Source organism: Muscardinus avellanarius (genome assembly GCF_963383645.1).
Source record: "Muscardinus avellanarius genome assembly, chromosome: 18".
In the NCBI taxonomy this organism is placed as follows: domain Eukaryota; kingdom Metazoa; phylum Chordata; class Mammalia; order Rodentia; family Gliridae; genus Muscardinus; species Muscardinus avellanarius.
In genome coordinates, this window is record NC_137804.1 from 6,827,556 (window position 1) to 6,899,644 (window position 72,089).

Here is a 72,089-nt window from a genome sequence, read left to right on the forward strand (position 1 = left end):
TTGCATGCCCAGCTCAGGGCACCCACATCTGTGTAAGCACTCGAAAGCCATTTATGCTTGCTGCCTACCAGCAAAACCCTGAACCTGATGCAGGACATCCCAAAGACTGAACCCTGGGCCATCCTCCTCTTTCAGCCTGACCGTTGTTGCCCACCTGGAGGGGGGGTACACTTTGTCCGCATTGCTGGTACCCATCACTAGCCATTGACCCCAGCCCCTGGGGATGGTCTCACGAGAGCAGACAGGTGGCTTTAGAAGATACTGGGGATTGAACCCAGAGGCCCCCTACATCTGAGCTACACCCCAGCACTTTTATTTTGAAGCGGAGCTTTGCTGAGTCGCTCAGGCTGGCCTCAAACCTGTGACGCTCCTGTCTCATCCTCCCCAAGTCCGCAGTCCCAAGTGTGCGCCGCCGTGCCTGGCTCCAGTCTAGTCATTTAAGGCGAAGATTCTTAACCTACACTTTCTTGTTTATCTCAGTGGGGCCTCAGGAAAGCCACAGGCCCCTCCCCAGGACACCAGAGCACAGACTTCAGGAAGAGGTAACAGTCTCCAGGACAGAGTCGTGAGGTCAAAGGCTTTCTCCTTAATGCTGACTTCAGAGAAGGGCCAACAAAACTATTCCATTATTCTCTGTCCTCCACCCCACCAAAAAAAGCAAAGCAAAAAGCCTCCTAAGGGCCAGGCGTGGTGGACACGCTTGTAATCCCCGCACTTGGGAGGCAGAGACGGGAGGATCACACAGGTTCGAAGCCAGCCGCGCTGGCTTAAGAGACCCTGTTTCCAAATAAAATAAAAAATAGGTCTGGGAGTGTAGCCCGGAGGTAGAAGGGTTTCATCCCCAATACCACCAAAAAAAAAAAAGAACTTTGCACAGACCAAAGGGAAAATGAAACTGGTTTTAAAAGTCATTAGAAGGCCAGGCATGGTGGCACATGTTTGTAATTCCAGCATTTTGGAAGCAGAGACCAGAGGTTTGCGGACAGCCTCAGCTACTGAGACCTGTTTCAAAAGTAAAAACACTAAAAAATAGGGCTGGGGTATAGCTCAGAGGTAGAATGCCCCTAGATCCCAGGTACTGCAAAAAAAAAAAAAAAAAAAAAAAAAAAAAAAAAAAGGAAGAAAGAAGAAAGAAAGAAAAGAAAAAGAAGAAAGTTATTGAAAAGTTTTACTAGAAAATTGTACGAGCTAAGCAATAAAAACCAAATTCTGGCGCGACCTGCCGGAGCCTAGCATGTTTCCCAGAGACTTGAACGATGGCTTCTTGTCCCAGGAGTGGCAAAGGGGCAGAGAGCGGGAGGCCCACAGCAGACAAGGCTGGGCACCTGGCATAGTCCAGCCAAGGCCTCGACCGGCTCCCACTGCTCCCTACAGGCTGCGCAAGGAGCAGCTGGCATCTGAGTTGCCCACGGCCTCCACCTGGAAAGCCCAGAGGAAGAACACGAAGCCTGCCGGCCTGGAGTGAGCCTACCGGAGTGGAGGTCTCAGCTAATACCTTTCCGCGTGTAGAGGCAAAAGCAACAGGAAAGAACAGCTCTGTTCAAGACCCAGACTGTCAAAAAAAAAAAAAAAAATAGCAAAGATGGCAGACATGGAGGGTAGAACACAAAGGCCCCTTACAACCCTGTCCCCCCAGAGAAAACCTTTTATTCTCCCCCACCATTTGACTTTATCATTTTACATTTAAAGATACATCAGAACAAACGTACCCCACAATGCCTGGGTTAGCTCGGCCAGCGCAGCGCAGAGCCACAGGGCGCCTGTTTCTCCACGGAGGAGGTGGGGAAGGTCAAGGGCCTCGTGCCTATACGCTGTTATCTGCAGCCAGTACCATTCATAGCTGAGCTACCCAAATGGGTGGATCAGAATTACGCTCCCATAAGAAGCCCGGAGGTAGAGAGTCCCCAGGGCCAATGCAGTGGTCCAGGGGTGCCGCCCAAAGCCCAGACTCGCCCTCTGCTCCACCACCCTGACCACACACATGGTCACAAGAGGGCTGCTGCCACCCCAGTCAACACCACCATGTTCTGGGAGGAAGAGAGGGGAGGTGGAGGAACCATCACAGCCCCCTTTTTTCAGGAGACGCAATCTTCTCAGGAACATGGGCCTCCCCCCGGCAGGCTGCCACAACCCCTGGCCAGTGAGAACCGCATCACTTAGCCAGCCCAGCAGCGAGGGGAGGGGGAAAGGTGGAGATCCCGCTACAGAGTGGGTGGGAGGCGGCCAGACGGCGGGTCAGGGGCGCTGGAGAGCTGGACAGCAGCCGGAACCACAGAAACCAGGTTTTATTGTAACAAGATTTTGTGGGTTTTTTAAAATAACAAAAGTAATGGTTTGTATTTTTGCTTTATAAAATAAAGATTTAAAGCCTCCATATCCCACCTCGTGGAAGTAATATTTTCCTCAGTTTATCCTTCTACCCCTTTGTATTTTTTAATGTGGCTAGAGCCACGCCATGGGCTGCTCTGTGGTTTTTTTTTTTTTTTTTTTTTTTTTTTTTTTTTTTTTTTTTTTTTTTTTTTTTGCAGTACTAAGGATGGAACCCAGGGATGTTCTACCTCTGTGCTACATCCCCAGCCCTATTTTTTATTCTTTATTTTGAAACAGGGTCTCACTGAGTTGCAAAGGGCCTCACTAAGTAGCTGAGGCTGGCCACGAACCACAATCCTCCTCCTGTCTCAGCCTCCCAAATGCTAGGATAACAAGCGTGCGCCACCATGCCCGGCTTTGTAATTGTTCTTTTCTGATAACTGCAAAAAAATATCCAGGTCACTAAGTGTTCTCTGCAGAGTCACATTTTGTGTGTTCCGTTGAATATGGTAACATGATTTGTTTATTCAGCCCCATGGTGTTAGGTATTTTTGATGTTTATAACAGTAAAATGTAAGCAGAAAATCTGGTGGCATGTGCCTGTAATCCCAGTACTTGGGAGGCTGAGACTGGAGGATCACAGGATCAGGACCAGCCTCAGCTACTTAGTGAGGCCATCGGCAGCTTAATGAAACCACTTCAAAAAAAATAATAACAGAGCTGGGGGGTATAGCTTGGAGGTAGAATGCCCCTGGTACCTGGGTTCAATCCCCAGTACCAAAAGTAATAGTTGGCATGGTGGCACAAGCTTGTAATCCCAACATTCAAGAGACTGAGACAGGAGGATCACGGTTCGCAGACAGCCTCAGCTACTTAGTGAGGCCCTTTGCAACTTCGTGAGACCCTGTTTCAAAAATAAAGGCTAAAAATAAGGCTGGGGATACAGCTTGGAGGTAGAATGTCCCTGGGTCCCATCCCCAGCATCACACACACACACACAAATGAGAATTAAAATTAAGAAGCCAATCAATGATTCTTTTATGGTTTGAATACAGACCATCCCTCCTCTCAAGTCAACTGGTCAGAGAATCTGCCTCAGAATCCACACGAGCCTGTTGTCAGCACACCTGCCAGGCTGCCGTGTTGTAACTGATGGACCTAGACTGACAGCATCGTCCTGAGTCTCTGCCCTCCTCCTGCTCATCCTTCCTGCTCCCCAACCCCAGCTCAGTTTTGTCCTTCCCGAGCATTCTATCACGGAGTCATACAGCAGCTGCCTTCCCACCATGGCGTCGCTGGCTTAGTGATGCGTCTTTAAGGTCCCATCGTCATTACACTGAGAGCTCCAGAGGCCCGGGGGTCCAGTGACGGCCTTTTAGATACAACGCCAACCTTACAGGCCATGAGAGGAGTCGACAAAAAAAAAAAATGAAACAAGCCACAGGCCAGGAGAAGATGCTCGCAAGAGAGATGCCTAGACTAGTGAGGGACTGTTCAAGCACACAGGTTCTCTGTATAACCCCGCAGTAACTCATAACTCAGCAATAAAAGTTCTATTAAAAAAAGAGCAAAACTGCCGGGCGTGGTGGCGCACGCTTGTCATCCCCACGCTTGGGAGGCGGAGACAGGAGGATCGCGCAGGTTCGAAGCCAGCCGTGCTGGCGTAAGAGACCCTGTTTCAAAAATATAAAATAGGTCTGGGAGTGTAGCCCGGAGGAAGGAGGGCTTCCAGGAACCCCAGTACCACCAAAAAAAACAAAAGAAAAAAAAAGAAAAAAAGAGCAAAATATCTGAATAGACACCTGACCAAAGATACACAGATAGAAGCTCCCCCACCCCCGGCATTTATCCTGATGTGTAAATAAAAACAAATAGGACGCTGCCGCACACCTACCGTCCTGGTGAGGCTGAGAACAGCAGCTCCCCTCTCTCCCTGCCAGCGGGGACGCAAAACACTCCAGCCACATTGGAAAACAGCTTGGCCACAGCGAGATGTCCAATCCTGGCCGTGTCTCACATGAGATCCGGCGTTCACGTGCCTTGGCATTTTACCCGGAAGAGTTGGAAACTTAGGTCCACACAGAAACCTCCACAGGATGTTTATAGCAACTTGGTTCTCTATTATTTTTTGGTACTGGGGATTAAAGCCGGGGGGTATCCTCCCTCTGAGCTAAACCCCATCCCTTTTCATTTTTTACTTTGAAGCGACGTCTTGCTAAACTGCTCAATCTGGCCTCAAACCTGCAATCCTCCCATCTCGACCTCCCACGTCCCAAGATTACAGGGCGCCACTGCTCCCAGATCAATGCAGTTTTATTCTTAACCACCAAATCCTGCAGGCAACCAAGACATCCTCCAGTAGTTGGTTAGCAAACTGTGGCATATCCAGATGGGAAATATTATTCAGCACTAAAAACTCCCAAGACAGATCCAGGCGTGCACACACACACATGTGCATGCATGCGCAGCCCCAGTGGAGCATAGGCTCCGCGGGCATGAGCAGCCAAGGACACTGCAGAGCCCGAGTCCCAGTCACAGGGGTGCGAGTGGTTAAAGCAGGCAGTTCTGGAGCCAGCAGAGCCAGGTTCAAATCCAGTCCTCACGCTCACTTGCAGGATGCCCTCTGCGGTGAATAGCACGCTGGGCCCCGGGCGGATCAATGGTGGGAGTAGAAACGGCTCTGACCTCCCGGGATCGGCCAGAGGCCTAGACAAGATGCAATGTCTGGCGCACTGCCTGCGCTCAGAAGGCAGCCTCGGAGCCTTGCGGAATAGATGTCCCTGCAAGAAAGGACTGGCTGTTCAGCTACAAAGGGCACTGTGGGCCACGGGGCTTCAGATCCCTCCGCTGAGGCACAGCCAGCTCTTCCCAGGCAGCCCCTGGCTAGTTAATGATGAAAGCAGGGCAGAGAACTGGGGCCAGGCCAATTCCATCCAACATGGGGCTTCCCCAAGGGAGGTCCGTGCAGGAGCTCCCCACCCGGCGAGGACCTGCGTTGAAGCCGAGATTCTCCACCCTGCGCTGCTTTCTTCTCCCTCCCCCCACTGGGTCCTCTGGGAAGATGCCAACACATCTTCCACCCCTGCATGTGACAGAAACCGCACAGGTGGGGTTCCCCAGGGCTCCATCTGAGGGCTCCTAGATTTTTAATCCAGCACAATCACTCCAAAGGAGTCAGGATTGGTCAGGGATCCACCACTGCAATCAACAGAAACAGAACCTGGTTAAAAAAAAAAAAAAAAAAAAAAGCATAAGCCAGGCATGGTGGCACACGCTTGTAATCTGGACATTCGGGAGGCTGAGACCTGAGGATCACGGTTTGCAGACCTTACTTAGTGGGGCCCTCCGCAACTCAGTGAGACCCTGTTTCAAAATAAAGATAAAATATTGGGCAGGGGATGTAGCTCGGAGGTCAAATGCCTCTGGGTTCCATCCCCAGACCTGGAAAAAAAAAAAAAAAAAGAAGAAGAAGAAGCATAAGAAGGCTCTGGATGCTCAGAGAATTTAGGCCAAAGCACTGGGTTCTGGAAGAATAAGAGTTAGCCAGGCATGGTGATGCCCAGTACTTGGGAGGCTGAGACAGGGGGATCACAGGACCCGTCTCACAGCAACTTAGCGAGACCCTGTTTCAAGCTCAAAAGGGCTAGGGGTATGGCTTGGAGGTGGACTGCCCCTGGGCTCTATCCCCAGTACTTTTTTTTTTTTTAATGGTACTGGGGATGGAACCCAGGGGCCTTCTACCTCCTGGCTACACTCCCAGACCTATTTTATATTTTATTTGGAAACAGGGGTCTCTTAAACCAGCTGAGGCTGGCTTCGAACCTGCGCAATCCTCCTGTCTCAGCCTCCCAAGCGCAAGGATTACAAGCGTGCACCACCATACCCAGTTTATCCCCAGTGCTTCTAAAACAAAACCCCAAGAATTCACAACCTCCTGGCATCAGTGAGCAATTCAGAACTGATCTGTTGACAGCAATAGGTTCCAGTCAAAGTTTGGTGCTTGTAACATCCTAATCAGAATTCAAGTTCCCAGGAGAAGGTGTCCAACTGGTCAGAAGGTGGAGGGGCATCTTGGAAAGTGGCCCTTATCCCATCGAGGACAGACCCACCGAGTCAGCATCTAAAGCAAGAGCGGGGTACCTGCTGTCAGGTGGCGAGTGGCTCCGCCAGGCAGCCAACTCTACCCCAGAATGCCATGGGGAGAAGGAAAAATGTGCTTGCCAAGCACCCAAAGCAACATTTCTCTATACAAATTCAGCGTGACAACTTACCGTCTTGTCATAACCACCGTGATTGCCCCGGAGTAACTCCAGTTGGGTTTCAGCAAACTACAAAGGGACCAAACCCTTTGTACCCATCAGGTTCCTGCAGCTGTAATCAAAATATCTGACCACATAACTTAAAGATTTTCTTATGATTCCGGGCTGAGACCAGGGTCCGTGGATCTCAGCATGGCGGGTGGAGGCAGTGAGGCAGAGAGAACGTGAACTGGGTATGCTCATTACATCATGGGAGGCCAAAGCAGGCATGCGAGAGGGGGAGGGAGAGAGGAGGACCACTATACAATCCCCATGGGCCACCTCCAGTCACATCACCCGTGTGAATCCTCTGCTCTTGGGATTACCACCCTCTTGACTTCCATTACATCAGTTCCAGACATTAATAAGTGAGCTCTTTAGGGGACATTTATATCTACCTATAACACCCTTAGGGATGTGGAGCTTGACAACCACCCCTGACCAGGACTGTGCCCCACTCCTTGAGATCAGCATAATTTGAGTCAAGTATGTTCTAAGATGAAGTCACTTTCATCTTAATGTCCAACCTGTATGGCCGCTGCCCAGGATACCTCTAATAAACTGCACTCTGTCCAGTCCTAGATAATCCTTTCTTCCTTGGCCTCATGGCACCTTGGGCCTGGGAGAGTCTAGAACAACATACTGTGCACCTGCCTGCCCACTGTCTGCGCCACCACGCATTTCTCCACCAAGATCTGAGCTTCCCAGATTCCTTGTCATGAGCCTAATCTTCAAGTTTGCCTCCCCCCTCCAAAGTACCAGTAAGGAATTGAGGACATACCCAAACGCTTCCAAACACATTCATTTGGGTGCCATAAGCTGCCTCCCTGTTCTCTAAAAGAACCTCTCACCCACCTAGCCCTTCCTCCGCTTCTGCAATAGAAGACAATCAGCCTTGAGGACCAAGCTCACGGCCCCGAGTTCTCCGGGTATACTGAGCTCCTCAGAGGCCGCTTCACAGGTGAGGCTCCTCGCCGCCACACATCAACTCCCGAGAGCTGCAGAAACATCGAGCCCACCGAAGGCCAAGCGCTCCACCTGCCAGGAGGCCTGAGGCAGGGGACATGGTCCCTGCCCACATCCCCTACGTGGGCTCATCTTTAAAGGCTAGGGACTACCTGCCCACACCCTTGGCTTGCCTCAGGATTTTATGGGGTTTTAGTTTTGATGGCTCAAAGATCGGCACCCCCAGGAGGAGCCCTGCTCGCAGAACAAATGGGGATTTGTTACATAAATGTGTAGCTTCTTGCCCCTCTGTGTGAATGTGGGGGTTCCCTGTACCACACGGTCTCCCCAAGTCTCCACCAGGACCATGCCCACAGCGGTCACTCCTGAAAGTGGTCCTTACCTCCCCTCTCAGTTGGCGTGCGCCCAGCTTCCCTCCCCCAAAGACTCCTTGCACTTCAATCCTCCACGTGTACCCCCAGAGGTAGACCAAGCCCCTAAGTTTCTGCCCAGAAAGAGCCAAAGAAGTGCTGCGCCCCCACCCTGTGAAAGGCCAGCTGAGAGCGCCCTTTCTGCGTGGGCCACCCACCTTCTCCCCAGAGACCCGGGGCCACCCCATGCTGGAGCCGCAGGTCCCTCTGCGCGCGGGGTGCGAGGAGGCGGTGCAGGGAGTGGAAGGTCCCGCCAGCCTCCCCTGCTCATAGGCACATTTCACACTGACAGGCTGCCGGGGGTGTAGCACTATTTTTATTTAAGATGCCAGTTTCCATAGCAACGCTCACATGACCCAACACTTATTCTAAGTCACACAGAAAATACCCTTGGGAAGGAGGAGAGAGCAGCCCCGTGTGTGTACAGTGTGGCCCCAGGAACCAGACAGCAAGTGGGCGATGCCCGGGAAGGCGGCGGCCGCCCCAAGCCGCCCAGCTGGACTTCAACACCCCAACTCTGCCCGGGCTTCCCCTCTGCAATCTGTGGAAAGGTTGGGAGACACATGGGGACTGCTGTGCTCTGCCCAGGCGGCCTCATGAGCCCTAAAGCACCTGCTGAAAGGCTGGGCGTGGTCTCCGAAGTGATCTTGGTCACAGGTGGGGACTTGGTGCCCAGCGGGACTCTCATCCTTAAACACAGTGGTGATGCTGCCCAGAGCCCACCCTCCCCCACTCTGCTGCCCACAGCCTGCGGGGAGTCTGTGTCCCCATGGCCCTGCCCAGGGGGAACCAGTGATCTGGAAGGCTGAGCCAGAACAAGGTCACCTGGATTGCATCTCAGGAAAGAAAAAGGTCCAAAAGGTGCTGGGTTGGGAGTTCTTAGAGCCCGCCACCCACCCTGCACCCCGAGGACTTCAGCGTCTTCCCCTCGAATGCAATCTTCACTATCAAAAGCCCAGAACCGGCGGTGCTCACAGCAAAGGCCCTCAGAGACTCCGAGGGCCCGCGAGTGTCCTCGTGAGGACTGGGGGCTTTGGACAGAGGCCACGAGGGTCGGCACAGCACAAGGTCAGCTGGCCCAGCTCAGCCCGCCATGCCCACACTGTGCTGGGAGAATTACTTCCCAGCCCAGAGCCTGGGTTTTCATCTGTAGCCTGGACGCAACAGCACCCATTTCACAGGTTTCTCATGGGAGATAAGTAATGATTATGAAGCACCCAGCACAGAGCACAGGTGATTGATAATTACCTTTACAATTGGGCATGGCGGGCGCTGGCAATGTGTTAGTCCATTTCCATTGCTATAACACAGTATCTGAGGCGGGCTAATTTATGAAGTGAAGAGGTAAATTAATTCACATTTCAGAAGGCTGAAAATCTATGACTTGGTCGTCTCACTGGTTTGGCCTCTTGCAAGGCCCTGAGCACATGGGTAGCAGCTTCTGGAACGAGGGTGTGAGAAATCCATCTCCAGAGCAGGAAGCCAGGGAGCAACTGGCTCCCACGTCCCTCCCAAAGGACTCTGCCCTCAGCGGCCGGGGACCTCCCTAAGACTCCAAAGATCCCCTCACCCTCCGCATGGCCACACTGGGAGCAAGATTCCAACACCATGCCTTGAGGGGGCAGGCCACACCCCAAACCATGGCAGCTGCCCCTGGGGGGCACCAACGGGACACCTCACACCGAGCCCCCCCCCCAGGTGACAGTAAGGGTCCCAGCCATCACAACACTGATCGAACGCTGGGTGTGTGCACGCACTGGCTCATTTGGTCCCAGCAAGAGCTGCAGGCCGCTATCCCCGGACGAACTCAGATGAACAACTCCTGCTTCCCCGTCCCAGAGGTAGCAAGCTCGCCCTAACTGCTGTATGCCACGGACCTGGGACGTGCACCCGGACCCATCAGACTCCCCGGGTCCGTGCTTGCACCAACACACTATGAGCGGGGTCCGCCAGATGCCACTGCCCAGGGGGGCAGAGGTAAGGGCAGGTAGGGGCCCAGCTCTGCCTGGAGGGTGTCAAGGGCTGACTCTGCTGACACCACCTAGTAAATACAGCACCAGGCCTGGAACAGAGGCCAGCTGGGGTTTGCTCTGCACACCTGAGCTGCCTAGGGACTCTCCTTCCCTAGCCTGGCAACTTGGGATGCACCCTGACTGGAGGTGTCCCCATCGAATTCTCGATACTCAGGTGAATCTTTGAGAAGGACTATCTTCTAGATCAGTTTTTCTACTAAAATTCCCTCACGACGCAGAAGAGAGGCTACGGGGAGAATATAAGATCTTAGCAAAATTACAGTCAGCACCCTCTTCCTTCCCCCACCCTGCCCAACCCTTCGGGCTCACTCAAGGGCTGTCCTGCTGTTCAGAGAACGACCCGCCCCCATGTGAGAGGCCTCGTGCTCCCCCCAAATCTGCCTTACCCCATCAAACCTAAAACTACACCATGGGCAAATCCACACTAAACGGTGACTGACCGCCTCCCATCGCAGCAGGGACTTCTAATTGAGGTGCGCATGCGCCAGGGCTGTTGCAGTGTATCTGAAAGCAGATCACCTTGAGATTTCTTGTGAAGACCCTGCTTCAGCTAGAGCTTGCACTTGGCCCTTTGGGATTCCACTCCATAGAGTACCCAGAATTTTAGAAATTCAGAATCAGGGCCACAAACCTGCAAATACGTCAAATATGAGTCACAATGCCTGCCCTCTATGGCCGAATGCCCCGAGATTTTGTTTAGTCTGCTGGCTTTTGTGTTCTCTAATTCTACACGGCCACTTTCTGTGCTTTCAAAGAAGAAAGCAAATCAGAAGCATACAGCAGGAAGAATATTTGAGTCAAGGACTTAAAGACAGGTCTGCCTCCTCCACCCAGGGTTCTCTTGCCTATTTAGAGGGGAGACCCTCCCACTTCTGCAGAGGGGAGTGGTGGGGAAGGAAGGAGGACTTCCAGTACAATCCCTCGTCCCTCCCTAGGAAGCAGACTTGGTTGGTCCAGGGCTGGCTTTGAGATTCGTTGATAAGCCGGGATGCTGGCCATTCCTACGGAGGTCATCTTTAGATTCTCCCTTTGTTCCTTTAAATTAACATTTCTTACAGAGGTGTCCCTGGGAGGTGTCTCTGCCCACCTCTGCCCTGGTTCCACTAAGCTCCCAGAGGTATTTGAACAGATCAAAGAAGGCTGCTTCATCCCGGGAGAGAACGTGTGAAAATCTGATGCCTGCAAAGAATTGTGTACCTCTAGGATTAAAAGCTCGCAAATGAACCGGCTTGCTCACTCCTATTCTCTTGCATGAATACGGTTCTTTAAATCTGATTATTTATAGACGTTCCTGGAGTAAGAGCTTGCCATCGCGCACACCCTCTACAGAGAACGTGGAGGACTCCGAGTGGGAACAGGGCAGCGCACAGCAGCCCCCAGGTGGTGTCTGAAACGGACCTGGCAGGGATGCGCTCTTCAGACAGGCGTCCTCAGGGGCTCCTTCACATCAGAACACCGCCACCCCCAGCCAGTATTCCTACTCAGAAACACTCCACTGGACACTCCAGGCTCCTTGTTAGAAACAATCTCCATTTAGATCAAGATTCAGGGGAAAATTACCAGCCTCAACATAGATAATGATAAAGTTTTCTGGAAGATGTGTAAGGCAGATGCAGGACCCGGCCCAGCAACAGCAGCACCCAGAGAGGCCTATTTGTCAGCACCGCAGGCACCTAAGCAAAAGCTCCCTCTATCTCAGGCCCAGGTTGAGGAGGGAACTGCAGCCTCCAGGTCTGGACACATCCTGCCCATTAGTGTCAGACTTACCTGATAGACAGGAAGGACCAGGGCTCAGGAAGCCTGTGGTTGTGGTTAAAAAGAAAGTGCCAGAGCCGGGCCTGGTGGCGCACACTTGTAATCCCCGCGCTTGGGAGGTGGAGACAGGAGGATCGCACAGGTTCAAATCCAGCCTATGGGAGGCTGAGACATGAGGATCACGCAGGTTCAAAGCCAGCCTTGGCTACTTAGTGAGACCCTGTTTCCAAATAAAGTATAAAAAAATAGGTCTGGGAATATAGCCCAGAGGTAGAAAGCCTCTGGGTTCTACCTCTAGTACCACACACACACAAAAAAAAAAAAAAAAAAAAAAAAAAAAACTCACAAAGCCAGCCTAGCTGGCTTAAGAGACTGTTTCCAAATAAAAATATGAAAAAAATAGATCTGGGAGTGTAGCCCAGAAAAGCTTCCAGGAACCCCAGTACCACCAAAAAAAAGAAAAAAAAGTGCCAGCCAGGCGTGGTGGCGCACGCTTTTAATCCCAGCATTCATTTAATCTCAGCGCTTGGGAGGCTGAGACCGGAGGATCATGGTTCACGGACAGCCTCAGCTACTTAGTGAGGCCCTCTGCAGCTCAGTGAGACCCAGTTTCAAAATAAAGAATAAAAAATAGGTCAGGGGGTGTAGCTTGGAGGTTGAATGCCCCTGGGTTCCATCCTCAGACCCGCAAAAAAAAAAAAAAAAAGAAAGAAAAAGTGCCAGCCTGTTCCCAACTTTACTAACCGATATCACAGATCTAGAGGGAGCCAGAGACCCCCTAACATGGAGGGTGACCCCTCATCAAGCCTTCTGGGTCCCACAGAAGGGGTCAGGCCCAGCCACTCCCAAGAAGAAATCCTTCTCATAGAACAGACCCCATTATGTAACACATCACCCCATTCCATCAGCTCAGGGTCCGGGGCCACCACATTGCGGCATTTCCCCCCAGAATTCTTCTGACTTCCCAAGCCCCAGAACTTGCCCTCTTCCTCCCTCCCCAAGGTCCTATTGCTGAAGGGCTTCCGGTTCCAAGTATTTCAAATACTTTCCCTCTGGAACATCCCTTGAGCCCAGAGTTTCAGCAAGTTCGTGTGTGTGTGTGTGTGTGTGTGTGTGTGTGTGTGTGTGTGTGTGTTACTGAGAACTGAGCCCAGGGATGCTCTACCTCCAAGCTACACCTTCAACACTTTTGTTTGAAACAGGGTCTCACTAGGTAACTGAAAGACTGTTCCTGAGGCTGGCCTCGAACCTGCAATTCTCCTGTTTCAGCCTCCCAAGTACTGGGGTTACAGGTGTGTGCCTCCTTGCCCCAACAAGCTATATCTTAATTTGGGTCCTCTCGGAGGGAAGGATCTTAAGAATTTGGATGCAAAGTGCTTTACTCAAAAAGTAATCCAGGAATCATTGTTAAGGGGATGAAAAAGCCCCGTCAAGACAGTCTCCCCTTCGGCTGCTGGAACTACAGGCCACCCGCAAGACACTCTGGAAGAATTAGCATTTGCTACTCACTTCCAGGGACTGGGAAGATTCTTGTCTCATCTTGTGCAGGGCTATCAGATCTCCCCACCAGCCCAGCCAAGACTGTGCCAGGACTGCTAGGGAGGCCGGAGATGCTCCCGCACCCTTCTGCCTTTCTCCTCTTCTCATGTCAGATCTGACTGCAGTCTGAGGCTTTCTCTGCACTCCTGTGTCCCCCCATTATCCCTCGCAGAGGCTCCGACAGATCTTTTGGTCCTCTACCTCTGTCTCAGTGTCTGCCTCTGAGCTGAGGAGACACCCTTGCAGGCCTGGAGCTGTCCGTCTCTGTGGTGCTGAAGTAGGAAACTGCAGGGGAAAGTGCTGCCAGAACAAAATAAATCTGAGCTCTCGCTGGGTGAGCAGGAGCCCCTGAATGAAGCCACATGTTCCCTTGGCTGGCATTCCAAAGGACCCACTCAGATGCTAAGGGGCGGGGCCGAGGGGCCACAGGACCATGCGCATGGCTCCCAGGGGCGTTGCCCCAGCAACGTGAACGCTGCTAAGATCTGCAAAGTCACCCTTGGTCCTCACAGCCCCAGAATCAGGAGCTGGAGCTGGGTGGCATCTACTTCTCTGCCTGCCATCCCCAGCAAAGCCTGACAGGAACCCAGGTGGGCAGATCAACTGGAGACGCGGTGCCCACTTCTACCCTTTGATGTACACCTCAAAGGTGGGTTCCAGGAAGAGACTGAGGACTGGGAGAGACCCCCCCCACTGGATGGCAAGCGACGTGCCCCTCACGTCAGCAGCTGGCGCCATCTCCTGTGGGGACACAGCTGTCTCCATCCCACGGATGTGTGAGGGAGAGCTTGGATCTTGCCAACAAGGCTCAAGTCCCACCGCTGTTAAGAGTCCAGCTATAGGCCGCTGACCAATTAACACCAAAGCTCTGAACCTCAGACACATCCTTTGTAAAGCAGAGGTGGGCCCAGACCAGGGGTGTTTGTGTAGTGCTCAAAGGAACCCTAGAACCCGCCCCCTTTCATGGGCTGCTACAGTCTGGGTGGAGAAGGGAAGCCAAGTCCAGCTCACTTAAGCTCCTTTTTCTGGTTCCCACTCTCAGGTTTTCCTTTGAAGCTTAAAAGTTTGAAAACTTCAGACTCAGATGATCTTTAGGGGCTTCCTATGCTTTTCCTTCATAAATGGGCTCTTTAATCAAATCTGGCCCTGCTACATACAAATGGTGACCTTGGGAGCCACCTAACATCTCTAACTTATCTGTAAAATAACTAGACCATCATTAATGAGCACCTGAGAGGTGTCAGATGATTGACATATCTCGGTATTTCACACATATCCCTCTGAGAGGCACCATGTGTTCCCATCTGGCCACAGAGCCCCCCACATTCCGCAACCAGTGAATGGCTCAGTATGTCCCACCTAAGATTCCAATATCCAGTTGTCCAGCTGTACTGCGTGCCCACCGCGGAGGACATGAAGAATAAATGAGGCTCTGCGTGGAAGCATGTTTCACAGAAGGTTCCGACGTGATGCTGACACACAGAGCTATGATCCTATTTTAGGATCAGAACTACTTTATCCAAGTAGCCCTTACTCCCTACACCAAGGGATCCACAGTGCAATCTCATGATAAAATGTCTCTGGTTTATATTCCACTTTTAACGGTATTTATAGTCTTTGCTCATCCTTTGTTCTGAACCCAGTTCAGACATTATCCCTGAGCCTGGGCCCCACCTCTCCTCTCCCATCACAAGCCGCTGCCACCCAAAGAGGAAACGCAGTCAGGCGTGGTGGCTCACGCCTGTGACCCGGGTACTTGGGAGGCTGAGACAGGAGGATCACGGATTCAAAGCCAGCCTCAGCAACTTAGCGAGGCCCTCAGCAACTTGACGAGACCCTATTTAAAACTAAAAAAAGGTCTGAAGATGTACCTCAGAGGTAAATTCTCCTAGGCTCAATTCCCAGTAGCTCAAAAAATTAAAAGAGGAAATATGGAGGGCCAACAAATTGAAAAATACTTCAAATTTGTTACTAGTGGAATATCTGTAAACTAAAAAACTGCATTGATAGGTAAAAATATCCTAAGTGGGATATGATTTGGCCTTATTTTCTCTGGGTTTCTACTACATTCTATTCTGTGGATTCATCTCTATTTCTTGTAGTTTCTGCTCTTGGACTTTCAAATAGCCTACTGCTATTTGAAGCAATTAGACATTCAGTGTCTACTGCTGTCTGCCTCATTTGGAGTTCCCAGGCAGATTTGATTATTTGTACTCATATTTATGAGCCAGAATGAGACCAGCATCTAGGCTGGCTGGCTCTGATCCAATGAGGTTGAGCCGCGTCATCACATGGCACAAAGCGTGGCCACGCCTACCACCCGGCATCGTAAGACATGGCTTGCTCCTTACATGTATCATTTCCCCATATATTTTTACAACAACTGTTTTAGTGATTTCCCATCACTGATAAGCACACCTTAAAGGTTTATGTGCCTCAGTTTAGGAAGTGTCAAGGTTTTTATCCATGCTCAGCCAGCGCCAAGGCAGAGACATCCATGGTGGCGGTGTGTGGAAATCTGACAAGAGCCCACCCATGTCCCAGGCTGGGGGGAGCACATTTGGGGGCCAGCCTTTCCCTACCCCTCCCCAAACTGGTTGGAAAATGGACAGATGGGCTCAGAGACCATGCTGTTACAGGACCACAGCCTCTCGCTCATCCCCACGTCCAAAAAGTTCTGAAAGATTTGTTAACTCCATTTCAAAGCTTGCCCTCAGTGGATGGGAGGCTATTTTTAATCTCAATGCCACTCAGTGTGAATATTCATAAGTTTTCCCATAGAAATATTAATGTGTCTGAAGGCAGGGTGCGTCTCCAGACTCCACTGAGGGTGTTCATAATATGATATGTATGCGGAATTAACCTTCCTAAAACCCAAAACATCCTGAATCCTGAAGGACATCGAGGTTTTCCAAAAGGGATTACAGGCTTATATTACACAAAGTCACGATGGGTATTATCTTCATTTTAAAAATATAACAGAGAACGCCGGGCATGGTGGCGCACGCTTGTAATCCCCGTGCTTGGGAGGCGGAGACAGGAGGATCGCGCAGGTTCTAAGCCAGCCTCGCTGGCTTAAGAGATCCTGTTTCCAAAAGTAAAAAATAGGTCTGGGAGTGTAGCCCGGAGGTAGAAGGGCTTCCAGGAACCCCAGTACCACCAATATATATATTGCCCAAGGTCACATGATATTACACACGTCAACAGACAAGTCTGCCAGTTGAGACTGCCGGTGGATGTGATTTCACCTGGCGCGTAGTCAGAGAGCTGGTTATAACTTAAGGTGGGGCTGATACTTCCTAACAGACTGGACATTACAGTGTGAGTTCGGGGCATTGGCCAAGTGATGCTGCTATTTCAGGCCAGCTGCCAGGCAGCCTTTCTCCCCGTCTCCACTTTCAAGGAAACTGTGCCCTCTGACTTTAAAAGGAGCACTTCTCATCCCTTAAAAGCAGAGGACTATGATAAGGAAATTGCCTGGCAAAGAGAAGGAGGAAAAAAACCCACTAGACCAAAATCAAAACAAATCATTTTTTGCATATTAATCATGTGCCTGATTGAAACCGCTAGCTGCTCTGCGAGAAGAATATTAAAAGTATGCGCTGCTAATTTAAGCATAACTAATTTTAAGAGATGTACCTAGAGACAGCCACATGGGAGAAGCACTTAATCTATCCTAACCGCCCGCTCTGCTTGGCGGGGTCCGCCTGGGCCGGGGTTCATTGTCTTGACGTTGGCTTCATCCCTGTGGGCAACTGTGAAGTCAGCCTTCCCTGCAACATGCAGGACTCCATTTCTACCCGTGTATCCTGACTCATTCCTGCCTCTAAAGCGAGCCACGGGGATCCAGAGGGGAGACAAAGGCCCAAGCAGCCCCTTAAACCTGAGTCCCACCCCCACGAGCTGGAAGGCCACGCTCCAAGAAGGTGGTTCCATAAACACAGCTGCTGGCTCCTTAACAAGCCACTGGAGGCCTTGGCCAGTATGATGGGAAAACAAAGTCCCTCACATATAGTAACCGCTCAGTAAACGCCGGAGGTGTGGAAGCGCCCTGCTCCAGGCCGGCACACTGTGCTCCAGAGCACCCCCGTGGGGTCAGCCACACCTGAAACCATGCCTGAGCGCCCCCCCTCGTCTTTGTGCTGTTTGCCCAACTCCTTCACTGAACTTCTCATCCTTCAAAGAAAATCACTGCTCTGGGTCACCCCATCCAAGACCGTTACACCCAAGGTGCTGAGGTCTCAGTACAGAAGGTAGGTGCTATACTTTGAGGTGATTAATGATCTTCTAGTAAGTTCTCCACACTCTGGAGATGACCTACTTATAGATCTACTTATTTGCCAGAGAAAATCAGGCAGAATCAGAGCAGAGAGTGCACCGCAGTTCAGCGCCTCTCCATCCTCTCCCCGGAGCTATGGGTGACACTCAGCAGGCCTGCATCAGGGGCCATTAGCTACCACAAAAGCTGTTCCTCCACTTTTTTACAATCCAGGAGCCCCAAGTTATAAACTGAAGACATCACAATAGTTTAAAATTATACTACAGAGCAATAATAACTAAGCACAGTCCTGCCATAAAGACACATAGACCATGGGATAAAAGAGACAAGCCCACACAGACACAGTCACCTGATCTTTGACAACGTTGCCAAAAACATATGTTGGAAACAAGACAGGCTTTTTAATAAATGGTGCTGGGGAAACCAGATATCTTTATGTAGATCCCTATCGTTCACCCTGTACAAACATCAACCCAGAATGAAGTCCCAGGAATTAGACCAGAGACTTTGCAACTACAAGAAAACCCAGGACCAACGCCAGCATACGGGCACGATGACTGCAAGGGCACTCCTAAACCTTCGGAAATCGTATCAAGAATAAACGAGGTGGCATCAAATTAAGAAGCTTCTGCACAAGGGGGCAATCACAAGTAGAAAAGAGCCGGCAGAATGGAGAAAAGCCTTTTGCCAGCTCACCCCGACAGACAGTTAGCATCCAGAATATATAACGAACCCCAAAACACCCAAATAACCCAATTGATAAGTGGGCAAATTAACTAGACACTTCTCAAAGAATACAAATGGCCAACAAATATATGGGGGGGGATGATCAACATCTCTATCAGAGAAATGCAAATCAGAAATATACTAAAATTTTATCCCACTTCTGTTAAAATAGCAATCCCCCCTCCCTCCCTCTTTCTCTCTCTCTCTCTCTCTCTCTCTCTCTCTCTCTCTCTCTCTCACACACACACACACACACACACACACACACACACACACACAGAGTTCTATTCAGCAATAAAGAACAAAATGATGTCATTCGTAAGAAGACGGAAAGACCTGGAGAACATTATGTTAAGTGAGATCAGCCAGGCACAGAAAGAGAAGGGACAAGTCTTTTCTAATATTCTCAAGCTAGAGAGTGTTTGAAATACCAGAGGGACTCCAGATAATGGAGTAGACCCTCAGTGGAGCCAGGGAGGAAGGGGAGGGGAGGAGAAGGCTGGGGTTCATTCATGGGAATGATACCTGCGAATTAACGTTGTTAACTTGGACACTCGGTACTGGGCGGGAGGAAAATGGGAGGCACCAAGTACTGTGAATATATGCCATCGCCAACATGATCTACATTATGATAGACTATAATGCGCCAGTAAAATATATGAAAATAATTTTTTAAAAATGGCAACGATCAAGAATACAAACCAGTGCTGGCAAGGATGCAGGGGGAAAGACACTTACATGCCATTGGTGGGATTGTAAGTTAGTACAGCTGTGGAGGTCAGTATGGAGGTTCCTCCAAAGACCAGTAACGGAGCCACCGTGGGACCCTGCCATAACACTCCTTGGTATTTATCCAGAATAATTAGTCAGCATTCTATAATTAAACAGGCAAACCCATATTTATAGCAGTTCATAAAAGCCAAGTTGTGGAACCAGCCTAGGTGTCTGCCAGCAGATGAATGAAGCAAGGAACTGTGGTACGGTGGAGTTTTATTCAGGCAGAAAAAAATGTGATGTCATTTTCAGGAAAATTGATGGGACTGGAGAACATCATGTTAAGCAAAAAAAAGCCAGACATAGAAATTCAAGGGTTGTATGTTTCCTCTTAAATGTGGAAGCTAGAGGGGGAAAAAGGAAATAGAAGGGAGACCAGCAAAATCAAGAAAGGGATAAGGAGAGGGAGGAGGGAAGGGAACGAGACATTCTGAGGACTGAGGTCGACCAAGCCACATTATGAGCATGTACAAATATGTCGCAATGGATCCGCTGTTGTGTATATACAGTGGACCACTTAAAAACTTTTGTGGTACTGGGGATTGAACCCAGGAGCATTCTACCTCCCTTTTTTTTTTTGAAACAGGGTCTAAGTTGCTGAGGCTGGTCTTGAACCTGTGATCCTTCTGTCTCAGCCTCCTAAGTACTGGAATTACAAACGTACCACCATACCCGGCTCAGTTAAAACTTTAAACTTTGGGATGCTGATTATGATCCGACACACACATTATATCTCGGGTATGAAACCTTAGGAGCTCAAATTGTTCCAAGCAGCCCCATTCAGTCAATCTGCTTCCTGGGCTTCTCTTGTCTCCCAGATACCTTGTGGTTTTCTTAGGTCCCCCTTCACAGTGTCCTCTATACAGAAACTCAAGGCTCCAGTTATCCCACCCATTCTGCCTCACACTTCCATGACTGGGTTTACATGTGGGCTAAGTGATAGCTTTAATTCCTAGTACCAGAGATAAAGCAAGAGTGGCTAGCCCTACACTCTCACAAGTTGCTAAGGTGAGCTCCACCTGCAATCCTATCTCAGCCTCCGAAGTCCTGGGATTACAGGCGTGCACCACCGCTCTCGGCAGACTTTAACTTTTACTAACAATATTAACTTTAGGTGCCATCTACCAAAGGTATAAAACAAAAAGTTTTCAGAGGACAAAGACTATCAAGAGTGAGAATAGTAGGGAAAAGGCTTTTTACATAGGAAGAGCACAGCTGGGTTGTGAACTATGATCTCAAGAGGAGGGTTGTATCAGTCGGCTCTTGCATCACAGCTGAGGTGTAACAAGCCACCCCTGAATATTTTTCACTCATGGCCCTGGGACTGAGGCAGCTCTGCTTCCGATTTTAATATCGTCCTCTCTGGATGGCGCAGGTTCGAAGCCCCTCACTGGCTTAAGAGACCCTGTTTCCAAATAAAAATATAAAATGGGTCTGGGAGTGTAGCCCAGAGGTAGAAAGGTTTGATCCCCAGTACTACCAATATATATATATATATATATATATATATATATATATATATATATATATTCCTCTCTGAAGTCCCTGGCTTACATCCTTTGATCTCAGATTTAAACTGGCAGCATTAGTTGCCCCGAGGTTGCACTCTATCAAGCCGACTTTAAGTCCCACTAGAACACCCGTGCATCCCAGGAATCTTGTAATTCAGCCACACTTCAGGGGGATCACGTGAAAGGTCACACCTTTGAGCACAGCCTCCTGCCATTTTGTGAGCAATTCCCTTCTCCCTCACCCTATCCTCCTTCCACTCTTGCCTTCTTCAGAACTCAAGTCAATCCGCCAACAACCTTTCTTTTACAGCTCATTCTATTCTCACACCAGCCCCTCTGGGTTTCACCCGCTTCCTGATGGTTGGACAAAGTATCTCCTTCAAACTCATTCTGCCCTCTCCCCGAGAGAGTGCGGTAAACACACCCCGCAAAAGCAACCGTAGTTATTTGTCGTCTCTTATCCCTCCAACCAATTATTCTTAATAACTATACAAATGATCTGCGGGAGAGTTAACCCACCTAAAAGGGGGAGGAATGAGATGTGGCTACCCGCACGTTATCCCTTGAAGAATCTTACAGATGTATAAGCCCCAGTAGCCAGGATGCTCTGAGGAAAGCCCTGTTGGGGAGAACAATGGCTAAAAATAGTACTTGACCCTGTGGCAGCTGAAAGAAAAATGATAAAAATGTTGACCAAAGAGTTTAAAGTGTCTTTGAAGAAAAAAGTACACCCAACTTTGAAAAAAATAAAACTGCACGGAAGTCACCTTCTGTACCTTCTGAAAAGCAAAAAGGTGCAGTCAGATAAGGGCTTTCAGGCCTGACCTCCAGAGCAGGCAAGGGGCAGCCACTACTCCAGATATGTAGATGGCAGGGGTGAACACTGGCAGGGGAGGGTGCAGATGCCCAGGAACACTGGAGCAACTTGGGAGGAAATGGCAGATCCGGAGGCAGCACCAGCATCCTGGGGTCAAAACCAGCCAGACCTGCCTTATCCATCAGCAAAGGGATGGGTGTCAGTGGGATCCGGGATGGCGGCTACTCGTGGGATCTCAATGTTTCCACAGAGGAAGGAGGGAGGAAGAATCCGATCCTAATCTCACCACAATGTGTCCAGGATCCCAGCACCCGAGGCACCTTGCAAAGGGGGTTCTTCTCTAAAGAAAAAATGGAAGGCAGGCATGGTGGCGCACACTTGTAATCCCTGTGCCTGGGAGGCGGAGACAGGAGGATCGCGCAGGTTCAAAGCCAGCCTCGCTGGCTTAAGAGACCCTGTTTCCAAATAAAAGTATAAAATAGGTCTGGGAGTGTAGCCCGGAGGGAGAAGGGTTTCCGGGAGCCCCAGTACCACCAAAAAAGAAAAGAAATGGAAAGCCCTGGTGGAGGGGGCGCCTTGATTCTCATGATCCCCAAGTGCTGTCTTGTTCTGACCTTTCTCTTCTCTTAAAGATATTCATCAACAGATGAATGGATACAGAAAGTGCGACATATACACACAATGGAGTTTGACTCATCCATGAAGAATACAATTATGAGCCAGGTGTGGCGCGCACTTGTAATCCCAGCATTTGGGAGGCTGAGACAGGAGGATCGCGGTTCGAAGACCGCCTCCACTACTACTTAGCAAGGCCCCTTGCAACTCAAGTGAGACCCTGTCTCAAAATAAAGAATACGAAGTAGGGCTGGGGGTGTCACTTGGAGGTGAATGCCCCTGGGTTCCATCCCCAGGAACACACACACATACATACACACACACACTTATCCAGTCTCCAAAAGGGTAGTGTGTTTTCTGTCCTATGCCTAAGCTAGGGAGAAAACAGCAGAGACCAGGGGCTTCAGGTAAGAGAAGAGTGGAAGGAGGGTCGGGGCAAGAGGAGGGGAAACGAGCGAACAGCTCAAAGCATCTTATTTCACGTATGAAGCTACCAGCTCAGAGACAGGATGGTGACTACCCGAGCAGACCATGACCAGGAAAGGCAGCAGATAGTCAAACTGGTTTCAAAGGGAGCCCACATCGCCCTTGAAAATGTGGAGAAAGACCTTGGCTCACACGTAGGTTTCAGGTGAGAAGCTTTGAGCAGAGCTTGAGGAACATACCACGTTCACGGTTGGAGAGAGCTGCGAAGATGCGCCTTCAGAGAACAGAGGTGGCGGTGCGCGTGCCGGGGCCGTGTCTTGTTTTCCACGGTGACCTGGGTTAACTTGGAGGACACGAGATCTCGGATTCTGGGGATCCAACTGGGAACCAAGAAGTCGCTTTCCTCGCAGAAGCTCGAGTCTAGTGGCAGGTTAGACAGAGCACATTCCCCTCCTAGTTCTCAAACTACAAACACGTAGCAGGACATGGGTCATTCCTAGATTGGGACGAACAAAGAAAGCTACTAGAAACATTTGGACAGGCTTGTGCATGGACGTAGGTTTTCATTTCTCTGGGATAGTTTTCATTTTTCCGCACCATGGCTGGGCCAAGGAGTGGTCAGGTGCGCTTTCGGTTCTCTATTCTACTGATCCGAGTGTCTATTCTGCCTCCATACCACAGTGTCTTGCTCCTGTAGCTACCTAGTCGGTCTCAGAGTACACCAGTTCTTCCCACTTCGTTCTTCGTCATTAACTATTCCAGCTCTTTTGTCTTTCCACGTAAATTTTTAGCATAAATTTGTATATGCTGGGCATAGTGGTGCATGCTTCTAATCCCAGTACTTGGGAGGCTGAGACAGGAGAATCACAGGTTTGAGGCCAGCCTCAGCAACCTAGCAAGATCCTGTTTCAAAACAAAAGATAAAAGTAAAAAGGGGCTAGAGATATAGCTCAGAGGTAGAAAAAACAAACTCATATATGCCAAGACAAGCAAAACCTTGCCAGGGTTTTTGTAGGAACTAAAAAATTAGCCTTAAAGCATTAAGCCTGTAGCTGAGTTGGACAACACTGACATCTTTGCTCCATCAGCATGGTAAGACTCCCATTCTCCTAGGTCTTTGATGTCTCACATCAGCATTTTGTAGTTTTTGGTATATGGTTCCCACATGCGTTTTGTCAGATTTATAAGTATTTCATTTTGTTTGGCATGATTGTAGATGGTATTGTTTTTATTTTTAGTTTCCTCATGTTTTCTGTTAGTATACAGAAATACAATTGATTTTGTATAGCCTTGGCCCTTAGTTCGAGAAGGTTGCTGTGGGTACCTTGACATGTCTATCTATGTAAAGAAAAATCCCATCTGCAAATAGGGACAATTTTATTCTTTCATTTCCAATCTGTCTGCCTTTTAAAGCTTTTTTTCTGCTTCTTGGCAAATGGATGGCAGGTCAACCTATTTCTGGGTGTAGGAGGTGGGCAGACAATGGAGCCATGTGTTAATATTGGGAAGACTGAGGGAGAAAGTTGGAGAGAAAACGTCTTGCCCAAGCCAGGTACGGTGATGCATGCCTGTAATCCCAGTACTTAGGAGGCTGAGGAGGATTGCAGGTTCAACGCTAGCCTCAGCAACTTAGTGAGACCCCTGCTTGAAAATAAAATAGGGCTGAAGCTGTAACTCAGAAGTAGAATGCCCCTGGGTTCAGTCACCACTAACAGTCATGCCTGTGGGGCACATAAGTGGAAATGTTGGCCAGATGACAAGAGGGTTGGGGGCAGGGCCACAGAGCAGAAGACAAAGGTGGAAATAATATGTAGGAAGGACCAGCAATTAGATAGTCCAGGGAAGAGCACGGATCTCAGCCAGGACCCGGGGCTGGGCCCCAGGGAGCAGAGACATGTAGAGGCTGGCTAGAGGATGGAGAATCTGGGAAGCCCTGCTCCCCATAGACACAGCAAAGTCAGTTCGTTTCTTTATGCTTAGGTTACTCAGGAAATGGGAGTCTGAATGAGACCAGCTGGGGCCCTTCATCAGCGATGTTTCTCAGCACAGGGCTCCCATGAGCCAAGCACTGGGCAAGAGAAGGTGAGCTGTCAGCCACCCCGTCCCCACTGCTCACTTGGCGGGACTCGGCGCTTCGGGAGCAGCGGGGATCCGATTTCCTTGGAAAGATGGTGTCTCTCCAGAGTAAGGAGATGCCTGTTCGACACCTCTCGCACCAGGCTCTTTAACCACTAAAAGTTAAGTCAGAACTAAGTTCTCCTCACTAATGAAGTGCTACAGTTTGAATCTCGAATGTCCCCAAAGTCTCATGTGTGAGGATTAGTCTCCAGCCCGTTACTGAACCTTCACAAAGTGAAGCTGAGGAGGAGTTAGGTCATTGGGGGCATGCCTTCAGAAGGGAGGCGGGACCCTGGTCCTTGCTTCTTGACCACCAGAATGGGAGCAGCTTACTGCCCCTCCCACCATGATATAGTTGTTACTAGAGGCCCAGAGTAACAGGGCCATGCAGTCGTGGACTGAAACCTCAAACTATAAACCAAAATTGGCCTTCCTCCTCCCAAGTTGTTATCTCAGGTGTTTTGTAACCGCGACCGAAAGCTGACTAACATAATGATCAGCATTTTGCTGATCAGAAAGAACCCAATGCTCTGCAGGCCCCGCCATACCTGCGTCCACACCATCGCTCAGAAGCTCAGAGGCCTCCAACCGGGAACCCTCGGTGGATTTTCATCAGCTTCCCCAGCCAGCTCTGATCACCCCGTTAGCAGCAGTTACACTGGTAACTGTAGCATAATCCTCATGGTCCACAGGAAGCTAAAGTGCTGGTTTTGCAGAGGAGACCCAGGACTCCAAGAACCAGAGCCTTACCACACCACTCCAGTCAGCACTGCCAGGGAGCTTTTCTAAGTGACCCTGCAGGCCAACGTTCCACACATGTGAACAAGTGAGCACGAGACCCAGAGAAAATACCAGTCACGACGGGCCCAAGGATTTACTGCGATACCAAGAAACGCGTCCACATCTCAGCGACTTAAACAAAAGCTTACTTCCTGTTCATGTGGTTCAGCAGGGGCTTCTAACTCAGCAAGGTAGCTCAGGCCTGTGATCAAAGCCATCTCAAGAAAGGCTTCCAAGATCACCAATGCAGAAAAGATCAGGGAGGCCAGTCACACCGGCTTCTGAGGTGCCCCCAGAAGGGAAGATTCTTCTGCCCACATTCCCTGGCCAGGGCAGTCACATGTCCACCCCCAAATTTCAAACTAAATTTGGTGTTACAATTCTATCACAATAAATGACGTAGGAACCCTGCCCAGCTCTCCTGAGGTTCCTTCTGCTGGGGGATTGTGTCTCCTGTTCTCCCATCCCCTTTTATCCCCACCCCTCCGGCTCCCTTTTCTTCTTTCTGCAGTAAATGGTTTATGCTGTTCAACAGTGGTTTGATCTGAAGTCAGCCCCACCTTGTCCTGTGTCAGGAAACTACAATTCCCAGGCTGCCCTGCTCTCCGACTTCTGGGAGGTTCCACCCAGGGGAGGCCTTGGCAGAAGACTGGCGGTGGGAAGAAGGGCAAGGCCGGGCCAGGGGCCTCTCTCAGCTTCCCATGGCACTGCCCGTGGGACCCAAGTCCTCCCTGACGCTGTCTCCCTTCACATCCCTTCCTGCGTGGTTCATGGCTTCCTTGGAGCTTTCTCCAATGACCTCAACTTTGGGCTCTGGAAAGCGGCCTCTTCCCATTGTTTTAAAGGATTGAAGTGAGCCACGGGTGAAGAGGTACACACACAGGGCAAGGTCCAGGAAACCCCCCCAGGAGTCAGGAGCATTGTCCTTCTGGCCTGTGAATGCATTCCCAACTGGAAGCACCCCTGAAGCCCATCACACAGGGGTTTTACAAAGGCCCTATGGCAGAGACGTGATCAAGCTATTGGCCCCTGAGAACCCAGGGTGAGGCCAAGAAGCTCCAATCTCTTAACTCGGTTGGTCCAGTTCCAGGCAGCTGGCCCTCATCCTGAAGCTACTAGAAGCCACTCAGCCAAACGCCATCTCGCTAGCATACCAAGGCCCGCGTCGCCTGGAGAATTCCACCAGTCTCAGCACCTGTATGCCAGGAACTGAGGAACAAAGACCACATATCATCTCATCCTTCCTGGGTTTTGTTAAATGACAAGATTCAGGAGGAAGTTCCGGGGTGCTCTTTGCAGACATTTCTCTACCAACAACATTGCAGACGCAGGTAATATTTGTCCCCAATAAACAGAAGCCAATTGGGAGTCATTTTCACCATTTTCCCTTTATCAGTGGTTGCTTAAGAGACATGCTGATCTGTGTGAGGATCAGACAAGTGCGATTTCTGAACTGAGGAAGAATGTCTTAACGCTAGTGTGAGGAATTATCACTCATCTCTGAATATATATCCCAGCATCAGTGTTCCTTGTGCTTCCTGCTCCCCATCAGCATTATGGCTCTGAATTAAACACCATGACTAGGAACAAAACAATTTAGTATTTAATATACCAAGCCAGCATGGGGGGGCGCACGCTTGTAATCCCAGCATTTGGGAGGCTGAGACGGGAGGATTCCAGTTTGAGGACAGCCTCAGCTACTTAGTGAGGCCCTTTGCAACTCAGTGAGACCCTGTTTCAAAATAAAGAAAAAAAATAGGGCTGGGGGTATAGTTTGGAGGTAGAATGCCCCTGAGTTCTATTCCCAATACCACAAAAAATATTGATATACCAAGAGCCACATGCCTGCATGTTTTTAACACACTGAACCTCACTATGATTATAATGCACCAATAAAATTAAAATACATTGCACAAAATATATTTAAGAGCTTTCTATTCCTTTGGATTTAATGACGAAAAAAAAAAAAAAGAAGAAGAAATAAGCCAGGCATGGTGGTGCACATGCATAATCCCAGTATTTGGGAGACTAAGGTGAATCAAAGCTTCAAGTAGTGAGGCTCTCAGCAATCCAGCAAGACCCTGTCTCAGAACAAACAAAAAACAAAGAAATGGACTGGAGGTACAGCTCTGGAGGTAGGACAGCCTCTAGGTTCAATCCCCAGTATCAGAGCCGGCCGTGGTGGCGCACGCTTGTAATCCCAGCGCTTGGGAGGCTGAGACAGAAGGATTGCCAGCCAGAAGGTTCAAAGCCAGTCTCGGCTACTTAGTGAGGCTCTCGGCAACTCAGTGAGATCCTGTTTCCAAGCCCCTGGGTTCCACCCTCAGTACCACACACACACACACAAAAATCCTACTATCATAAAAACAAAACAAACCACACACCAAACTGTTGGCCTGAATAGCTATAGGTTTTTCTGCATCTATATTTTCTAGATCTGAACAGACATGTACCCTTTGTATGATAGAAGAAAAGCTAAGGAAACAATCTAATGCCCCGCCTCTAGTCTTCGGGGCTCAACACCGCTTCTAGAGGCCCACGGAGGCATTAGTGGGTCCAGACAGCCCCACCACACCTTCCTGATGAGCATGCCCAGCACCTCTGAACCTTGGCTGCATCTCGAGTCCCCTGGCCAGGGCCCTGCCCCGAGAGATGCAGCTTGAGTGGCCTAGACAGGGTCCCAAGCAGAGCCACCTCTGTGCCCTGTGCAAGCCAGCTGGGTGGGAGATGCCGGAGGCCAGCGAGCCGGCTTGTTCTCCAGAGTGCATCCTGAACACTTAAGAGGCTCCAGAGTGCATCCTGAACACTTAAGAGGAAAGGAAGGAATGGATTGTGGAAGAGGACTTGGAGATAAAGGATCAGAGGGAAGTTAATCAGAACGCAAGGAAGAAGCAGAAGGTTGACACCTCATCTCTCACACCGGCTCTCAGGAGCAGCAAAGCTCCTGTCCCTGCTCAGAAGCCGGCTCAAGCTGCTGGAGGAGGCGTCTCCTGCTTAAAACGGGGCGGACCAGAGCTGGAAGCTCCTTTTGAAGTGCTGGCCCCGGGGTACTGCTAGGTGGCGCCTCTTCCATCTGGGCTGACTCTCCACCTGTGCCTGGACAGCCCTGCTGCTCAGTCTTACTCAGCACAGGACTGCAGGGGCCCTGGCTGGCGGCCCTGGGCTCTCTCCCTCAGGAGTCCTGGCATCCTTGCCCTGGTCTTCCCCCCTAATCGCCCCACGCAGTGCAGAGCCATTGAGGCTAAATGGCCACATGCTGGGCGGCTGGGAGGCCAGGCGAGTGCCGCTCCTCTGTGCAGCCCCACTGCCCCCCACCGGGGAGGGGTCTCTCACCAACGTTCCTCCATTCAGCCACCTCAAAGCAGGCTCTGAATTCTGGTTTGCAAAGCCAAACCAGCTCAAACTGGAGCTGTCCTAGACAGAGGGATCTGGCGAACAGAAGCCAGAAGGCACAGAGAGAACTGAGCAGGAGGACATTTCCGGCCATGAAGCTAGCAAATGGGTTACTATACCACTGCCAGGGTGCTTCGAATTCCAGAGGGCTGGGGACGGAGCGCCCTCCACTGGAGCGCTCCCAGAGGGCAGGCAACTTCCTAACTGCTCCACAGCACTGTCGAAGCCCAAACTCGGGCTCTGCTGGAGGAGCCGCAGGAAGGCAAAGGCGGCGGCTGACTTGCGCTCCTAGGAGCATTCTCAAGGGTGCGCTTCAGGAGCCCTGTCCTGCCCCGTAGCGCAAAGCAGACGAGGAAAGTTCAGATGACGTTCCTGCAAATGCCAGTCCCTCCGCAAATCCAGAACCTGCCCACTCACACCCCTCCTCTGGGGGGGGTGGGGGTCTCCAGCCTCATCTGCTCTTCCTCCCCCATGCTCCCACCCCAGTGCCATTACTTGCTTTGCTAGTCTGATCTATCTCAGAGACCAAAAGGAACAGAACAGTTCTACCTAGTAAAGCTCCCTGCAGCCCCAAACGTAAGTTACAATATGCCAAGGCAAACAAAATCGCCACCTGGGGTTATCAGCTCTATGCCAACACCCAGTCGGGGGTTGCCACCCAGGCAGGAGGCTTCGCCCGCTTAGCCCTGGGATTCCAGATGCAAGCAGCTGATGTGGCCAGTTGTTTATTACAGCTTCTCCTTCTATGGGGATGACACGGTTTTCATTCTTTGTGTCTAGTTTAGCCAATGCACCAGGCAACGATTGAGGAAAACAGCATTTATGACAACCAGCCTGTGCGTGGTGAGTGACTGGTGCGGGAAGCTGGCTTTGGAGCCACGCTTGCCGGCCCGAGAAGGCGAGGAAGGGTGCGGCAGGCAGCCACAAGCCGGGATGAGCCAGGCTCGCCAAGGGCAGCTGCTGCTCAAAACCACCCAAGCTACTGCTGCTACGGAGTGTGGGTCTAGGACTTCCAGGATGGGCAGAAGCCCAAGTTTATGTGAAGTCCCCACTTTTAAACACTAGTAACTAGCTGGGCGTGGTGGCACATGCCTGTATTCCCAGTACTTGGGAGACCAGGACAGGAGGATTGCAGGTTTGTGGCCAGCCTCAGCTAATGAATGAGACCCTCTGCGACTTCGTGAGACCCTGTTTTAAAAAAATCAAAAATAGGGCTGAGAACGTAGCAGTGTAGCTAAGAGGTAGAAAAGGTAGAATGCCCCTGGGTTCAATCCTAGGTACCAAAAGGTTGGGGGGGAGGGGAAACCCTGGTAACTAAATTCAAATTAAAAACAAAAAGTAGCAAGCCAAGTGTGGTGGTGCACGCTTGTAATCTCAGCATTTGGGAGGCTGAAACTGGAGGATCATGGTTCACGGACAGCCTCAACTAGTGAGGCCCTTTGCAACTCAGTGAGACCCTGTTTCAAAATAAAGAATAAATAGGGCTGGGAGTGCCACTTGGAGGTAGAATGCCCTTGGGTTCCATCTCCAGTACCAAAGGAAAAAAAGTAGCATGAAATTATGTCTGTGGATGGATTCAGCAAACAGGCCCGCAGTTTGTGAGCGAGCAGGACGTTACAGAGAATGAGGAATGAGACCGAGGGAGCTCTATAGATGCAGAATAGTAATACGAGTCCTTGGGAGGCTTAGATAGACAGATCACAGGTTCTCAGCCAGCCTCAGCTACTTAGTGAGGCCTCCGCAACTTAGTGCGACTCGTTTCAAAATAAAGAATAAAAAATAGGGCTGGGGGTGTCGCTCGGAGGTAGAAGGCCCTGGGTCCCCTCCCCAGACCCGCAAAAAAAAAAAACAAGGTCAGGGAAGGTTCCAGAAAGGATATGAGTCTCGGGACAACCCCTGAAGGATGCGACTTAAGAGTTACGGGCAGGTGTATGTTCACCTGGCAACAGCTCGGCAAGGGCTTGGAGTGGGGACCACAGACAAGGTAGAGTCCAGTCAGCGGGACCACGGGAGGCGCACTGGTCTCGCCACCCCGTGTGCCCTGCGGTGCCGGCCTCCCAAGAACACAGGCGTCCAACTTAGGTGCTGCGGCACTGGGGGAAGAGGCACGCAAATCAGCACAGCCCTCAGTAGGGCGGCTCCTCAGAAGCCTAGGAATGGAACCGCCATATGACCCAGCTGTACCACCCCCTTGATATCTTTTCAAAAGAATTAAAGTCAGAATACCACAGCGACACGTGCATATCCCCGTGGCACGTATAACATCACAGTTAACAACGGCCAACTTACAGAACCCACTTGGGGGTCAGGTGAATGGATGGAGGACACGTGGCGTGTACACACAGGGGAGCTTTCCCTGGCCATCGACAATTATGTCATTTTCAGGAAAGTGGGTAGAACTAGAAAACATAGTAAGGGAGATCAGCCAGTCTCAGTCAAAGGTTGTATTTTCCGCATAAGTGGAAGGTTGAGAGTAGACATGAACCAAAAGGAGCTTTAGATGAATGAGAGAAGCCTGTAAAATAGGGGGATGAAGCCAGGGTAGGAGAGGGAAGGCCAGGCTTGAGGAAGGAGTGCATCACAGGGCGTGCTTGTCTCTCTACAGTCTAGCTCTAGGGGAGATGGGGGTGTTCAGAGAAGATGCACCAAGGGAGGTGTGCGTGGGTGAATGCAGCACGTTGAATCCCACTCTGCCTATAATTACAATGCACCAATGAAAATATTTTTAAGAATACAGGCGTCCCTGGTACTTGATGCTTCAAGACAGAAGCCGCAAGCAACCGGGTACTGCATTGGGCTGCAGTCTAAACTCTAAGCCCCCTAGAGCTGGCAGAAGACTCCTTAAGAAAGGTATTCTGCTTAAAATAAAGAGCCTAGAAAGTGCTTTTTCTGGGCTTGAATTTAACAGAAGTCACAGTCCGCAATGGAGGCGACCTGCAGCCCACGTTGCAGAAGAACCGCCTGGGAACCAGCCCGATTCCAGAGGGAAAGAGCTGCAGCACTTAGGCTCGTGAGATTATGTGGCTGCCCGGATAAAATCCCGGCTGCGGCCTGGCGGCAGAAGCCCCCAGGATAAAGGAGGCCACAGTAGGAAAGTGAGCAGATGATTTATTGCTAAAGAAATCCCTGTCAATACCTTGGCTTCCCCAAGAAAGAGTGAAGTTGACGTTTCCTAAGACCCAGGAAAACAAAGGCTCAAAATAAAAGGTTTATTCTTCAATCACCTGGGTTTGTGGACTTAGATTGAATCTGGCTTCTCCAGAAGTCAGAAGTAGCAGCCTCTTCGGCGGTCACTGTGGGAGACAGACCCAATACCCCCACCTCCTGGTGCTCACCCCTCTGGTCTAGACCACCTTCCCCAATGTACTGGGACTTTGGCAGAAGTGACGGCCTGTGGCTTCCAGGACGTCTCGTCACTCTCCTGGATGGCTCACTCTTTAGAGAATCAAGTCTGCATTCTATGAGCAGCTTTAGGAGAGCCCTGGCTGGTAGAATACTGAAGCCACCAGCCAGCCAACAGAGCCCAGGGCCTTGGGCCAACAGCTTGCAAGTCACCCAGCTACCGACATGAGCAACAGCAGAACAGCCTCATCCTCAGCAGGCTTTGAGGCAAGCAGCCTCAAGGGGGCCGAACCACCGCCCCTACATAACCCGCTCCCAAGTTCCCGGCCTCAGAAACCGAGCTAACTTAGGGTAAGCAGTCCCATGGAGATCGCCAATTCACCCCACATCAACAGATGAAGTAGATGCTAAACCCAAAAGGCTTAGAAATTGGATGTCCAGCCTGCAGCAAAGCACCGAAGTACAGTCCTGTTTCTGCTAAGTGATGTGACCAGCCCTTGGCTAGAAGAGGCGATTCAGGAAAGAGGGAGCCAGTAGAAGGTCGGACATAGAGCCAGCCTGTATATCAGCCACTTGCGGGCATCAGCTTGTGTACCAGCCACTTGTGGGCATCACAGGACACAGCTGTACAGAAATGGTACATCCCCAGGAGACTGTTTTCCCCTGTGGCTTGCAGCAAGTGGAAGAGTTCCCTGGGTGTCCTGCCAACGTGGAGTTAGGGCCACAGGCTGGGCAGCCTAGGACCGGAGCCGGGTGATTTAAGGTAAAGACTAATTTTCAAGAGTAGAAAATCTTTGCAAATCACTTCTTTCCTCCCACTCTTCCTCTTTTTTTTTTTTTTTAACACATAAGGGGAACATTTGCTGTTTTGTTAGTGCCTAGAGCCTTAGCATCTGCCCCCGCCGTTTGGGAATTGAGTGCTATGGTACTTGCCGATTTTCAAAGTCGCCACTCATCACTTAAGTTCTACATCCTGATGAGCCAGAGGCCGCTGCATGCTGGGGCACTGGCTGGACTGTCCCAGCGCTTCCCCTCCGCGGGCCGAACGCTGGCCCCTAGGTCCCACGAAGCTGCTGGGTACAACCCAGAGACCTCAGAACCCAAGAGAAGCGGGTGTGAAAACCTGCCATCCAGCCTGCTCTGGAGAGATTCCCCGTGGCCTTTCTCCCAGTACCCACGTCTGCCCACGCGCAGCCTTCTGTCACCGGAGTCGGCCCTAAGAGGTGCTTCTCGAGTGGCCAGAGAGACTTCCCTAAGCCAGGGGCTGTGGGTGGCTCCATCACTGCCATCCAGCTCCATTGTTAGTTTCCACTTGGGATCTCAAGACTTACAAGAACTCCAAACAAAACTATAACAATTATAACACCAGCGTAGAGACCAGATGAAAGGGGAACTTCTTGTGGTACTGGGGTTGGAACCCAGGGGCATTCTATCTGCGAGCTACACCCTCAGCTCTTTTTTATTTGAAAACAGTCTCGCCGAGTTGCAGAGCCTCACTAAGTAGCTGAGGCTGGCCACGAACCACGACCCTCCTGTCTCAGCCTCCTGAATGCTGGGATTACAAGCGTGCGCCACCACGCCCGGCTAAAGTGGGACTTTAGGAGTGGATGTGACATCTGGTGTCCTGTAGGACTCAGCTGGAACCCACTGGTGACACCTAACGGCACTTTGGGTGTGGCAAAACAGATTGCTTCGCTACGCACACCGAGACCGACTTTGTGAACAGCAGTCGGTTGCTGGGGGCTCTCTGGCCCTGCCACAGGAGGCAGCTCCTCTGGGAGCAGCTGAAGTGCCTTGGGAATCCCCCAGGGGACCTGGGAGCTCTGGACTGGGGTGAACGATGGCTGCAGAACCCAGGGTCTGGTACCTACTTGGACATGTGGCCACCAGCTGTACGAAGTCACTTGGGACACCATCCACCTTTCTCGCAAATTACTTTCTTGTCTGCTTAACTGGGACAGAGTTGGTACTTGCAACCCAAACCTCTCAACAGCCCCAAGCCAGGAACAAAGGGAGAGAAGCCACTTCAGTAGGACTAAAGACTCAAATGTTTACCAAAACAATCATGCTCCCAGACCACGCTCCGTTCCCCCACAGCACCTTCCATTTGTGGTGGCCTAGGGTCCATGTTTGACATTGTTTTATGATATGAGCCATGGTAGCTGACTCAAGGATGGGGCACACGCCAGGAGGAGGTGCTCCAGCAAGTATGAAGAGCCACAGTCCTGGGAGATAGCCGAGGAGGGAGTAGTGAGCCACTCCTAAAAAACCCGGAGAGGCCGGGCGTGCTGGCGCACGCTTGTAATCCCAGCATTTGGGAGGCGGAGACCGGAGGATCACGGTTCGTGGACAGCCTCAGCTACTTAGTGAGGCCCTCCGCAACTCAGTGAGACCCTGTTTCAAAATAAAGACTAAAAATTGGGCAGGGGGTGTAGCTCGGAGGCCAAATGCCCCTGGGTTCCATGCCCAGACACCCCCCCCAAAAAAAACCCGGAGAACTCACGAGAACAGTCGCTGTCCAATCTAAAATCACACACTGCCCCACCTTGGGTAGCCTTGGCTGGGACTTGTCTGAAGACTTGCTGTAGATAGTTGGCTCAATGAGAAGCCCCTGGGGTCAGAGAAAACGGAGTGCAACACAGGGGAAGTGCCTTCAGAAGCACCTATCACCATCACCAAGGTGGTCACCACCATGGGCCACGGGGGATCGGCCCGCCAGGACCAAACGACAGTTAAGTGCTCCCCAGAACCGCCCACCAGGAGACAAAGGAAAAAGCAATGCAGGTGGCCTCTGCCTACTGGCCGAGTGCTGCCCCACAGCGCCCAGTTCCCTTGGCACACAACCCTGTGAAGTAGACCCCCATGCATACCGGGGAGGCGAGAGCAGCCCATGTGTGGGGTAACACTGAGAGAAAGCGTGGCATCAAATGCCAGAGGACACAGGGCAATGTGCCATCTCTGTTGCTCTCTGTTCCGCTATCACAGCCCTCAGGGCTCCGGGTTGGCGTTGTGCTACACAGCTGTTATCAACTATCACTGCCCAGGCTTGACCACTTCAGCAATATTTCTGAAACATGCACCATATCCCCAAGTAAGACCCAGACCCCTCTGGCTCTCAGTCTCTTAACACACATGGCAGTGCTCAAGATTCACTACCATGAGGCTAGGCAGAGAAAAGGTGCCCTAAGATTTTCTTGGGCCATCAGAGAAAGGCACTATGTAAGGTTTGATCCTATGGTGCCTGGTGTTCCAAGCCAAACTTTTCCGGACTTTGTGTTGGGGCTGGGAAATAGGTGTCAGGCTCTACTAAAGTGGCATGCTGTTGTCCCACGTCCTGTGGTTCCTGGTGTATGGAACTCCCTCAAGGGCCTCTCAAGGAAAGCACAGCCCAGCCAAGGTGTAAAGCAGGATCCCCCACCACCTTGACACTAAGCAAAGCACCTGCCCCTGCCCTGATGCGCACTCAGGCAGAGGGTTGAATGGTGCGTTCACTCCAACAATAACCAAGAGCTGTTTCAGTCCATATCCTCACTGCTATAACCCAAAACACCCAGCCACACAGAGGAAGATGCTCTCACATCACAAAGGCCAGAATTAACAGCAAGCAAGGAGACTCAGACAAAAAGCAGCCTCCCCCAAGGCCACACATCCAGGGACCCATCTCTTCCAGCACATGCCACCTGCCCGGGTTGCCACCCTGTAAACACTGCAATAGATTGAAGATTGTAATTCTAGCCGGGCATGGTGGCGCACACTTGTCATCCCCACGCTTTGGGGGCGGAGACAGAAGGATCACACAGGTTTGAAGCCAGCCACACTGGCTTAAGAGACCCTGTTTCCAAATAAAAAAGTATATAAAGAAAATAGGTCTGGGAGCGTGGCCCAGAGGTAGAAGGGTTTCCAGAAACCCCAGTACCACCAAAAAAAAATTGTAATTCTATCAGTATAATTCCAACATTGTATCAACTCTGATCAATACATGAGCTCTTTCGGGGAAATTTCGTATTTGAACCATACACTTTTCTTGCATTTCAGCTTTTTACACTTAACATGAAGTAAATACTTCTGATATTTCCAGGCTAGTAATCATCTCTCCACCCTCTTCTGAGCCATGCTCCACACAACCTCCAGCCCACGAAGCAGTGGTGAAGAGAAGCCCCGGGGGAAGCCGTGCTCATGTAACACCAGCTCTGATCAGATCACCATTGACAGAGTGTGGGAGCAATCCACGAACTTAAGAGTTCATTCAAGTCCTCAAAGCTGTGAAACACTATCAAGCAAACAGTTTTCTCTGTAAGTCTAAAGTAACCCATGCCCAGTGAGCCAATTTCTTTCCTGAGTCCATTAAGTGAGAAGATGAGCTGTTATTTTTTCTGCGGGGACAAGGGATAGTCGTTTGAATAGCGTTAATGGGTCCAAAGACACTGAAGTTGGCAGCTGTTAAAGTGCAGGGTCTGTGCCATAGATCCAGGGGCACGTGACAGCCGTGAGGCTGAATGGCACTGAGGAACCACAGGGCCAACCCAGGAAGAAGGGGCCCATCCAGCGCTGAGTCGAAACTGCCCCTCAGTCGCCCTGAGCACCGCTCTCCATTTCATCATCCTTTTACCTGGAGAGCTTTGTGCACTATGACCCAAGAAAGCATTTTGCCTCCAATGTTAGCTCTGAGATATTGGGAAACACCCATGTTTGTATCTGTACCAGGATTTGTCGGTATTTTCAATGCTTAAAACCTTGTCACAAAGATTAAAATTTAGTGCCAGGGTTGGGGGAAGAACTAGATGATCCCATTTCAGACTTTAAAAGACACAGGCACATTCCCCCTAACAGCCCAAACATGTAAAAGTACTATGGCTAGGCTATAATCTGGCATTTAAGAGGCTGAGATAGGAGGTCCACAGGTTCAAGGCCAGCCTCAGCAATATAGTGAGACTCAAACTTAGCAATATCCTGTTTCATTGAAAATTTAAAAAGCTCTAGGGGTGTATCTTAGAAGTAGAATGCTCTAGATTCAATCCCTAATACAAAAAAAAAAAATACCCTAGAAAGCACGGACGGGCTGGTGGCAGGGGCATTTTCAGAGGAGTGGGTTTCTATTTGGCCACAGTGGTCACTTTTCTCTCCTTCTAAGGAATTGTTGCCCCACCCTCTCCAGCCATGTAGTTTTCTAATCTGCCTGCCAACCACAGAAACTTGTAGTACAATTACATAAGTCTCCAAGTTCTGAAATAAGGTACTTTTTATTTTTAATAGGCAGGAGAGAACCACTGTAGTTTTTTTTTTTTTTTTTCTTTTTGCAGTACTGGGGATGGAACCCAGGGACATTCTACCTGAGAGACACCCCCAGCTCTATTTTTTATTCTTTATTTTGAAACAGGGTCTCACTGAGTTGCTGAGGCTAGCTTTGAACCTGTGCAATCCTCCTGTCTCAGCCTCCCAAATGTTGGGATTACAGGCGTGGGCCATCACGCCTGGCTTGGTTTTTTTTGTTGTTGTTTTTTGTTGTTTTGTTTTTCAGTACCGGGGATGGAACTCAGAGGCATTCTACCTCTGAACGACACCCCCAGCCCTTTTTATTATTTTGAAACAGGTTCTCAGTGAGTTGCAAAGGGCCTAAGTAGCTGAGGCTGTCCGAGAGCCACAATCCTCCTGTCTCAGCCTCCCAGATGCTGAGATTACAAGTGTGCACCACCACACCTGGCTGTAGTTTATTTTTCTAATGCATCATAACTGGATGGGGTAACATACCTGTAATTCTAGTTTGCTGGGGAGGTTAGAACAAGAGGATGGTAGGTTTGAGGCCTGCCTCAGCAACTTAGTTTCAAAAATAAAGAATTAAAATAGGGCTGGAGGTGAGGCTCAGAAGTAGGAAGACCCTGGGTTCAATCCCCAGTACAAAAACTCTGCATGTATTATAATGAAATCCATACCACAGATTTAAGATACTATTCCCAGAACACTATTAGAAGGCTTCAAAATTCCATTTGATAGGCTTAAGAATTTTTTTTGGAGGGGGGCGGGTTTGGGGGTGGAACCCAGGGGTATACGACCTCCAAGCTACACCCCCAGCCCTATTTTTTATTCTTTATTTTGAAAACGGGTCTGAGTTGTAGAGGGCCTCACTAAGTAGCTGAAGCTGTCCACCAACCGCGATCCTCCGGGTCTCAGCCTCCCGAATGCTGGGATTACAAGCGTGCCCACCGCGCCCAGCGGTTTAAGAAATTTTAAATGAAAAAAATAAAGAACACAGGCATAATAGGAGTCCCACAAAGAGCCAAGGCACAAAACACAAAGAAATAAGTTTGCCAAATTTGGGGAGAAGTGCAAATTTACAGAGCAACTTTTAATGCGTCCCGACAAACTAGGTGCACCACTAAAAACCCAGGACAAATAGAAAACTTTGAAAGTAAGCTCTAACCTTCAGGACAGCAAAGCCAGGGACCACTACTGGCTTATCAAAAATGGTGGTGGAGGCAAAAAGTTTAATGATATCTTTAAAGTGTGGGGGTGGAGTAACCCGTCAACCCAGAATTAGATAAACAATTACATGTATATACACACACACACAGCTACCTCAAAGTCTGAGGTACAAACAGAAGAAAGCTTTAAAGTACATGTTAGGTAAAATAGTACATTAATTCAAAGACTGCAAAAAGTTAAAGCCATATATTGTAATCCATAAAATGACTAAAAAGCCAGATAAAGTGAAATTGAGTCCTAAAAGATGTTTTTCCAGGCACGGTGGCATATGCCTGTAATCCTAGTACTCCTGAGGCTCAAGGGAGGATCACCGGTTGAAGCCAATCCTAGAAATGGACTAGGTCCCTCTGTGACTCGCCGAGACCCTGTTTCCAATTTAAGAAAATGGGTGCATCTTGGTGGTAGAATGCCCCTAGATTTAACAAAATTAGAATAGAGAAACGATTAAGAAATGTAGAATGGCCAGGCGTGGTGGCGCACGCTCGTAATCCCCGCGCTTGGGAGGCGGAGACAGGAGGATCGCGCAGGTTCGAAGCCAGCCGCGCGCGCTGGCTTAGGAGACCCTGTTTCCAAATAAAACGTAAAAATGGGTCTGGGAGTGTAGCCCGGAGGTAGAAGGGCTTCCAGGAACCCCAGTACCACCAAAAAAATAAAATAAAAAGAAATGTAGAATGCAAATAACAAGTGGTAGGCCCAAGCCTTGCTACGGCGCTGTACAAAGTTTCAATGTGAGGAATGAGCGGCATTAGAATGAGAACATTCTGAACGTCTACGTGACAAATGAAGCAACTTAGAGAAAATAGACAAACTTCCTAAGACTACAGCTGATTAAAGCTTATGCAAGAGGAAATAAGAGATACCAATATCTACTAACAGTTTTCAAAATGCTTACCACAGGCTGGGCGTGGGGGCGCACGCTTGTAATCACAGCATGCAGGAGGCCGAGACAGGAGGATCACGGTTCGCGGCCAGCCTCGGCTACTTAGCGAGGCCCTCTGCAACTCAGTGAGACCCTGTTTCAAAATAAAGAATAAAAAAATGGAGCTTGGGGTGTAGCTCGGAGGTAGACGCCCCTGGGCTCCATCCCCAGTACTGAAAGGAAAATGCTTATCACAAATACGACTCCAAGCCCCGATGGTTTCATTAGGACACTTTGCCACACATGTTTTTCAAGTTAATACTAATGTTACGTAAACTCAGAAAATATTTGAGACCAGCTTATGTTATGAGTCCAGTGTTGTCCCAATACCCACAAACAGAAGCAACTGTGTTACTTAACCAACGTGGTGCCCTTCTCAAGGGTTGGCTCAGATAGGGGAGGCACGGGGAATGGATATTTTAGGACACCAGACCACAGTTAAATGCCACAGATGAGGAGCATCCACAGCTGCGCATTCATCTCCAGCACTGAGTGGAAAGTGATCGTCCTCGTGTGGAGCCATCTGTTAAATAGGAATACAGTCCACCCTACACTGAAGAAGTCAGACACATCTGAGGTCACAAGGCATCAGACCAGCCGGGGTTGAACAGGAACGAACTTTGTGGACAAGGAAGGAAAGCGTATGGCCACAACATGGTACTCAGTTAGCGCGAGGAGACAGTAGCTGAGAGGCGGGTGTGAAGATAGACGCCATTAGGCGGAGAAACATCACCAGCGCACAATAAGGTGGCCAAGGATTCTAGACATTCTAAAGTCCAACAGCACAGTCTGCCTCAGAGACGGCACGCGAAGGTCAGCGCGGTTCAGGAAAGCGCTTTGATATCACAGTACTTGCAAGACAGGACGGCGTGTATTTTCTGGTCAATGAGAAATGGAAGTCAAGAGAGTGCTTATTGATGCCTCAAACTCATTGGGAACGAAGCAATCCGATACCCACAGGTCTCGTGGGTACCTCCAAACAGGACCAGCCTGGCTCCTTAGAACACAGCCCATTTCCCACTCAACCAAGAACTCACCGCTACAATTCTGGAAAGGATTCTCGAGTCCTGGACACCCATCACATGCAACAGCCGCTTCTACCTGCCCCTCCATTCTCCTCTGGCAGCAGGTGGCTCAGAACTGGCAGGGTTTCCTCAGGCACGTGACAAGGGAGAGCATCCAACCACTTACCCCATCACGTCTTAAATTCTTACATAGGAGAGAAGAGGCATGATGCCAGGTCAGCCAACGAGTGTGTGAATTAGACCATTCCAGATGAAGCCCTGTGGACAAGAGACTCGCCCAGGTTTCTGGCTGCGGGAAGGGGTGTACCACCACATCAGCAGCCCTGCGCAAAGAGCAGCAGCCACGAACGTTAACCACTGACTAAAGAAAGGCTCATTATTGAGCTGGGCATGGTGGCATATGGCGGTAAGCCCAGTACTTGGGAGGCTGAGAGTCAGGAGGATTGTAGGCTTGAGGACAGCCTCCGCAAGTAGCAAGACACTTTCCAAATAAGAAAATCAGGCTGGGGGTGTAGCTCAAAAGTAGAATGCTTCTGGGTCCGATCCTCAGTACCACATTAAAAAGCTCGTTATTTAATGTGTTTACTTTGGGCTCACAGCACTACCATAGTAAAACAGACTATGCTTTTTCCTATATGTACTAAAGTTTAATTTATAAATTGGGTACAAGAATAAAATTTGGCGAATATTCTATAGTAAGTTATTTTAAAACGTATGTGTTCCAGAATATTTCCATTTAATGGTGGGCCATGGGTAACCAAAACCAAGGAAAGCAACACTGTGGCTAAGAGTGGACTATGGCTGTAAGGTGTGAGTCACCCCCCTACCCCACAGGGGGCAGGGCCGGAGCTAGAAGGTGGAGCCTGCGATTCCGGGGACCAGGCCTCCCGCCCCGGAAGAGAGAGTTCAGAGAGGATCCGGAGAGTGAGGGAGGTATTCTCCCGCCGGCCACCGGCCCCCGTGCCCCCGCGGGGGCTGGGGGTTGACCCCCCACGAATAAAGCCTCTCGTAACTTATTATGGATCTCGGCGTGTCTCTATGCTGCTGGTGGGGCACCGGCCCCCGCATTTTCATTTAATCTTACATTTTGGTGCTGAAACCCGCATCGGACTTTTGGGACCTGGCTTGAATCTGCGCTTACTGGACTCGGACTTTCCATCCCCTCTCTGCGCGCCCGCCCGCCCGGCCCGCGGACTTCTACAAACTGCTGAAAAAAGGTACCCGGCGCCGCCTCCACCGGGATGGGCTGCGGCGCCCGCCCGCCCGCGGCACGCCGCGGCTTGAGCCGCTTCTGAGCCGCGCCCCGGCTGCACCCCGGCTGCGCCCAGGTCCGAGCCGCACGGCGAGCTCGCCCGCGGCCCGAGCGTCCGTGGACCCCACCGGACTGTGCCACTTGGCGCGCCTTGGCTTTCTCTGCGCCTGGCGCCGCGCCCACGCCACTCTGGGCGCCCGACCACGCCGCCGCGCCCGTGAACCTAGGATGGGCCTGAGCTGCCGGCGCGCGCGCTCCCATCACCGGGGCAGGCCCGCGGCCCCGCGGACCTCTCTCCCACCAGCCCGCCAAGTCCAGCCTGTGCCGTACATGCCTTCTCTGCGCCTGGCGTGCTTAGAACCGCCCGCCCCTGCGCCTGCTCTCTGCTAATCTCCCGCGCTCCTTCCGATTCCTTCACCCTATACCCGGACCCGGCCATTTCGGTAAGCACCCACAGGGCATCACTGTGGGGGGGAGGCCCGCCATCTTTGGCCCACGTGTAATCACTGAGGAGCCGCCATGTTTCTTTAACCCCTCCCCCCTCATGGCCTCGCTGGAGGTTCGCCATGTTTCTTTAACCCCTCCCCCCTCATGGCCTCACTGGAGGCCCCACCATATTTGACCCCTCCCACCTCATGGCCTCGCTGGAGGCCCCGCCATCTTTATTCCCGCCCACTTTCCATTCCTAACCAATCCTAGGAGTCGGCGGCCATTTTTAAAAAACTTTTCGCAGCCATCTTCAGGCCAGACCTCCACAGCAGCCTCTCTCAGCGGTGAGCTTCCTCTTAAGGGAATAAGTGGGTTCTGCCTAACTCGGAGGGTTCTGACTGACTGACTGCTGTAAAATCCGGTATACTGGTGTCCTCCAGTTCTCCAATCGTCCAGGACGATCGCGAGGTGTGTAAAAGAGAAAAGAGACGTCTTCTCTCTGGCACTCCTACTCTGTACCGAACTAGGCAGGGCCCTGGGACGCTGGAGTCTCCTGCCTTTGTTCTCGCTCGCCCACTTACAACTCATGGGGGAAGTCAGCCATCTAAGATTGAGATCGATTCTCAATCCCCGCTGGGCCGTGCGTTATCTAATCTGCAGGCTCTGGGATTCTCAGGGGAACTGTCCCCAGAGAGACTTATTTCTCTTTGTACTAAGATCTGGCCGACATATACTTTAGCCAATGACATTCGATGGCCTGCCATGGGCACGCTAGACTCTAGGACACTGATGGCTCTCAGTGAATATTGCACCCGGTCAGCAAAATGGTGTGACCTCGAATATTTACAGCCCTTCTGGCGGCTGCATTTTCTGTTTTCTCCCTCTACCGGCTCTACTGCTGCCCAGGGCATGCTGGCTGGAGCATCCCGCCAGTCACAGCCGCCATCTTGGACACCACGTGGCAACTCACAGGCGCCACCTGGTGGCCATTCTGGGTCACAGGCTTACAATTCTGCAGACCCACAGCAGCCATCTTGCAATAAAACATGGGGGCCGGGGTCTGACCCAGCTGGGTTACAAGCCCCATCTTCCTCTCTCCTGGCCCCACTTCGCGAAGTGGCTGGAGCAGAAGGGGTGATACGGGTCCATGTTCCTTTTTCCCTTCCTGACCTCACTCAACTAGAAAAGAGATTGGGGTCCTTTTCTTCCAATCCTTCTGGTTTTATCAAGGAATTCCAGCATATTGTGCAGGCATATGATCTAACGTGGCGGGATTTGCATGTCATTCTAACCTCTTCTCTAACTCTAGACGAACGTGATCGGATCCTGAAGGCAGCCAGAGAGAGGGCTGACCAGAGTCATTTAACAGATCCAGGGCTTCCTATCGGTGCAGCTGCAGTTCCATCTGAGGAGCCCCATTGGAATTATAATGTAAAGGAGGGAATAGAAATGAGAAATTATATGATACAATGTCTTCTTGATGGTATGCGAGATGCTTCCCATAAGGCGGTTAATTATGATAAGCTCAGGGAAATCACCCAGGGTCCAAATGAAAACCCAGCAGTTTTTCTTAATCGGCTGCAAGAGGCTCTTACACGCTATACCCGTCTAGATCCATCCTCTGAGGCAGGCTCGATCATATTGGCCACCCATTTCATTGGGCAAGCGGCTCCTGATATAAGAAAAAAGCTAAAGAAAGTTGAGGATGGCCCACAGACTCCTATTCGAGACTTGATGAACATGGCATTTAAAGTCTTTAATTCCAGAGAGGAACAGGCCGAAGCAGAGCGTACTCTCTGTCGTGCGCAGTGACGACTCTTACACGATCTTCCTCAAGCAGTTTTATTACCCCAGGTTCTTATACAGTTACCATTCCTCTTTAATGCTCTCTCAACGCCCTCTCAGGTAAAAACAACATCAGTCTTCTATCCTCTCCCTCATCACTCCACCAACCCTCCTCCGTGGCACTCTACGTCTCTGCTACAGCACACACCGGTCACAGTGGTGGCTTTGTGAACATGTCCGTCCCAGCTCGGAGCCCGGAGCAGTCCGCCAAGGAACTGCTCTTCCTGTCCACCAACCCTCTTAGCTCCTTCTCCTTCTCCCCGCTAGGGCATGCGCGCTTTTTTAACCTTCTCTTGGGCGGGCAGGTGGTAGCACGAGGCGTTGCGTCGCTAATTATCCGTAAGGCGCCTGATAGGGCTCACTGCGCAGGCTCAGGGCACCGCCAGCCTCGTGAGCCTCGTGACTTGGCTGCAAGCCCAGGCGCCATCTTGAGTCCATGCTGGCAACAAGCCTGGGTGCCACCTCGGTCCTGCCGAGTGGGCCCCGACATATCTCCCTTTTTGTTTTATTAAAATAAGGCTCGGGATCGTGCCTGTCTTAGGTTGCCGACCCTCAAGGACCATTCTTACCCGTCATTGGGAGAACAATAGCATGATTGTTTCCCTGTCTTAGGTTGAAAGGTCCCGGGGACGATCTTACCCGTCACTGACTACCGATCCAGCATACTGAGCCGTACATGGGGAGATAAGCCAGCTTCAAGGGCTGCCATAGCTTGCACCAATATGCGCTGTTGTTGCAGTGTGCGTTGTTTAGTTCGCCTGATATATCCAACCATGAAACATCATGCTACCACCAGCAAGAATGCCCAGAACGCCATGCCACCCCAGTCTTTTAAAAAAACCCAATGTTCCGTGTATTAAGTCCATTCATTGTTGTACTGCGGCGACTTCCACGCGGGTAGAATTAATTGCAGCGATGGATGCTCATAGCTCAATCATGGTGTGTTCAAATTCACGGCTCCAAGTTCCTAGAAGCGTCTTGCTTAATTGACGAAACAAATTGCCTGCATGGGAGAAATTCTGATACTGCACATACGTTATACATATAGTCCAGATAATTGAGCTTGCTGAGCCATGCCAGCAGCCACATGTGAGGATAGAGCATTCATAGTGGCTGCAATAACTGCCACGGCCACAGAGGCCACAATTACAGCAATAAGAGCAGAAATTCCAAATTCTCCAAGGATGCATAGAAGCATAGCAGAAAGTCAGAAAACAGGTATCAATAAAACAACCTAAACTATCATTAACCAAGGTAAAGGAAGAGGGAAAGTAGAAATAATTCCCCAAAGATCTTAAAGAAAACAACTCATCTCTACAGTACCAAGCAGCAGTTTACAACTCTTACGTTAGGAACTAATCTTCTGACCTATCCTTTACACATTAGGCGCCTTTTCCAACTAACCTCAGGTGTCTTCCATCTATGGTGGCGGATTAGGAGAGGGAGTCGAATCAGGACCAGCCCGATTCTCTAACTTGCTTACACTAAAAAATATCCTCCTTAATGGAGCCCCCTTTGATCGGGGAAAATACAGTGCTGTCCCTCGCTTTTCCGCGAGCCTCGCTTATCCGCGAGCCTTATTTACTAAATATCCTCCTTAATGGAGCCCCCTTTGATCGGGGAAAATACAGCGCTGTCCCTCGCTTTTCCGCGAGCCTCGCTTATCCGCGAGCCTTATTTACTAAATATCCTCCTTAATGGAGCCCCCTTTGATCGGGGAAAATACAGCGCTGTCCCTCGCTTTTCCGCGAGCCTCGCTTATCCGCGAGCCTTATTTACCTCCTTAATGGAGCCCCCTTTGGTCGGGGAAAATATCCTCCTTAATGGAGCCCCCTTTGATCGGGGAAATAACTTGCTTACACTAAAAAATTACCTCCTTAATGGAGCCTCCTCCTCCCTTTTCGGAGTCAAAGGAGTACTTACCAGCCAGCTGCCCGGGACTGCCAAGGTTCTGATCAAAGCGAAGTTCCCCGTACGGGCCACCATTTGTCGCGCGCAGTGACGACTCTTACACGATCTTCCTCAAGCAGTTTTATTACCCCAGGTTCTTATACAGTTACCATTCCTCTTTAATGCTCTCTCAACGCCCTCTCAGGTAAAAACAACATCAGTCTTCTATCCTCTCCCTCATCACTCCACCAACCCTCCTCCGTGGCACTCTACGTCTCTGCTACAGCACACACCGGTCACAGTGGTGGCTTTGTGAACATGTCCGTCCCAGCTCGGAGCCCGGAGCAGTCCGCCAAGGAACTGCTCTTCCTGTCCACCAACCCTCTTAGCTCCTTCTCCTTCTCCCCGCTAGGGCATGCGCGCTTTTTTAACCTTCTCTTGGGCGGGCAGGTGGTAGCACGAGGCGTTGCGTCGCTAATTATCCGTAAGGCGCCTGATAGGGCTCACTGCGCAGGCTCAGGGCACCGCCAGCCTCGTGAGCCTCGTGACTTGGCTGCAAGCCCAGGCGCCATCTTGAGTCCATGCTGGCAACAAGCCTGGGTGCCACCTCGGTCCTGCCGAGTGGGCCCCGACACTCTCCATCTTCGTCAGATGGCGGACTTACAGTCCCAGGCCCTGATTGCAGCCCTGAGGCCGGAGGAGGAAGGTCAGCCCTCCGGGTGGCAAGCGCCACCCAGGAGAGGACGACAGTAAAGACAACCACCTCCAGGAGCCTGCTTCAGGTGTGGAGTATATGGCCATTGAAAGGCGAATGTCCTTTAAAAAGCGGTGGACCTCAGGTATCTCACTACAGGGGGTCTACCCTTCTGGACAAGGACCCGCCGCTGGCCCTATCTGGTCTGACCAAGGACTGACAGCTCCTGGAATCCCTCGTCCTCCTTCCTCCATCTTCCTTGCGGGCCCAGGGTAACTGCAGGTACAGGGTAAGCCAGTTTCCTCTTTGGTGGCCTGCTCGATCTTTCAGGCCTTAGTTTCCTTCTCAAGTCTCGGTTCAGGATGATGAGGCAAGCCCTCCAGCCTCTGCCCACAGCTTAGGCCATATCTAAAAGGGCTCTGTTACAACAGCTCCAGGGACAAATTCTCTTGCACGGTGTTGGGATCCACTAAACTTTGTTTCTCTCGACATAACTCTCTTTGATGTTTATATTTTAGCAGGTCCACTTGTTTACATACTATGGTGCTCTCCCTCCTCGGATGCCAAATTGCCTAAGTATTAAACTTCTAAAATGGGTAACTGATGCTCCCAAGGCAGTGACAGGTGTTTAACCAGACATATCCATACTCACTCAATGCTAAAAAGAGTGGTGTGGGGTCTGCTTCGGGAGTTGCTGCTATTAATAACTCTGATCTAATAAAAAACTGCTAAAGGGGCGATAAACGCTCTCCTCAGGAAAATGTTGCTATTTAAGTTAGTAGATCTAGTGACTGCCTTGTGTCTAAAAGGGCTTCTGCCCAGCCTGGGTTCCGTTCTCACAATTTTCTTTTTCTTTAATAGCACCTTGCCTGTTAGTCTCCTCAAAGCAAACCTGTCACCGAGCTCTCCAGGATAACCTCCAACTCTCGCTGAGACCACAGCCACCTGCTCCCTTCCAGCGGCTCAGATCCCGGTTTCTCCCGACCTGGGGCCCCTGACTGACAGCGCCCTGTCTCAGCTTGAAGCCGCTAGATGAGCAAAAACTCCGTCCTTCTGCACCCCTTAGTCAAAGAGGTCGGAATGTAAGGTGTGAGTCACCCCCCTACCCCACAGGGGGCAGGGCCGGAGCTAGAAGGTGGAGCCTGCGATTCCGGGGACCAGGCCTCCCGCCCCGGAAGAGAGAGTTCAGAGAGGATCCGGAGAGTGAGGGAGGTATTCTCCCGCCGGCCACCGGCCCCCGCGCCCCCGCGGGGGCTGGGGGTTGACCCCCCACGAATAAAGCCTCTCGTAACTTATTATGGATCTCGGCGTGTCTCTATGCTGCTGGTGGGGCACCGGCCCCCGCATTTTCATTTAATCTTACAATGGCTAGGTGTGGCAGCCCACACCTGTCATCCCAGTACTTGAGAGGTTGAGACAGGAGGATCACGGGTTCAAGGCCAACCTCAGCAAAGTAGGAGACCCTGTTTCAAAAACACAAAAGGGACTATGGGTATAGCTAGTAGAATGCCCCCCTGGGTTCAACACCAAAAACAAAAAGGGTAGACTACTGTGCTTATATGGCTTCAAGAATAGCTTTTCATGGTACAAAATATTTTCGTTTACCTGCATTTGGGAAGATGTCTGAAAAACTTGATAGCAAAGGTACCCAAGCAAAATTTCAGTTTAGAGGACAAAGTATATAGTAGAGGGAAAAATAAGCGATTTTGATGTTCTCAACTCCCTGCTGATTTTAGCAAGGGAACATGCCCACACATGCCCTTAGGCTCGGTTACTGTGTTTGTCAAGATGCAGTCGAATCTTTGGCCCGGGAGATCATGAAGACGCTGATGGGATGCGACGGCGTGCCCTCGCCCTGAAATTGCTATGGCTCACCAAATACGCAGCTGTCTGGCTCCTGCAGGTGTCCTGCAAAACGAAACCCAGAGTCACTCCAAGGCACAGGGCAAGTCGGAGTCAACACCTAAGAGATACTGTGTAGCTGGCGGGGGTGGGGGGGGGTGGGGGGATACACACCTCTAATCCCAGTACTTGGGAGGCTGAGACAGAGGAATCACAGGTTTGAGGCCAGCCTCAAACTTAGCAAGACATGGTTTCCAAGTAAAATAAAAGGGATGGAGGTTGTAGCTCAGAAGTTGAATGTCCCCGGGTCCAATCCTCAGTCCCACCAGGGTAAAAAAAAAAGTTTCATTTGAATTTTTCTGAGACAAGACAGGGGTTAGGAAATGATGTTCCCAGCTCACTCCTCCTAGAGCCTTTTATTCTGAACTCTTAGGCACATTTTTACATTCCAGAGCAGAGAAGTATTCCTTGAGGGTTAGTTAGCATCCTGGGAGGAAATAGCCATTGGCACACCGCCACCTAGTGGTGCTGTTGAAGAACTAAGAGGCACGCCCCCCTTTTTTGTGGGGGGGAGTGCTAGTGCTGGGGTTTGAGCCCAAGGGCCTTCTATCTCTGAGCCATACCCCCAAGCCCTTCTTGTTTTGAAACAGGGCTTCCCTAAGTACCCGAGGCTGACCTCAAACCAGCAATCCTCCTGTCTCAGCCTCCCAAGCCCTGTGATTGCAGGCACATGCCACCACATCCAGCTTGCTTTATTCTTTAAGCAGCTTGGAGAGGAAGGCTCCGCCTGCACACTCCATCTGAGAAGCGAGCCCCGCGGCGCAGACCATCCCCCTTGCACAAGTCCAGCTACCTCTCATCTCGGGCCAGGACAGCAGCACCCGTCCTCCGGCCCTTGTGAAGAGAAAATGGCCCACACTGGCAAGGTCCCCAGCTTTCCCCAAGGCCTATGATTAAAATTCACTCACCCCTCCTCTGAGTTGGGCCACACTGCCCTCTGGGATCATCCGCTGCCCTCTGCAAGGACCCACGGGAACGTAGCAGAGGCGGTACACTTCTGTCAAGCCAGGGCAAAAGGCAACGAAGTAAAAGACGCCCATTCTTCCTTCTGTGTTTAAGTTTTTTCCATGACTCCACACTGAACTGCAGTTTTAACCAAGAGGGTTCCCCCACACCTTTGGAAGCCTGGTAAAATAGGAGCCCACCAGAAAAGCACTGCCTTTTGGAGGTCCACTAACCTCCAAAGCTCATTCCCACAAACCCCACGACGAACACAGCCTCGCCTAGAGGCTGGGGTCCTCTGGAGATAAGCAAGCGGGAACTTTCCTTCCAGCCCCGGGCTTCCAGGGGCATTCTACCTCCACGCTGCTCCCATCTTTTTATATTTTTTTGAAACAGGGTCTCGCACTAAGTTGGTAAGAGTCTCGCTACTTGGCTGAGGTGTCCTTGAACTGTGGTCCTCCCATCTCGGCTTCCCAAGTGCTAGTGTCACAAGCATGCGCCACTACGTGTGGCTTAATTCGCAGTATCCAAATGGAAGAGAAAGCTCCGGAAACTTCAATACCAACACAGCCAGTCAAGGATGTAGGTCCGCCCTTTGATGGACAGACGTTCAGTGATCTGAGAGCCAGCGATGCCAGCAGCGCAGCCCAGAGTTAAGAGAAGACGGAGGTAAGCGTGGCTTCCACTCTACGGCTGTGGTGGTCATGACGGCGTCCCGTCGTGGTTGGAAGCGCAGTCGCTGCTTGTATGAACTGTGCATACGCCATGGCCACACTAATTAAAAAACGCTGTTCTCAGAAGGATGCAATGAAAAAAAGGGGACGGATATAAAACTCTTAATTGGCCAGTCATGGCAAACAGCCCGTCAGGGTTAAACAAAACGTGCCCAGCAGAGTCTTAGAGCGGGCCCTAAGCAGAGTCTCCTCCCATGACCGCCGCCAAGGGCTTCTTACTGCAGCTATTCAGGAGTTCTTGGTCTTCTAGAAAGAATGACTGAGGAGCCACCCAACACCAGAGGGGACGGTAGAAATATGTCCTCAGTTGTTCTATACTACAGAAAGTTAGAGAAAAATCATACCTCGTACAGTGAGTGGTCTGCCATTTTGAAGAATGCATAATCCATTTGCAATCAAGAATACAGCCTGGCGTGGTGGCGCATGCCTATAATCCCAGTGCACGGGAGGCTGAGACCGGAGGACTGCAGGTTCAAGGCCAGCCTCAGCTACTTAGTGAGGCCCTCTGCAACTTCATGAGACCCTGTTTCAAAAATAAAGAATAAAAATAAATAGGGCCAGGGGTGTAGCTCAGAGGTACAGTGCCTCTGAGTTCAATCCTTAGTACCAAACCAAAAAAAAAAAAAAAAAAAAAACTGGAAATATATGGGAAATAGGAATGCTTCTGCACTGTTGGTAGGATAACTTAGTACAACTTTTGAGATCAATATGGAGGTTCCTCAAAAAGTTAGGAGTGGGACCCCACTATGACCCAACTATACCACTTCTCAGTCGCTTTCCAAAGGAAGTTAGAACCCCATAGTGATGTGTGCACACCTGTGTTGATAGTGGCATCATTCACAACAGCTAGTTACAGGACCAACCCAGGCATCTATCAACAGGCAAACGGGTAAAGAAACTGGTCCACACACACACACAGTGGAATTTTACTCAGCCGTAAAGAACAAAAGCGTGTCATTACGTTAAGTGAGATCAGCCAGTCTCAGAAAATCGAGTGGTAGGTTTTCTCTCATACGCAGAAGCTAGAACAAAGCAAAGGACTTCGGATAAAGGAGACCAGAAGAAAAGGAAGGAGATTGCGGGGAAGGAGGAGGGAGGGCAAAACGAGGCTCAAGGGAACCGCTCGATAAGGTGGCGCCCACACAGGCCGAGCTGCCAGCCTAACACAGACGAGATACTCAGGTGCCGCGCGCACGTCTATCACGTCGAACCTCGCTACGACGTATAATTACACTGCGCCAAGTACAAGGACACGTATTCATAAGGTTGTAACAGAGGTGGCGAAGGCAGGACAGAAGCTCCCCGCGAAGGTACCGCTCCCAGCTTCGAGCGTGCCACCGGCTCTTGGGGACCAGCGCCAAGGACACGGTGGAGCACTTCCTGCCAAAAGCAATCCAGTCACCGTGGAAGGGCAGACCAGGCCGAGTCCTGCCACCAGCGTGGCCTTGGGGGTCACAAAGGAGTCTTCTGAGTTTTCAGAGCCAGTGTGACCAGCCAGGTAGGTGGTAGCACCGCTGGAGGGTGACCAGAAGGACATGGCTGCCTCTGAAAGTCTGGGGAGAAATAATCTGGCCAGCCGGGCCGCCGTCTCGCTCCGTGTGGGAAGTGTGCCGCCGCTGCTACACTGAGGCGTGACGGCACAAACGCAGGGCCCACCGGGGCTCCCACCACCGCGCAGGCTGGTGGCCTCCTGGGGGAAAGCGTGAAGCAGATCACGCCAGGACCTCGCCATGGCTGAGTGTGCGGCGAAATGGACACCTGGCCAGTGCCCAGGGCCTCCTGCCATTGGCCAGCTATGGAGATAGCTATGGAGATGTCTAGCGTCCGGGTTTCAATTATAGAACACAAGGACGGAAAGAGCTACTCTTACCATATATAATTTTTATTTTTTTGGTGGTGCTAGGAATTGAACCCAGGGGCATCCTACTTCCGAGCTACACCCCCATCCCAATTTTTTATTCTTTACTTTTTAAACAGAGTCTAAGTTACAGAGGGCCTAAGTAGATGAGGCTGTCCACAAACCGAGATCCTGTCTCAGCCTCCCAATACACTTGCTTTTTTTTTTTTTTTTTTGGTGGTACTGGGGTTCCTGGAAGCCCTTCTACCTCTGGGCTCCCAGACCTATTTTTTATATTTTTATTTGGAAACAGGGTCTCCTAAGCCAGTGCGCGCGGCTGGCTTCCAACCTGCATGATCCTCCTGTCTCTGCCTCCCAAGTGCAGGGATTACTAGCGTGCGCCACCACGCCCGGCTACACTTGCCATTTTGAAAGAGAGGGACAGTGTAGACAGACCACTAAGCCCCTTGCATCCCGATTCTTCTCTGGCTTCAGGCCCTCAGCTGGTGCTCTACCCAAGTTTTTTATAATATTTTCTCCAATAAAGGATGCTTCCTTAACTTTTACTTCCTTGCAGTCAGGATCATGCATGACCTACATGTTTGCTGTAGTACTCAAAGATGAGGGTCCTGCCAGGCATGGTGGCACACACCTGTATCCCCAGCACTATAGAGGCTGAAACAGGAAGATCACAGGTCGACAGCCAGCCTCAGCAACTTAGACCCTCTTTCAATTTATTTTTAGAAATAGGACTAAGGGTATAGCTCAGAGGTAGAATTCCCCTGGGTTTAATCTCCAACACCCCACACATACACGTAAAGATGAGGATCCTGTCCCAGTGTGCCTGCATTCTCTAAAGACTTCCAAGTGCCAGAGAACCTGCCCCCCCCCCTTTGTTTTCCAAACCCAGGACCTCATGCATGCTAGGCAAGTGTTCTATTGCTGAGCCACACCCCACTTCTCATTTCTGATCGCTTGTTAAGCACCCACTCCACACTGAGCACCGAGTTCATGGCAGGTGAATCACGGACAGAGGCGTGCCACTCACCAGCAATGCATCTGACCACCTGAGAGCAGAAGTCATAGTGAGGAATCAGTTGTAGCTCAAAAACTAGTTAAAAAGAAAAAAGCAATTACCTGGGCTGGGGACATAGCTCAGTGGTATGTTTGCCTAGCACATGCAAGGCCCAGATTCAATGCCAGTACCATTAATAGTGTCCTTTGTGAAAGTTATCATTAAAGACCTTAGATCTGTGTCCCAAGGACAGGGAAGGCTGCGTTCTTTGATGACTCTGTTCTCCCCCCTCCCCTCCACACAGCCTCCTATGGAAGAAGGAAAAAGACCAAGTCAGTTAATGGGGTCCCCTGCTGAGCGTCTACTGCAGAGCAGGAGCCAGTGGACTCTTGCTGCGTAGACTGAGCTGCTGGGTGGCTCGAACTGGGAACAGCGCTGACAGGGGTTGAGGACTTTGGCACGCTGCACCTTAGAGTAACCCAGGAGAGAGATTTCCATGCCAGTAGAACTTACCTGGAAGCATGGGCTGACGAGCCAGAGCAGGTCTCCAAGAAGCACCTCTGATAAGGAACCCTCACGCTTGACCCCGTCCTGGCTTCTTTGACATCAGTTGTTCTTCTGACACCAATACCTGAAGGGAATTGAGGACAACCCAGGAGCACGTTACCCACTAAGAGAGGATCCATCCGGCCTCTGCATAGGATACAATTAAGACAGATGACCGGGGGTGTTGCCATGGCGTTCAGCTGTTGCCACTGCAGGCCGCCCAGCCTCCGAGGGTACCCCGTGAGCCCTCTGTGGTCTCGACACTCTGTTCCTTCTTATCATTAGAGTTCAGTCTTCTGCATCTAACCAAAGCTTCAAGGATCCACGAAGCGTGCCCACGGCCCTGCCTCCTTTCTCGAGCCCGTTCCCTTGGCAGGCTGCAGGGCTTAAGTCCCCCAGACCCTGCATCCTGAAAGGACCGGCCCTAACATTAGATGCAAGAGCTTCCGCCCACTCCAGAGTTAAAAACAAAGCTCACATCCAACCTAGCAGTAATTTAGACAAGCCTGAAAACAAAGAGAAAATAGCTCAAAGCCAAAAGTCACTCCACTGAGGCGGTTGAGAATTACTGGTCCCCAAGGTGGAGCTTCTCAGATACCCCACAAGCTAGGTACTTAGTACCCGCTTTTCTGCTAGCTAACTGCCTAAAAAGCCACGTTTGTTTGGGTTTTGTCTTTGTGTGCAGTATCGGGGGTTGAACTGAGGGTGTTCTACCTCTGAGCGTGTTACACCCCCAGCCCTCTTAACTTATTTTGAAACAGGCCCTAAGTTGCCGAGGACCTCACTGAGTTACCAAGAATGGTCTCAGACCTGTGATCTTTGTCTCAGCCCTCCAAGCGTGAGGATTATAGGCAAGCATCACCACGCCCAGCCAGCCCTGGTTCTTTGCCAATTCTGGAGACTGCGGTGGTGGGCTGGGGCCTTTTTCCCCAGTGAGCCACCCAAACGCGGAGAACTCTGTCAACGTGAAGACAAAAGCCTGACCTGGGCGTGCTGGCCTGGAATACGTACAGCTTTCCCTACAGGCCCGAAGGCTCACTGCCTCACAGAATCAAGAGGCTTTGTTGCAGCCTTCAGCCTGGCAGAGCTTCCCAGAGGACACACAGCCAGCTCCTCATGAGCTAAAGCCATAACAGCTCTAGGTCGAGAGCTTTTGAAGCCAGGGGCTGGGCGGCCCGAACAGCCAAACCTCGTGGTTTCACATGGTTGGCCTCCACGAGAGAGGCGGCCCGGGAGCCACGGGCACAATTCCTAACCAACAATCACCTGGATGGCTGCATTTTCCTGATTGTTCTCTGGCATCTGATAGGCTACCTCCCAAACAGTAGCAGCATTTAGAAGCACGGGTTAGGCATGTGGTCCTCAGACCTTATTGTGTACAGGGGTCACACCTGGGTGCTTATTAAGGAACGCGTTCCTGGGCCCACCCCGCCCAAGACTGGGAGGCAGGAGTCTGTGAACCTATCCATCCGGTTGCAGCTAATAACAATGTAAGCATTCCATTAGCCACAGGCTAGGGGGAGATCCATGTGAATTCCTAATCAGGGACCACAGTCCTACAAAGCCCACGCCGAACCCCAGACTTTCAGGGATATTTCCCACGACTCCATAAAACAAGCTGTCTGCTCTGTGGTTTACCCGGGACACCACTGTACACCCAAACCAACTCCAGACCCGTCTCCACTATGAACAGGAGCGGCCCCAGCTCCTCTCCACAGCACAGGAACCCAGAGGACACGCCTCGATCAGATGCTTATTTAGAACAGCGGGGGAAGAAGGTGATGTTGGTTGTTGGGCAAAGGACCCTGGCTTTATCAATGAAATGGAAGTACCTCCAAAGATGGCTGGAAGATAGACTAGGCATCAGTATGTTTGTCTTCCCAACTAGATTCTAGGTCGATGGAGAACCAGACGATTCATCTTAGCCTGCAGCGGGACACTGTCCAGTGAGCACTCAATCATGAGTCAGTAAAGTTAACTGCTGCGACTGAGCGCAGCTCAAACGTGGCCCGAGTGCCTGTAGACACTTGCAGTGCCTTGAAAGGGACGTCACAAGCGTTTGTAGAAGTGACTGGGTATTGGGTCCTCCTAGGTAAGCCCTACAGGGTTGGACAGGATGCACACCGCACAGACTACCACGCTAAAGAGACTGCTGTTCACACTGCAAACGTCAGGCCTAAGGGGAAGAACTGAACCACAAACTCGTGGAAGAAAGCAGGTGTAAATCTTCACGGCCTGGGACGGACAATGATCTGGTGGAGACGCCCCCAAAAGCACCAACAATGAAAAATAAAACTAGAAAAAGTCGACTTACTCAAAAGTTAAAATTTCTGTGCTTCAAAAGACATCATCAGAGCCCAAAGTAGTGGCGCATGCTTGTAATCCCAGTACTTGGGAGGCTGAGACAGGAGGATCACAGGTTCAAAGCCAGCTTCAGCGACTTAGTGAGACCCTGTTTCCAAATAAAGAATAAAAAATAGGGCTGGGGGTGTAGCTCAGAAGTAGAATGCCCCTGGTACCTCATCCCTAGTACCACATACACACACACACAAGACATCAGAAAGTAAAAAAAAAAAAAAAAAATGGAAGAAAAGTTACACAAATCCTATATCTGATAAGGGACTTGTACCCAGACTGTATAGATCACAAGAGTCAAAAGAAAAGCTTTCAATAGTAAAAAGACTGTGTATTTTTGGTGCTAGGAGTTGAAACCAGGGCGTTCTGCCTCTGAGCTGCACCCCCAGCCCTATTTTTTTTTAATTTTAAAACAGGGTTTCACTAAGTTGCAGAGAGCCCCACTAAGCTGCTGAGGCTGGCTGCAAACCTGCAATCCTGTCTCGGCCTCCTAAGTACTAGGATACAGGTGTGCACCACTATACCTGGCAACAACAACAACAACAAAATTAATAGGCGAAGTGAGTAAACATTTTTCCAAAAGAGATATATAAATGAATAACACATGAAAAAATATGCTCAGCATGATTAATTACTAGGGAAATGAAATCAAAATTACAAAGAGATACTACTTCACACCCACTAATATGGCTAGAATCAAAAAGACAGTGTTGGCTAGGAGGTGGGAGAATCCGGGCCCTCATACTTGCTGGTGGGAGTGGAAGACTGTACATCTGCTCTGTGACAGCCTGGCAGTTCCTCTGTTCATACAGAACAGAGTTACCATAACCCGCCAACCCCATTCTTCAGTGTGGACTCTAGAACGTGAAGCCAAGCGTGGTGGCGCAGGCCTGTAACCCAGTACTTGGGAGGCTGAGACAGGAGGATCTCAGGTTTGGGCCAGCCTGTGCAGCTTAGTGAGGAGGCCCTCCGCAACTTAGTGAGTCCCTGTCTCAAAATAATAAATAAGGCTGGGGGTGTAGCTCAGAGGCAAAATGCCTCTGGGTTCAGCCCCCAGTACCACAGAAAAGAGAAATATGAAAATGTGTCCACACAAAATTTGCACACTATAAACAACAGTTGCGCAACACACTTTAGTTGTTAAGAGCCTGATTTGATGCTGGTGGTCTAGATTTTAAACCTGGCCTCTTGTCACCTGATGCCTCCCTGAGCCTCAGTTTCTTTTGAGTGGGGATAACAGTAGAAGTTTTGTTCCCAGCCTGCTTAGGGTCCTCTTTATTAGCTATGATGTGGGTGTCTCTTAGGAAAAGGTTTCCTTCCTCGACACCCCACTTCTTGCAGAACAGAGGCTCTCATTTTTTATGGCACTGGAAATTCAACACAGGGGCATTTTACCTTCAAGCGACACCCCCAGCCCTATATTTTTATTTTTTTATTTGGAAACTGGGTCTCACTGGGTTGATGAGATTCTCATTACTTGCTGAGACTGTCCTCGAACCTGTGATCCTCCTTTCTCAACCCCCAAGTACTGGGATTACAAGCGTGTGCCATCAAGCCAGGCAGATTCTCATCTAAACAGGATGTAGAAAAGAAAACGAACGAAAATCCAAATCTTCTATTGAATGAAAATGTGGTAGACAGAATTAAAAGAGAAATGACTAGCAAACAGATGGCAACATCCTCGATAGAGACAGAGGCCTGGGACCCCCCAGCAGAACAAACCGCCTCAGGACCGGCAAAGTATATGCACACAAATCCACAGAAGGAACAAAAATAATAAAAACAGAAAACATGCTGAGCCTTGCCAAGCACAGTGGCGCACACGGACCTGTGATCCCAGCAGGGTTGAGACAGGAGGGTTGAGACAGGAGGAGAGAGGATTCCAGGCCATCCTCAGCAACTTAGCAAGGACCTATTTCAAAAATTAAAAAAAAAAATAGGGCTGGAATGTAGCTCAGAGGTAATATGTGCCATAGGCTCCTGGGTTCAATCCCCACTACCACACACACACACACAACCAAGAAAATATATACAGATATGTATATGTGTGTGTGTATAGATACGTGTTCAGGAAGTACAAGAAGGTCTAGAATATGCCGCTCAGAAGTTTTAAAATATCAGCAACATACTAAGAACAGAGCTTTATAATTTCCAGCTGCATTAAAATCAGGAAAATTGGAAGGGCTGGGACTAACTCAGTGGCCAGTCAGGCACGTGCCTGGCGTGCACGAGGTGCAGAGGGGGCGGAGGAAGAAATTCTCCATCAGACTAGGGAATTAGGTTCAGGTGGAGGGTACTAATGCTGAGGGCGGTAACGCTGAAGAGCGAGCTCCATTGACCAGCACGAGGTTGCTGGCCGCCCAGCTGAGCCTGCTCTGCGCTGATGCGGGAGGAGATAAAGAGGCGCACTGAGCCTGCGCGCTCGCCTCTGCTGGGGCGACTCCAACCGCTCCAAGCTCGCTTCTCCAGACATGTCCTGGGGTGCGGTCAGGGTTGGGGAGAGGGGATTCCAGGGCCCACGGGGAAGGGGCAGCAGCCTTAGGAACAAAAGCTTTCAACGTGCTAGCGGAGGGGTGGGGAATCAGGATTCCTAGAGCCTGGGGCTGCCCAGCAAGGCTGTTCACGGGCTGAGGGCTGGGGTACAGAGCCTCCTTTCCCTCTCCCTGAATTCCTGGCCCTTTCAGCCAAGGCTGATACAAAACGAGCTTTCTTTCTCTTCCGGTGGAGTCCTTACAAGGCGTCTGATCTTATTTCTAAGAGGGGCTGGCAGAAAGTCCATTCAAAAGTCTAGAGAATGGCCGAAAGTTTAGCTTACACATCTATCCCAATTTTTGTGCTGGCAAAGAAGCCAGGACCCAAGCACCTGCTCTGCCACGGAGCTTCGTCCTGGCCCGGTCAGCCCTAACTTTGCTCTGGGTGTTGACTATCTACGGTCTGGGGGTGCTGGGGTTCTGGGCACTGAGGGGAAAGTCCGCCTTTGCTTGGACTCCTGCCTTCTCTGTCTCCTAAGGCTCTCCAACTTCTCTCGAAGGGGTTCCCAGAAGTGACAAGACAGGGCCCATCTTACGCTGCTCACTGCCCTTCCGGGGTGTCTGGGTGTCTCCCTTGGCGGAGGGGTCAATCTCAAAAGCGGCGTGGCGGGGGAGGGGGTTCCGAGGGTCTAAAGCCTCATGGGCATTCTGGGAGCAAGGCAGCTACGCTCAACAGCGAATCATCCCATACCTGGCTGAAAACTAAGGAGCTTCCTTTCAGACTCTGCTCAAAATAGCCCAAAGGCAAAACTTTCATTTCCTCTTACTGGGAAGAGGGCAAATCTTCAAAACCTGTCAATCTGAGGGTTTCAGTAACACAAGAAAAGGGCCTCCTGAAACGCCAAACTCCCTGGCTCTAAGTCAGAGGCTAAGAACTCGGTATTTAGAGTGCGGTGCGTGGTGGTGCGTGCCTGTGAGCTCAGTACTTGGGAGACAGGAGGATCTCAGGTTCAAGTTCAGCCTCAACAACGTAGCGAGACTCATCTGCTTTAGGGAGGCTTTCAAAGCAAAAAACCCGATAGGACTGAGGGTGTCAGAGAAAGAATGCCCCTGGGTCCTCAACCCTCAGTATCATGAAGAAAACTGGCGTGTGAAGGGAGAGGGGAGGGTGTACAGACGGAGGCAATGAATCGAGAAATTCCCTTCCTCAGGGAGCCGGCTCTTTCTCCTGCAAGCCCTGGTCTCACTCAGCAGTCCAAGGAGTAAAACCTGATAAAAAAAACTCCTTGTTCTTCCCAGAAATACGAAGGGGATGTGTAAGCAAGCCAGCACCTCATAGTTCCTTGGAACCCCAGCTCTTCATTCCTCTGGAGGAGGGCATGAAGAGTAAGCTGGTGAGGGAAGGGGGGGGAGAGCGGGGCTGGGCTGGAAAGCTGGGCTGTGGACTCTGAGACCTCAGAGCTGCCGTGTTAAGTCAGAAACTGCCCACCTGCCTCATGCACCTGTGCCCCAAAGAGCCCTACCGTTCCCCTTGGTAAAAACAAAGGTTGATGGAAGTAACCCCAAAGGGGCTGAGGATTCAGAAGGTGGGAAGGGAGCCATTCAGCAACCTCGGGAAGGCGTCCCTGTTTCCTATCCTCCGGGGGTGGGGGGACAAAGCCGATGGGCTCAGATGGAACCGAATGCAGCTCAAAAGCAGGGCTTGAAGAGCAGCAGCCACACTGTTCCATCGGGCGTGGTAGTGAGTGCTTGTAATCCCAGCACTCGGGAGGCAGAAACGAGAGGATTGCAGGTTCGAGACTGGCCTCAGCTTTATCAACTTAGACCCTCTTTCGAAACAAAAGACTTCAAAGGACTAATGGTGTATCTCAGAGGTAGAATGCCTCTGGGTTAACCCCCAGTACTTCAAAACTGCTGGCTTCCCATTAACTGGCCTCTGGCATTAAGTGGGCCTGGGGTTTCTCAAAGCTCATGAAGCTTTCATCTTGAAACCAGAGGCTCTGGTGGCCTGGTGCTGGGGCAGCTGTGTCAGATGGCAGAAGGTGACGGTGTGGCTGGTGCAGTGCTGTGGGGGAGAAGGCTAGGAGGAGCCATCTGCCTTGTGACACAGGGCCGGTGTGTAGGCGGCTACTGCTCCAGCTGACCGCGATCTTGGGGAAAAAACCAAGACCCACAGAATGGGAGCATCACATCCCGACACAAAGCCTGGGTACTAACCAGGTGTGGCGCACGCTTGTAATCACAGTACTTGGGATTCTGAGACGGGAGGATCGTAGGTTCTCGGCCAGCCTCAGCTACTTAGCGAGGCTCTCCACAACTTACACCCTGATTCAAAATAAAGAATAAAAATAGGACTGGGGGTGTAGCTCGGAGGTAGAATGCCCCCCCGGGGTTCAATCCTCAGTTCCAAAAGGGAAAAAAGCAAACCGGTTCTGCTCAAAGAGCAAGCCAGTGCTTCTGAAACGTGTGCCCACAACACAGAATCCTGCCTCATCTACTTCATTTACCTCACTTAAGTCAGGAAGGGACTTACCGCCCAGACCTTAGACCATTTCCAAACTTGAGCTTGCACCAGAATCCCCTACAGGGCTTAAGACACTGGTGCCCGGGACCCGCAGCAGCTTGATTCAAGAAGCCTGGGGTTGTCCCTGAGCAAGCAGTGCTGGCAAACTCTCAAAGGTGATATTGATGAAGGTGATGGTCCGCACGGGCAGCAGCATGGTGCACAGGGAAGGGTAGTATAAGTAATGGTGAGGCTGCAAACAGGTGGAGCCCTTCAAAGACCACTCCATTACCTGACCCCACTGGCTTGAGAGGTAGACGACGCCTGGTTTAACCAAGACCTAGTTCTGAGGAATATTGCTGTAACTACATCATGGCGTATTAGGTGAAACGTGTTAGGTGGCTTGCCTGAAGTCAGAAGCTTAACTTCCAGCTAAAATTATTGCTTTTAGAAAAGGAAAAAAAGATGGTCGGGTACTTAAAGACCCTGTAGCTGACGTCTGCAATCCCAGAAGCAAGCCAGATGTGGCACATGCCTGCGGTCCTAGTACTTAGGACTTAGAGCTAAGTTGCTGAGGCCGGCTTTGAACCTGCAGTTCTGTTTCAGCCTCGGCAACTTTTAGTCCCTGTGCAAAAACTAAAGCCAGGCATGGTGACACATGCTTATAATCCCAGAGGCTGGGAAGCTGAGACAAGATTTTGCAGGTTCAAGGCCTGCCTCAGCAACTTAGACCTTGTTTCAAAATAGGACTGAAAGCATAGCTCAAAAGATAGAACACTCCGCTGGGTTCAGTCTCCAGGACCACAAAGCGGGAGACGCTATGCTGTTCACGTAACTGGTGTCAGGATTGGCTCGAGATGCCCGAGCCAGCACTGCCTCTTAGAATCATGTAGCATCTTTGCATAAGCCAACCTGATGACCTGTCTTCCTGCCACAGACACTTTGCGTAGTCGTGTGCTCTATGGTGAAACTGCTGCTTTGTTCTCCAGGTAGTTTGCATTCGATGGCCACATGTGCAGCTCACAACATATCACTATCCTGACAGCTTTGACTCGTGGGAGGTAACTCTTTTTCAAAACATGAGTTGCAGCCGGGTGTAGTGACGCACGTTAATAATCCCAGCATTTGGGAGGCTGAGACAGGATCGTGGTTTCCAAATAGCCTTAGCTACTTAGTGAGGCCCTGTTTCAAAATCAAGACTCAAAAAAATAGGGCTGGGAGCGTAGTCTGGAGGTAGAATGCCCCGGGTTCCATCCCCAGACCTCAGTTGCATTTCATGATGAAGTAAAGCTTGTTTATCCAAAATGACTTTGCAAATGTTGAAAGTTCTGACAGAAGTAACGAAACTAGTTTCAATGTAATGGAAGATACGCAACTCCAACTTTGGAAGTCCCTCTGGGTAATGTCAGCTTGATTTTTTTAAAGTGGTTTAAAATGTCTCTAAACTGACATTCAATTTTTTAAAAAGCATAATTTTTCCAGAATGATACTTTTAAAGTTCTTAAAAATAACTGCATTCCCAAGAATTCCTTTTCTAAGCTTTCTATCATTTCTTTGCCTTAAATGCCTTGAAACGGCCACCATCTTCCTCATGCTAAACAGCCATGGTGTGAGCGTGGAGGAACTGATCTCAGAACACAGGGTATCAGTTGAAGGGAGGAAACGGTGCTCACACGTGAAGACAACACATGTAAGCTGACTTTGGTTGAATTTCCCTCTTTAGTTTGAAATCTGCACTTCGGAATAAAGATGGACTGAAAAGCTCTTGTTCATGAGATGCCACGAGTATTGGTTTTGCTAAGCACCCTGTGTACGCTCCTGGGGAAAAACCGGGATTATAAAGGGAGAACATAAACATAACAGTAATTCACTCTGAAAATGGAGAACACACCATTAATGGAGGCAGGGAGGGGAAGGCATGTCTTCAAGAGTCGTTCTGCAGATGGTGGTGTTGGTTTTGAAGCTTAATGTGATAGCAGATGTGTAATTATAGAATAGTGTTTCTCTTATTGAAAGAGGGATCTTTGTGGAAGGATAGACGCAGGACTTCTAAAGTATCTGAATTCAACCGGGCGTGGTGGCACACGCTTGTAATCCCTGCGCTTGGGAGGCGGAGACGGGAGGATCGCACAGGTTCGAAGCCAGCTGCGCTGGCTTAAGAGACCCTGTTTCCAAATAAAAATATAAAATAGGTCTGGGAGCGTAGCCTGGAAGTAGAAGGGCTTCCAGGAACCCCAGTGCCACCAAAAAACAAAAGTAAAAAAAATAGGTCTGGGAGTATAGCCCGTGGAAGTGTATCCCAGAGGTAGAAGGGCTTCCAGGAACCCCAGTACCACCAAAAAAAAAGTATCTGAATTCAAAGTATTTTCAATTTCTTAACTACATCTGCTGAAGGAATTTGGAAACAAGGTGCAATGTGCTAGCAATGAGCTCCCCTGGCGCCCAGGCTAGGGTCTTGGAACACCGTTTCCTGAAAATACAAAACAAGACTCCTAGCCGGGCGTGATGGCGCACGCTATAATCCCTGTGCTTGGGAGATGGAGACAGGAGGATAGCGCAGGTTCGAAGCCAGCCGTGCTGGTTTAAGACACCCTGTTTCCAAATAAAAATATAAAATAGGTCTGGGTGTGTAGCCCGGAGGTGGAAGGGCATCCAGGAACCCCAGCACCACTAAAAAGAAAAAGAAAAGGCTCCTTCGAGAAATGACAGCAGGGCAAGAACAGGGATGAACAAGAGAAGCCTGGAACACTTTAAATCAAAAAGTCGGGATACCATAGAAGGTTTAGTGCAGCGATTCTTGACAAGACTCCCGCAGGCCAGGGCTGAGAGCTGAGACCGCAACAAAAAGGGGTCATAGAAATACTCAAATGTGTGAGCCATCAGCAAGTCCATTATGAAGTGTTATACTAAGTCAGCTGAGCGTGGTGGCGCATACCTGTAATCCAGTACTTGTGAGCCTCTCATCTCAGCCTCCCAGGTTTGAGGCCAGCCTCGACAGCTTTAGTGAGATGCTCGGCAGCCTAGCAAGACCCCGTTCCAAAGTAAAAAGGACTGATGGTGTTGCTCAGAGGTAGGACATGCCTGGAATTCATCCCTGGTACCACAGAAGGAAAAGTCACCTCTGGAGCAAGTTAGAGTGCATGCTTTAAAACATGGTAAATTGAGCAAAATAAGCTCCCTGCTCATTTATAGCTGGAATCACTAGATAACCAACTACTAGATACATGTCTCTATAAAAGTAGCCCAACTTAAGGTGATGGAAAACTATTCAGGACACATCCTCCTCCTCCCTCCTGCCACCCCGGGGTTCCGCACATCCCCATGAATTCACACATAAGTGTGTTCATCATGGACCAGTAACACATTTTGTCCTTTCCGGTGCAAAGACACTTGGCCACCTAGAGCATACCTTGAAGCTGAAGCTGAACTTGAATTAGAATAGCCTTAGGAAACTCAGAAAACAAGAAAATGACTACATCACAAAGATTGAATCACCTAAATCCAGCCTATGAGAAACCTCATAGGGTAAAAGACTCCATCTTTTTCACACTTCAAAAAACAGGGTGCAGCTATAGATTGACTTTGAACTTTCAAAAATCTAGCAGTACATGCCTAAAATCTCAGTACCCGAGAAGCTGAGACAAGGATCGCAGGTTCAAGGCCAGACTCGGCAACATGGCAAAACCATTTCAAAACAAGAGATGGGCCGGGCGTGGTGGCGCACGCTTGTAATCCCCGCGCTTGGGAGGCAGAGACAAGAGGATCATGCAGGTTCGAAGCCACCCTTGCTGGCTTAAGACCCTGTTTTCAAATAAAAATAAAGAAATGGGTCTAGCAGTGTAGCCTGGAGGTAGAAGAGTTTCCAGGAACCCCAGTACCACAAAAAAAAAAAAAAACAAAGGGATGGGACTGTATCTTGGAAGTAGAATGCCCTGGATTCAATCCCCAGTACCCAGCTCAATTCCTAGTTCGATCCTCAGTATCCTAGAGCATACGTGTGCAGGCATGCACACACAGATGTACACTCAAGGGTTAGAACTACAAAAAGTATGAGGTGTTGACTGTCAACGTGACTATAGGAGGGAGGTCAGGGCTGGGACTGGCGGACACTACCAGTGTGGTTGGCAAAGGTCTACTTACTGACCTAGGTAGTGACCGTATTTAGAATTTGCATCGTAATAGCTTTTTTAGCTATACCTTACGCACCTTTCTGTTCCTATTTCATAATGTGTAAAAAGTCACAGATGTTTTAATACCTATAACCAGAGTTCACATCCCTTATAAGAGCTCTTAGGATACCAGGCGTGGTGACAAATGCCAATTTCAGTTTTTGGGAGGCTGAGACAAGATCACAGGCTCATGGCCAGTCTCAGCTACTTAGCTGAAACACTCTAAAACTTAGGGCCTATTTCAAAAATAAAAAAGGCTGGGGCTGTAGCTCAAAGTAGAATGCCCCTGGGCTCAATCTTCAGTACCACAATACAAATAAGGACAGTCAACATTCATGGGAAAATAAGCAGAAGACTTGGAGAAGCTCTTGACAGGAAGAATCCAAATCGCCAATCAAGACAAGTGAAGGGAAATGTTTGTGAAAACTGCTATTAGACACTGCTGTTTACCCAGCAGAATTAAATGGAAGTGTTGGCAGGGATCTGCAGGAACTCCGAAATTGCTGGTGGGAATATAAATTGGTACAACTATTTCAGAAGACAGTCTGGCATTACCCAATAAGTCTGGAGACGCATAACCAGGGGTGGGCTGCAAAACAAGCAGCTCTCCAGAGGGAAAGCCCATGATCTGCAGTGTTTGCTTATTTCCCTGCTATAAAATGTCCCCACTATGACCTCAAGTTACCAATGTTGACATCGCTGAATGCAGAATGGAGAAATGATGCGTGGTGGCACGCTACTGTTCCCACCACACTTGACAATCAACCTGACTGCAGATGGCAGTGGGATATCCTAAGGAACTAGAGTGGGAGGTCTTCAGTATGCCACCCCTTGGTTTTAATTTCTTGTAAGTTGACATAACAATGTTCATAGTTGTGCTAACAATTTGCATACAAAATTGAAAAGTTTGTATAAGTCTTAAGGATTATGTAACTTAATGTATAAAGTTCTAATAAATTAAGCCAGGAGAGGTGGCATATGCCTGTAATCCCAGTACGTGGGAGGCTGAGACAAGAGGATCTCAGGTTCAAGGCCAGCCTCAGCAACTTAGACTCTCAACCTAATTCAGAAAAAATGGGGGGGGGGATAACTCAGAAGTAGAAATGCCTGTGGGTTCAATCTCCAGTATCACACACACCAAAAAGTAATGCTATGATAAATGTTAAAATTTCATGTAGATAAAACATAAGTAAAACAAAATAGTAACAGGATAGTAACGACCTTTGGGGGTGTAAGCAGGACAGTGGTCAGGGCACACGGGGTGCTGGAGAGCTGACATACTGTTTCTCCAGCTGGTGATGAGTGCACAGACATTGCTTAAGCCGAACATGTGTGTTGCGTTTAACACTTCTGAAAAGGCTGATAGAAAATGTCTAAGCATAACCTTCATGTTCCAGCAAAGTTGGTATCAAAGATACCTGTTTCAAAATAGTACTGGGGCTGGGCATGGTGGGCACGCTTGTCATCCCCGCGCTTGGGAGGTGGAGACAGGAGGATCGCATAGGTTCAAAGCCAGCCGCACTGGCTTAAGAGACCCTGTTTCCAAATAAAAAATATAAAAATAGGTCTGGGAGTGTAGCCTGGAGGTAGAAGGGCTTCCAGGAATCCCAGTACCATCAAAAAAAATAGTACTGGGGCTATAACTCAGAGGGTAGAATGCTCCTGGGCTCAATTTCCAGTAATCACACACAGCATGTAAACTTAAAAGTATTGATTCCGAGCCAGGCATGGTGGTGCACACTTGTAATCCCCATGCTTGGGAGTCTGAGACAGGAGGATCGCTCAGGTTTTAAGCCAGCCTCAGCTACTTAGTGAGGCTCTCACCAACTTAGTGAGACCGTTTCCAAATAAAAATAGAAAATAGGTCTGGGAGTATAGCCTGGAGGTAGGAAGCCCCTGGGTTCCACCCTCAATACGGAATCAATACTTTTCTTTGTAGTACTAAGTTTTACAGCATGAGTGAGGACCAATGTGTAAGTTCATTTGGGAGTGAAGGGGATTCAAAGAAACACCAAGAAGCAGACGTAAGTGTTGCCCAGTGGCTGTGCAGTGAGCTCAGTTCTTTGGCGATGCCTGAGAAAGGCGCAGCATGTCCTGAGACTGCCCATGAGCAGGCAGCAGGAGTCTTCGTGCGTTTCAAGGCATGCTAGTGCCCCTGCACTCCCCTGGAGTCCTGATGGGAGCCAGCCATCTGCTCTGAGGCACTGAGGAGCCCCTGGGTAGAGAGGCTTCCTGGTGAACACTGCTGGCCAAGCAAATTGAAGCCAGCAAGGAACGGTCATCCCACCAGCTGAGATCAGTGGTATAGCCAAGAGGACACAACGCAGGCTATGGGGTTAGAGATGAAACTTCAGAAGCGATTAGTTATGCACAACGTGGATAATGCTCTTGAGTGGGAAAGAAACGGAGGAATTTTCCCTGTCAGTGTTCTTAAACGAAACCATTTAGGTGACCATCCACTCTACCCATTGGTAAGCTGTGGTCTTGGCATAGCAGACACTGACAGGCTATCTCTGTCCTTATCTGAGGTTAATCTACTGGATAGAGATAAGCCAATTTTTTAAAGATTTAACGGAGTTTATTAAAAAGATAGAAATACAGAAGATAGTTACAGCCCAGCCCCATGCCATTCAGGAGTGGCATGGGGGAGGGGGGTTTCAAATGAATTCACTCAAGCCAATTTTTTTTAACATTTTTTTATTCAATGCTTTGAAAAGCAGAAAGATATTGGAGGTACAGCAATTATAAAGATTGTTGTTTTCTGAAAGTGATTGTTCATATTGAAAAACATCTATAATTCACTAAAGACATTTAGAAAATGTTTATTTTTAAAAAGCTGAAAAAAGGATTATGAAAGTATTCACCTTAATGAAACAAACTGAGATAAATATACATAACTTAAACATTACACAATGCGTACATCTACTTAAACAGAACAGAGTAACCTATTCTGTGCATATGTACCACTTAAAAATACATAAGATACTTAACAAATTAAAACACTCAAAACTTAGTGGTTTGCATATAAAAATGATGTAATCTCTGTGATGCTAGTATAAGAAAAATACAAGAATAAAATATTCTGGGGAAAATTATATCAAGGCCCTACACTTATATACATCTTCAAAAATACTAGTAACACAAAAATATCAAGGATTTTTTACATTGATGCATGAATTCGACTAGGGTATAATCAGATACTGTACTTATATATGGATGTATATAGTGCACATATATAAGTGTGTGCATCTATCCTGAACACTAAGGGTAAGACTCATTAATCTGGGGCAGCAAGAAGAATTTGGTACTTCTGCCTAGGAAAAATTCAGAGTCATAATAAATTGATTCTGTGGAGAAGCTCATTCAAATTAAGTGGGTGATATGTTTTCAATTACATTTTAAAGTAGCGACAAATCTCACTGAATCTAAGAGCTAAGTATACTTATATAAAAAACTGCTGTCTCGATGACTTAGCCCACTTACAGGTGTGGGTTGGCCAAATATTCAAGGAGTTGGGAGGGTGATTTCAGTCGAACCCCCTTAGGTTACCCCTGGGTAACATGAGGCTGTAACTATCTTCTGTATTCCTATCTTTTTAATAAACTCCTTTTAATCTTCAGCGAGAGTCCGGGCTATTGCATATTTTTTAGCTCAGGACAAGAACCCGCGGTTTTTGTTTCTTTTGGGGGGGACAAAGGTCCCTGGGGACAGTTTCCCAAACCATAACAGTCCAGAACCTTAACAGTTTGGCACCCACGTGGGTCTATCTTTGAGCCAAAGGCGACTCCAGCCAATGGTGTCTGGAAGCCACTGCGTCTTGAAGATGGGGTCCCAGCAATGCCAGATCTCCACTCGCATGTGTTCTCCAAAACTGGGAAAAGTTTGATCCCAAATGCTAAAGAGACCTCATTTTTTCTGCACCCAAGTATGGCCACAGTATGCACGAGGGGACAGACATGTGGCCCCCTCAGGGAAGTCTAAATTATAATACCATATGGCAATTAGATCTATTCTGTAAAAAGGAAAGATGGATAGAAGTAGCTTATCTTCAGCTGTTCCTTAACCTCCGAGACCACCCATATGGTTAAAAAATTAACAGATCAGTCAAAGCCTTCTAATACCAATTTTTCTATTCAGCCTCAAGCCACTCTTAGATACTGGCATCTATAGGTGTATTCAACTTCAAAAAAAGTACCCTAATGATATAACATATAAAAAATAACCTAAAGTCTTTATTCAAATGACCCCAAAGCCTATTTTAGGTCTCCACAATATAACTTCTGAATTCACATGGAGCCAAATTAACTACATACATCGCACTTCTTCATGTTTCAGCCTAAGTCAGCAAAACAGGTTTTAACTTCTCATTTAATTGCTATTTTTAGGTTTTCATGGTTAAACTGTGTAAGTATTGTCTCACAGGCTTGGAGCTTTCAGATTTCAGATGGTATGAGCAGACCCAAAGAAAAACATCTATCGAAGCCCTTTGGATGGCCATAGAGACATAACTCGCCCATTTGACTCCCTCACCACCAACCTACATGCGTGTCACCCCACAGCGGGGGACCCCTTACGGCACCCTTGTTCACCTTGAAGCCAGATGAGTCATCGGCCTTATTCCTTTCCTATGGGCACATTCACGTAGTGAAAATGGGGAGAAATTGGTGGGAAATAAGCTCATGTGAACTGTTAATAAGAATTGTTAGCCGGGCGTGGTGGGCACGCGTGTAATCCCCGCGCTTGGGAGGTGGAGACAGGAGGATTGCACAGGTTTGAAGACAGCCGCGCTGGCTTAAGAGACCCTGTTTCCAAATAAACATAAATAGGTCTGGGAGTGTAGCCCTGAGGTGGAAGGGTTTCCAGGAACCCCAGTACCACAAAAAAAAAAGTAAGTCAAAATGTATCTTCTGTATTTACCTTTGGCCTGACAGGTATCAGGAAATTACTAGACATAGGGGAGAATCTACCAGTATTGGGAATGGCCTAGGGAGATTTGAGAAAGCGCTGATTGTTAATATATTTCAAAAATCATTGTGTAAAAAGGGCAGACCTGGGGAAAGACTTGGTTTCCGTCAGGAAGCAAACAGCTATATTGAAACTTAAATTGATTTAGCTAAAAGTAATTAGCAAGTCGATAGGAGAGATCTAGGACTTCCTCATTCTAAATACAGGTTTACATAATAACTGGGTACTCTAGCTAGGATGGGAGGAGGGGGTCAGCCTTCCTGAAAGGAGACAACTTGGCGTGAACTTAAGATTTCGGCTTCACGGGGACTTCTACTACATCAGAGTTACATGAAACGAAACGGAGGGTGTCATGTCTCTAAAAGGCTGTTCCGTGTTCTGTACTTCGGTGATCTTGGTCGAAGCACCCCCTTGTTACCCCGGGTAACATGAGGCTGTAACTATCTTCTGTATTTCTTTTTAATAAAGTCCTTTAAATCTTAAGAGTTGAGAGAGTGACACCAAGAAGAGGCCAACATTCTTTAGGCACCTTCCCTACAACCCATCAAATACTCCTCACTCTGGGTTGAATTCAAAAGTCCTGAGGGACAATTCCGCAGAAGAGTCAGTCTAGTGTTGGGTATCCTCCTACCAATGCTAAAAGGCAGAAAACAAAAGGAAATCTAACTTCAAGAATACTCAGTCTAGTCCTGTGTTTCCCCCAATGCCCAGATACCTCGTTGCTTATTCTAAAGACTTTGACACTAGAGAAAGAGCCAGGCAAAGTTGGCTAATACTATACTTGCTCTTTCTGAAAGGTCTCCTTTCCAAGAGTAGAGCCCTCATGTAAAGAGCACTGCTTCCAATTTCCTTCTCCCCGGCCTCCACTCCTTTGTACTTCTGGAGGAAGAAAGGGAAGTGAGCAAGGAAGTAAAGGTCCAGGAAGGAGAGGTCACCCCCTCTCCTTCCTGGACTTAGGCTGGGAATTCTGACTACAACTTAGGAAGAAAGCTCAGACTCGAGTTCTGAGGAGCATGAGCTGGAGCTACTGCCCTCAGACCCGCCGTCTCCATCTTCGTCACCACTCTAGAGTCTGAGGAGGAGCTATCTGCGTGCTCCGCCCATGCTTCTTACTGTTTGGATCTGAATGAGGATTGACAGAGGACAGCTGGCCCCATCCAAACTCTCTGTAGTGACTGTCCATGGAGCCTGTGGGCCCTGCTCCTCTCCACACCCTTGCCAGCCTCTCGGCTGTGAGCCTGGCAGATCTGTGCCCTTGGGGCTTGGGCCTCCCGTCTTTGCCATGTTCTTGGGCTTCGCATGGGTCCTCTTTGTATGCAGCATATTCCTGAGGGGACAAGCTCTGGAGCCAGTGATCCAGGTCTACCCTGTACTGCTCCTTTAGGCTCTGTGGGACATGCTGCCGGCACCTGGTAATCTCCACCATGCGCTCCCTTCGAAGGCAAGACTTGCAGTTCCTGACTTGTCACAAAATTCCACCAAGAATTACGGTCATCAGTTCATGGGGGCTTCTTGGGCTCTCCATTAAATTTTACCTTCTTGGAAATGGCGTCAGTTCTTGGAAGGGCTCTCACATTTTTAACATTTCCTTGTAACTTAATGGAGCTTTGGATTGGCATCTCTTTCGGACACCAGGTTTCTTAAGAGTCCTGGATGAAGTCAGGGTGTTCTTTCTGAATTGCGCCACTTTTTCTTCCTCTTTCTCCTTCTGGAAATCCTGAAAATATTTCCTTTAAATGCTCTGGGATCACACCGGGCGTGGTGGCGCACGCTTGTGATCCCTGCGCTTGGGAGGTGGAGACAGGATCGCGCTGGTTCGGAGCCAGCCTCGCTGGCTTAAGAGACTGTTTCCACATAAAAATGTTAAAAAAAAAATAGGTCTGGGAGTGTATACCGGAGGTAGAAGGGCTTCCAGGAACCCCAGTACCACCAAAAAAAAAAAAAAAATGCTCTGGGATCTGCTTATAATTCTTAGCCAGGACCTTGGTCAGCTCCTGGTTGCTCAGCTTAGCGTACATCTGGGA